General features: G+C 43.0%; 1 long non-coding RNA gene and 1 pseudogene across 2 annotated transcripts; both read right to left on the reverse strand.

The window, feature by feature from the left end:
* Positions 1-9008: 9008 nt before the first annotated feature.
* LOC310800738 lies at positions 9009-20101 on the reverse strand. Its single transcript, XR_014553894.1, has 3 exons — positions 20015-20101; positions 17387-17470; positions 9009-9063 (listed from the first exon to the last, which is right to left on the reverse strand). It is a non-coding gene; the product is annotated as an uncharacterized lncRNA (long non-coding RNA).
* Positions 20102-29389: 9288 nt separating this feature from the next.
* Positions 29390-32359, reverse strand: LOC310800734 (protein odr-4 homolog; annotated as a pseudogene). Its single transcript has 7 exons — positions 32263-32359; positions 31588-31704; positions 31415-31507; positions 30753-30859; positions 30549-30585; positions 30154-30297; positions 29390-29434 (listed from the first exon to the last, which is right to left on the reverse strand). The product of its transcript is annotated as a protein odr-4 homolog (transcript).
* Positions 32360-72089: the final 39730 nt, after the last annotated feature.

The raw sequence follows: 72089 nt of genomic DNA on the forward strand, positions 1-72089 counted from the left end.
TCGGATTTTGGCACAAGGGATAGTAACATCTTGTCCTGTGTATTAATTAATATTCTCAATTGTGATATGTAATGTGATATAACGTGAGTGTTGATTTGCAGATATCTTTCTGTTTCACTTTTTTTAAACTTTGGTTCAAGGATGAACACATTTATGTATTGATATAGGTTTTATTCCTGCTTTAATTCCATTTTTATATTGTAATGCACTTTCAGCAGATGCCTGTCGCCACAGTGGACTCTTGACACAACAGGGACAACGATAGAAATGTCCTGGACCACATTTCGTAAAATGCGTATAAAAATAGTTTTACTGGTTCAAACCAAACGGTACAGATATATTTAGAAACAGGAGAGATCGCATAACATTTCACTGGGACCAAAACTTTAAAAAAAATGTGGGTTTAAAGAAAATATTTTTTTCTATGTTTTTTTTTAACTTTTGGGCCGAGTCAAATGTTCTATGGTCTCTCCTGATCATAGCGTTAGCTGAAGCGTTTGGTTCAACAAAGTAAAACTATTTTATAAGCATTTTACGAAATGTCTATGGGAAAATAAATGGCGGATGAAACTCCCTGGTACAGTGCTGAAGCAGGAAGTGACGTTCCACTTTGCCTCTCTATTTAGTTTGATTGCACATATTAAATTGGGACTTGATCACTGCTCTGTCAGATGTGTCGCTGCACTAATGTGACGATGACAGATTCCTCCACATTAGCAGCACTTGGTGACTGAAGTTATTCTTCATTATGTGTTCTGATTATTCACATGTAATTATCTACTGATTTCTATTCACATATTCCACTTCAAAGTGTGAGGAGTGCCTTCCCTGGGGGGCGCCAGCCAACTTCAGGGGAGGCTCAACGTGACGCGGAAAAATCAGAGAGAAGAAAATGCACAGCCATGTCCAGTGGAGGCCACTAAAACAGTCCAAAAGTAGCCTACGCGGGTTGTCTGCAGAGAGCCTGCGTGCACACCCTCTGATGATGGAATTTACGCGGATAATATTTTTTTTAAAGTACAAAAAGCAAAAGTAGATGTCTGGACATTGTAATTGGTTTGTGTCTTACCCAACCCATGCCAACGGCACACAGCAATTAATTTCACCGACATGCCAACAATGTAGTGACTTACTGGAAAGCCACTATTAGAAGTTTTCAATACAAAGCTGTGATTGAACAACGTTGACCAGCATGCAACGGGAAAAACTCACCAAGTCACCTGATGAAGAGGAGAGAATGGCCTGGAGGTGAACAAACAAGCACAGGGCCAGTTAGATAATCACCTAAACTGAAAAATATTCAGACAAAATTGAAAATCTCACCTACTCAGTCATACAAAATGAGGTAAAGCACAACATTACATTGATTTTGGCATTTAATGAGGATGTAATTTAAACAAGTGATCAAAATGACAACTGAATTTTACTCAGTATCTTCTATCTTATTATAAAAGGGAACAAGTGGGCAATGTTTATTTATTCTGTTTAAAGTTTTTGTCCCGCTGATGTTGTCGTAGGCCGTGTGTCCATCTAGCGTCTTTTTTCAGTTGTTTCCAATGAGGAGCGAGCGTATGCAGGCGCACACAGACGTCTAGAGAAAGTGCGCTGTGCCCAGCATCTATTTTCACAGCGCTTCCAGCTGAAAATATTTTTATTTTTCAGAAAGACGCTGGTGTCGGGTGCTCCTTTTCTGGCAACTAATCATATGGATAAACTATCACAACAGAGACAGAAAGGCTCAATTTTGGGAGCAGATTGGCCAGACACTTAATCTTTCTGGTGAGTGTTGAGCTAAATCACACTGTATGTGTGTTGTTTGCTAATGTTAGCTGTCAGCTATCAAGCTAGCTACCGCACTGAGCTAACATTACTTTCAGACTGCTTCCTTGCATATTGTGCGCCGAGATCAGCTCTCCCCAGCGTACTTCCAGCATTTAACGGTCAGAAAAAGAAGCTAGATGGACACACGGCCATAGGAGGCATTGTGACATCGCTGATGATGTTATCAGTGATGTCATAAGAGAAACATCATCTTATGACATCACTGATGATGTCATAGGCACTGATGTAAACTTAAGGGGCACACACACAATAGTATTTCAATAATGAGAGACTAGAGACAGGTAGAAGGTACAGATAAACCTTTGATAGTAATTAGATTTGGGGAATGGCTCCATGATATGATGACGGATCCTCCTGAGATGAGCGGAAGACGTCAGTGATTTATAGGATAGAGAATTCCCCCAAAGAAAAACTAAAGTTAACCAGATAGAATGATAAGTAAAAGGGAATCATGGAGCTCACCAAAGAAAATATGAAACCCAGCCTGAATTAACCAAGACTAGATTAAAATAAATATGAATGGCAACATGCATACTGGGAGATGTAGGCCAGCTATGCATGTATGCTGGGAGATGTAGGCCAGCTATGCAAATTATTTACTAGGGCATATTTACTATGAGGGGCAAAATGCATGCTGGAAGATGTAGGCCGGCTATGCGTGCATGCTGGGAGATGTAGGCCAGCTATGCTGGGTGTTTACCTATGAGGGATATTCACCATGAAGGGCAAAATGCATGCTGGAAGTTGTAGTCCATCTATGCATGCTGGGAGATGTAGGCCAGCTATGCGGTATATTCAGTATGAGGGGCAAAACGCATGCTGGAAGTTGTAGTCCATCTATGCATGCATGCTGGGAAATGTTGGCCAGCTATGAGGGATATTCACTATGAGGGGCAAAATGCATGCTGGAAGATGTAGGCCAGCTATGCGGATAAACATGGGGAATAAATTGCAAAGGGATTGTGAAGGATCACCACCAAAGATTTGCTTTAAAGCCCCAATCAGTAAGATTTTTGACATTTTTTACTGTAAGAGCTTTCTAGTCATAGGACATGGTAGATTGACTTGTAATAGGGAGACTCTCGACTTTATTTATCCCACACCGCCCTGCATTGGCCAGCCCTGGGACTAAGCAGGTTGTCTGCCACGTCCCATGGCAATAAAAAAAAAAAAAAAAAAAAAGGATGCGCGCATGCGCTGTACAGCGGAAGCGCTGTCTTCATGAAAATAAGGAAGTAACTCGATTCGGATTTGCTACGGAAATGATGTTTCACGGAACTATGGATTATTATTTCATCACGTGGTGAGTACCCGATGTCACAACATGTACATAGAGCTTTCTGCCGCTGTGTTTTGTTGACTTTGAACGGCGATATCGTTATCGATACTATTGCACCCAGAGGGCGCAGTTTCTCCAATAGCAAAACTTGGAAAACTTGCTGAATGGGGCTTTAAAGACTCACCAAATTATGGTAGGAGGGATCTTTGAGCTGACAGGATGGCATCTTACTCAGGACGAACATAGGAAGCATAGGCGGAAGATGTCCATTGCCCCAGTTGTTGAAGGGAGGCTGAGGACACTCCTTGCATAGCAGCCGTTGTAGCTGCACCAATCCTAAATGAATGGTTTGAGTATTTTTCTGCAGGGAGGTTACACCTCTGCAGTCAACTTTAAATGGTGAATGAACCAAGATCTAGTCATATGCTGATGGGGCGTTATTAAGAAAAGAGGTGAAGACGGGCTGTTATGAGGTCTAAGATTTAAATATTGAATCATGGCCAAATATGGGCAAAAAGGGGATTGAACACGAGCGATGATAATGGAACACAGAGTAGCCAGTCAGATTGAAAAAGTAGCCGGATCATGTTCGCGGCGTTTGTTCCAGTGGTCCTTTTCCCAATTAATAAACAAACCTCAAATATGTATCCATGAGTGTGACAATTGAAATAATACAAATAAACATTCTTATAAAGGCCCAATGCTCAATTTAATTATAAATAAAACAATATCCATACTGCAAAACACAAACAGGCAATGTATATTATTAACACATTCACTGCCAGCCGTTTTTTCAATACTGTAGGTAGGTTCTGCCAAGTTTTTTTTTTGAGGATTCTGGCTCATCTTTCAAGAGCCGAGGATTCTTTTCTGCTAAGATTTTGTGAACACAAATGATCTCAAAAGAACTAATAGAATGTGTGCTTTCTCTGTCTAAAAGAGTTAGTTTGTAGAGTTAGTAGTTATGTAGGCATTAGCAGTAGAATACAGCATGGTTTCAGCGTCTGAAAATTTATTCTGAGATAAATGGCTTTTTGTGAAATTCGATAGAACAGTCACTTTAACCATTTATTTTTGGCGTAAGACGTCAGACATCTAAACAATAGTTTTGAACAGTAATTTCCTCCATAGCAGCAGGAAACCCCCCTCTCCTCCAAACTCCTCCCTCCGTGGGTGTGTCTCTAGTGGCTTTGCAGCGTTTGTCACAAGCGAGGCTCTGCCTGTCTGTGCTGCCTGGCTGCTGGCGGCTGCTCTTTGGGCGAGTCTGCATGAGTCGTTTCGGTTGTGAGCTCAGCTGCAATGAAGCTGCGTGCGATTGTGGGCTTTCTGCGGGTGTTTCAAAGTGTGTTGCACGCATAATCTATTATGCAAATTTGCAATCCCCCACCGCCAGCTCCCAGCGCGATAATGCGCGAAAGCGAAAGCGTTTTCGCCAATCCATTTTACAGTATGATAATGGTTTCCTCGCGCGTTCCCCTGCAGTTTTGGCTCGGCTTTTTCTAGTCTGGTATTCAGACTGAAGATCGTTACTGTAACCCATAAACTCATTTCCCCTCTACTCAAGATGACTGGTCTGGATCCAGGCTATAAACTCCTTGTCCATGGATCATTTTGATGTTCTGTTGCATCTGTTTTCTTTTGGAAAAGTAAATGCATGATAGCTGTGGGATATAGGCTATTGGATTTTATTTAATTTTTGTATTCATTGTATTTGCACAAAAAAGCTCTGTCCAGTAACCTGGAACACTTTTATTTTGAGATGTGTTTGAGTGAGATGGTCCTACTTCATGCAAATGATAAGAATTGTTGGATATGAATCTTAATTTTCCAACAAAGTTACAAAAACGTTTGTGTAAGCTGTCAATTGTTGTTCTTAGAAAGAAAATCGGAATCGGCAAAAATCGGTATCGGCAAGTCAGACTATTCAAAAATCGCAAATCGGCCAAGAAAATGGCAATCGGTGCATCTCTAGTTAAAACGTTCTCCTACCAGTCTCCGACGTCCAATCGCAGATATAATAATCTCCTTACGGAAGCCAGTAGTATGGCCGGGGGTGCTAAAATGATATTCCTGAGTGAAACAACCATTTAGAAACAGTCTTTCATCGCAGCCTGTAGCAAATTTACAGCACGGTGTGTTTGATCTCACTATCATGGTGCACCGCTTGCACGCGGCGAGCAAACAACATTGCAGGCACATGGATACGGCGGCAGTTAGCAATTCCAGCGCACCTGGGAAGTAAAACATGTCATGAAATACTGACAAGGTTACATTACATTACATTACGTCATTTGGCAGACGCTTTTATCCAAAGCGACTTACAATTGAGGACCGCAATGGAAATAATTTGGGCCGTTTGAAGCTCAATTTGGGCTGTTTGAAGCCCAATTTGGGCCGTTTGAAGCCCAATTTGGGTCGTTTAAAGCCAGATTTGAGCCGTTTGAAGCCCGATTTGGGCCGTTTGAAGCCCAATTTGGGCCAAGTCCAATTTTACAATGAGATGCACCCACTTTAAACCTGAATAAAGTAATAAAACCACTAGTAAACCAGTAGGCGGCGCCTGGCCTGCTGTTCAGTGAGTGGCCTGGCCTGGCCTGCAAAAAAAAATTTTTTTTTTTTTTGCAGGCCAGGCCAGGCCACCGGGCATTTGCCCGACGTGCCCGATTATGCAGTCCGCCACTGAACCTGACCATAGATTGCAGGTACAGGGGAGCTGACTGGTGTACTGCCCTGTAGGCCAGTACCAGTGTCTTGAATTTGATGCGAGCTGAGATGGGAAGCCAGTGGAGGTCCCGGAAGAGGGGAGTGACATGAGAGAATTTGGGTTGGTTGAATACCAGACGGGCTGCAGCGTTCTGAATGAGCTGAAGCGGTCGGATGTCGGTGGCAGGTAGGCCACCGACATCTTATATATCATTATAAGACCCCCGGCCATACTACTGGCTTCCGTAAGTAGATTATTACATCTTCAGATCTGCAATCGGACGCCAGAGATGGGCAGGAGAGCGTTTTAATCACTTTACCAGAAATGTTGGATACTGATGTTATGTGACGCTGTTTCTGAGGAACAGCGGAACATATGGGGCTGAGCCTAGATGAGAGAACAGCGCAATATCAACAATAGCACAAGCATCACTTCTATGTGAACGTAATGAGCATCTGATTAACAAGTGCAGTTAACAAGTGCAGATAATGTACAGTATTTAAATTGATCTCTTATCTGGATTAATCAAGTGGCATGTTCATATTGCCAGCATATGTAACAATCATAACCATAATCCAACCATAATTTACAGACTGTGTGCAGCAGATATCAAAAGAGAGAGACTGTGGACTTGGGAGAGAGAGGGAGAGACTGTAGCTGCGTTTCCATCCAAAGGTATCGCAACTTTTAATAGAATTTTCAGAAAGTTGGCAAAAGAAAATGCGATATTACGCATGTTTCCACCCACTGCCGTTATGCGTAATATCAGGAATGGTGAAGAGGAGGTTCAATTAATTGATGTGATTAAAACATGGCCAGACACCAGTCAAACCCTCAAACGAGGCAAATTAACCCCCGTTCTGTGAATAAATGTGAGGTAAAGAGAAAACAACCCAGCCTGATATTCAGACTGAAGGGGAGGAAATCATTATGTGGGAAGCTTGGTGACGGAGAGTGCAAGCTGCTGTCTGCCTCTGCTGTTACACGTGCGTGCCGTTGTCACGCTATGAAAAACATCACATTAATTTAACGGTTCTTGATTATACAGAGGTACGTCAAATGTATTACCAGACGCCACTCTTCAATTCGGGATATATATAATCCATGGAGATGTTACTGTAAGTCCTAGTTCCTCATTGCGCGGCTCGCGAGACGCTGGCGGCTCTCGAAGCTTTAGTTGGCGGCTCTAAGAAATTGCAAAAAAAAAATAAGATTTTTTTTTTTTTCCCCCTGCTCTCCCCAAAATGTCAATAAACCTTTATGGCATATTATTACAATACAACAATACTGGTGTTGACAGTAATAGAAGGTGCCAAATCATTCAAAACAATAAGCATTTTGCTTTTAGGAGTATTGTGCCAGCGTGCAGCGCTGTTCCAAAATGTGTCAACGTGTGTCGTTGCCTGGGAAACGCACATCCCATAATACAACTGTTCGCATCGCATCCCATAATAGTATGATGATACTTGGGATGCCATTGCGAACATAGATGTGAACAGGTTAGCTAAAACTTTAGCGTCGCCAGCGACGGCCGCCACCGACGGCCGCCACCGTTGCGGTCGGGGTGCGTTTCGAAATCCCTCCAGGCCTGAAAGATTTTCTAGGGGAAACTGGTATATATATATATGTGTGTGTGTGTGTGTGTGTGTGGAAAACAATAAAACAAATAAATGGTAGGCAGATGTGCTTGGTTGGGGTGGTTTTGGTGTTTTGCGGTAAAAGTGGCTCTCCTATTGACTTTGTCCTGCCAGTGCGGCTCTCATCGAAGAAATAGTGAGGATCACTGCTGTAAGTGAATAAAATGTCAATTCTGGATGTGAGTCGCCTGAAATCCCGCTGTCTTACTCCGTTCAAACTGCATGTTATTGAATGGAGTTTAGTTACAGATTCGCTGTTATCATTGCATTTATCACATTTCTTTTTATCGATACACCTCGCCTTCCTCAAGCGTGAAAACTTTTTTGTGATATTTGGAGGTTTTATCAAATTTTCTGGTGTTTCCACTCAGGATTTTAATGCACAATTTTAAATTTGGCATAAAAACAGGTGGATGGAAACCCAACATGTGTGGACTTGGAAGAGAGAGGCAGATAGATAGACTGTGGACTTGGGAGAGAGAGGGAGAGACTGTGTGGACTTGGGAGAGAGAGAGACTTGTGTACTTGGGCAACACAGAGAGAGAGAGAGAGCGAGAGAGAGAGAGAGAGAGGTATTTTTGATGAGGGGCTCGCAGGCGTTTCCCTCGGCGAGCATGCAGGCCGTTCCATCGAAGACTGGGCCTAAAAAATGTTTTTGTTCGGTTCCGGTTTCCGACCGACCCTGTCAATTTACGTGCGACCCAAATTTATTTTATGAGCTTGTTGATTTGACGGTGGCGCTAAGGGGCGGGGTTTGCAGGGAGCATGACGGACATGTGCTTTGTGTCGCTTCTCTGCCCATGCAGCACTAGCGTGCCAACCAAAATTGTGAGATTGGGGTTAAAATCATTTGAAAACATGCTTCAGGAAGTTAAAACAGTGCCCTTGTATATTCGTATCAGCAGCCGGCAAAGTGGACAGAGCTGACAAATGGATGGATATCGCCAGCGATGTTGTGTCGACCCCCACTCAGCAGCTTGGTTCGCTCGTCAGTGGCGTCATGGCTTTATTTCAATTCAGGTATTTAGCACTGAAGTGCACGACAGAGCTAGAACCTGTGCCCTCGACGGCTCAAAGTACCGCGACTCCGTCCGCCTTCGAGATACTGTTTCGTGCACAGCACGTTTTAATAACATTGAAGCATTCATATTGACTTAAATATTTTGTTCATATAAAACCGTGTGTAGAGCACAGTGGTAGAGTACATGTAGGCTATGTTGTGAAAAAAGTATCCATCGCTGCTGTAATTTTAAGGAAAATAAAAATATATATATATTTCCTATCTATCCCTTGCTGCCACTGGAAAAAAAAAAAAATCCCTACCGACCCATCACCTCAACTGACAACCAACAGGAACCAAACTTTTCCTTTTTTTAGGCCCTAACACTGCGGTGAAAAGAGGGCGCCTCTCCAGGTTGGCTAAAATTGAATGCAAGGACAAACATTTAAATTTGGATTAGAAGAGTTTCAAGAGAACAGCAGTAAGGTAGTGAGTGTAAGGACACATTATAGATTACATTGATAGTAGTAGAGGACCAATTCTCACCTGAAGGATATGCAACACTGCATCACTGGCAATCCTGAGCCGCTTTGGTGGTGGCCTTGGTGAGGGAAAAAGTGACAGGAGTGTTGTCTAGAGCAGAGGTTCTCAAATGTTTTTCAGCCAAGGACCCCTTACAAGATACAAAATATACCGGGGACCCCCTCATTCTGATTTGTGATTTTGGGCTAAGCTTAATTGTTTCCATGGTCACGTGCTTGACTTTTAAATTGATAGGTTTGTTAGAATAGAATGTAATCCAGAAACCATTTTAGATTTAAGTATTAAATATTTTCTTTGAACTATGAAGCTTTTACAAAAAAAAAAAAAAAATCCTGAAAACTTTTCGCGGACATCCTGGCAAAGTGCCACGGACCCCTGGGGGTCCCCGGACCCCCATTTGAGAACCACTGGTCTAGAGGGCAATGGTGACTCCATGATAGGCACTATGGGGGGGGGGGGGGGGGGGGGAGGGGGGGTAGGAATGACACATTAGGTCCACTTTAAATAAATCTCAGCTGTCCACTGGAGGACCACTGCCCTGCATGTGTTTCAGCTCTTCCTGCTCTAACATGATTGAATGAAATGAAAACATCATCTGCCTTCATTACCCCAGGTGCACCCTACTGATGATAACCCCACGCCTATAATGCACTATAATGTTTGTGAACTGGAAATGTTCATGAGCTGTATTTAATTGTATTTTATTTTATTTACAAAGCATTTATACTTTATAAAACAGTTTACTGCATGCTGCTGTTCAATGATTCTGTTGTATAGTGGAAATCTAAATTTGTTTGGCTTCTCACAGAAGACTGTAAAGAAAGAGACAGAAGACTGTAAAGAAAGATAAGGTGTTGAATGACTATGTTGGTCATGTTTAAATAAAAAAGAATTACATGATGTAACTGCTTGCTTTATGGTCAATTCTGAATGTAAATATTAATATTTTTTAATAATGCACCAGGTTAGAGGGTTCCTTCCTTGTACAATTTACAGCATTAGTTCTTTGAGAATTTCTTCCATTATCAAAGCAAAACTGGTATTGTAACTAAAATATCGATATCGAAACGTATCGTATCGGAAATCGTATCGACTTGGGACCTTGTGTATCGGAATTGTATCGTATCGGGAAGTCAGTGGCGATACCCAGCCCTAGCTCTGACCCTCAGCTGCATACAGCTCAACTCAAGCCCCTGTTTGGTCCAAAGTAGAGCTAGATGACCTAACTACATCATGATACATGACCGTATCAATGTGTTTTATTGGGTGGAAGCATTTTTGACTTTCCATGCCACTTCAATAGAACTGGTCCCAATGCAAAATCGTATCGTATCCTTCTCCCCCTCGAGGATCCCTTGGAGGTCCCTGGACCCCACTTTCACTTTCAGAACCACTGAGTTAGAAAACAGCCTGATAAAAGAAGTGACATTGTGTTGACTTGACAGTATGGCCCTGTCCCTCTCTCGTCTCCTCCTCTGTTTCTCGCTCTGGCTGCGGACGGACGAGTTGGCTCATGATGAAGAGGCAGGATCTGGAGGGTTGCTGGAGCAGAGTCTGGCTGCTCCTCTCTTTCTGCACCCAGCACAGGACACGAGCTGCCCTCCACATCACACACACAAGTTACTTTCAAAATGTAATATAGTACATAATACATATTACTAATTACTTTAATTTGAAAGTAATAAGTTACTTTACAATATTACTTTCTATGTAGAGTAACTCGTTACTTATTACACTACCTTTGCATTACTTTTACCAAAACAACAGCAGCAGCAGAATGACATCGCCACCCCGGCACCATCCCGAAAAATAATCAATTTGTAACTTCAGTTAACTTAAGTAACTGGTATACTATTACTGAAATCCTATACGTAATAAGTTATATTACTGAGTTACTGCTAAAAGTAATATATTTCATGTAATATGTTACTTTTGTAATGAGTTGCCCCCCTAACACCACACACACACACACACACACAAAACCAAAACAAACTGAATTAATCGTTTCAGGCATTTTGTGAGGAGGAGAAACATTTTAACTTACTGTGCTTTCAAAACCCAGACATGCCGCTACGACCTCTCAGCAACGCACACTGGACCAGTGCTACTCGAACATCCGATACTGTTATAAGGCTACACCCCGCCCCCCCTTCGGCAGATCGGACCACACCTCCATCCTGCTCGTTCCCAGGTACCATCAAAAACTCAAGCAACACCCCCCGGCCTTCCGAACCGCCCACTGCTGGTCAGACCAATCAGAGGACATCCTGAGGGACTGCTTTGACCAAGTAGCATGGGAAGAGTTCAGGGCTGCATGGGACCTGGACGATTATGCAGAAACGGTAACAGGCTTCATAAAAAGATGCACAGAGGATATAATCCCAACAAAAATAATCAAACTAATGCCAAACCAGAAACCCTGGATCAACAGTGATGTTGTTCAGCACCGCCTGAATGCTCTGAGAATCTGATAACAATGTATCTGAATGCTCTGAGAATCTGATAACAATGTATCTGAATGCTCTGAGAATCTGATAACAATGTATCTGAATGCTCTGAGAATCTGATAACAATGTATCTGAATGCTCTGAGAATCTGATAACAATGTATCTGAATGCTCTGAGCATCTGATAACAATGTATCTGAATGCTCTGAGAATCTGATAACAATGTATCTGAATGCTCTGAGAATCTGATTCAATGTATCTGAATGCTCTGAGAATCTGGTAACAATGTATCTGAATGCTCTGAGAATCTGATTCAATGTATCTGAATGCTCTGAGAATCTGGTAACAATGTATCTGAATGCTCTGAGAATCTGATAACAATGTATCTGAATGCTCTGAGAATCTGATAACAATGTATCTGAATGCTCTGAGAATCTGATAACAATGTATCTGAATGCTCTGAGAATCTGATAACAATGTACCTGAATGCTCTGAGAATCTGATAACAATGTATCTGAATGCTCTGAGAATCTGATAACAATGTATCTGAATGCTCTGAGAATCTGATAACAATGTATCTGAATGCTCTGAGAATCTGATAACAATGTATCTGAATGCTCTGAGAATCTGATAACAATGTACCTGAATGCTCTGAGAATCTGATAACAATGTATCTGAATGCTCTGAGAATCTGATAACAATGTATCTGAATGCTCTGAGAATCTGATAACAATGTATCTGAATGCTCTGAGAATCTGATAACAATGTATCTGAATGCTCTGAGAATCTGATAACAATGTACCTGAATGCTCTGAGAATCTGATAACAATGTATCTGAATGCTCTGAGAATCTGATAACAATGTATCTGAATGCTCTGAGAATCTGATAACAATGTATCTGAATGCTCTGAGAATCTGATAACAATGTATCTGAATGCTCTGAGAATCTGATAACAATGTACCTGAATGCTCTGAGAATCTGATAACAATGTACCTGAATGCTCTGAGAATCTGATAACAATGTATCTGAATGCTCTGAGAATCTGATAACAATGTATCTGAATGCTCTGAGAATCTGATAACAATGTATCTGAATGCTCTGAGAATCTGATAACAATGTATCTGAATGCTCTGAGAATCTGATAACAATGTATCTGAATGCTCTGAGAATCTGATAACAACGTATTATCTGAATGCTCTGAGCATCTGATAACAATGTATCTGAATGCTCTGAGAATCTGATAACAATGTATCTGAATGCTCTGAGAATCTGATAACAATGTATCTGAATGCTCTGAGAATCTGATAACAATGTATCTGAATGCTCTGAGAATCTGATTCAATGTATCTGAATGCTCTGAGAATCTGGTAACAATGTATCTGAATGCTCTGAGAATCTGATTCAATGTATCTGAATGCTCTGAGAATCTGGTAACAATGTATCTGAATGCTCTGAGAATCTGATAACAATGTATCTGAATGCTCTGAGAATCTGATAACAATGTATCTGAATGCTCTGAGAATCTGATAACAATGTATCTGAATGCTCTGAGAATCTGATAACAATGTACCTGAATGCTCTGAGAATCTGATAACAATGTATCTGAATGCTCTGAGAATCTGATAACAATGTATCTGAATGCTCTGAGAATCTGATAACAATGTATCTGAATGCTCTGAGAATCTGATAACAATGTATCTGAATGCTCTGAGAATCTGATAACAATGTATCTGAATGCTCTGAGAATCTGATAACAATGTATCTGAATGCTCTGAGAATCTGATAACAATGTATCTGAATGCTCTGAGAATCTGATAACAATGTATCTGAATGCTCTGAGAATCTGATAACAATGTATCTGAATGCTCTGAGAATCTGATAACAATGTATCTGAATGCTCTGAGAATCTGATAACAATGTATCTGAATGCTCTGAGAATCTGATAACAATGTATCTGAATGCTCTGAGAATCTGATTCAATGTATCTGAATGCTCTGAGAATCTGGTAACAATGTATCTGAATGCTCTGAGAATCTGATTCAATGTATCTGAATGCTCTGAGAATCTGGTAACAATGTATCTGAATGCTCTGAGAATCTGATAACAATGTATCTGAATGCTCTGAGAATCTGATAACAATGTATCTGAATGCTCTGAGAATCTGATTCAATGTATCTGAATGCTCTGAGAATCTGGTAACAATGTATCTGAATGCTCTGAGAATCTGATTCAATCTATCTGAATGCTCTGAGAATCTGGTAACAATGTATCTGAATGCTCTGAGAATCTGCTAACAATGTATCTGAATGCTCTGAGAATCTGATAACAATGTATCTGAATGCTCTGAGAATCTGATAACAAGGCATTGACTGACTGAGATCACAGAGCTGAAATGAATACTAGGGCTTTTTTTGTCCCTGCACCTCTCATCTCCTCCTTGATGGTAGAAAAGGAGAGCGCTCACAGAGTGAATGGTGGAGAGTCACCATATTTGGCCATGGTTAAATAGGCCAGGTTGATTACTTTTTCTTTTATTATCCTCGAGAAGCAATTGATCCTCCACATTTGATCCATCCAGAACACACAGAGCAGAGGGCAGCCGCAGCAGTACAACACCTGCACCAACTCTTTAGCCAGTGCCTTGGTCAGAGGGGCACTGAGAGGACTTTAAAAGAGTCTGAACTAGGGATGTAACCATAACCGGTTTTAATGATCACCGTGATCAAATTCCTTACAATAACCGTACCGTTTCAAATTTTCATGATCGTTAAAACCGTGGTACCATGATTACCGTGGTACCATGGTTACTGTGCTTTGAAAAACTTGGTAAATACTGTCCATCATCAACCAAAGTTGTCAACCGTCTCCCAGATGCAAACGTGCAGCCTTGGAGAAATGATTTCAGTGAGCGTATCAATCCTTTTTGGGTCTGAGTTTTCAATATGAAACCAGGTGAAATGATTTCTGTGAGTGTATTAGTACTTTTTGAACATTTTCAGCACACTTTAACAAACTGTGATAATACTGATATCCGTGATCATTTTGGTCACGATGTGACCAATGATGTGAATTTTTCATACCGTTACATCTCTAGTCTGAACCCTCCTAACTCTGGCTAGTCTACAGGGAGTGAAGCATGGCATATTTGCTGCAGTGTTCACTGTTCACATCAATGCATGATCCATATTCAATGTTTGCTGACAGATGAAGGAGGAGCAAGGCGTGTAGCCGAGCAGATAGATAGCAGCTGAAGAAGCCTGAGGATAGAGTGACAAAAACACCATCTCCTCCCTTCGCCTTCTTCAAGCTGTGCATGCATCTCATACATAGGAAGGAACAAGATTACAGTTTCTTTGAGATGTTGGTACAGACTATCGAAATACATTTGGTGCCGAAGTTGACGACTTCAATGGTAAATTAATTGTACATCATATTTTATCCAATCACCATACCTGTTCTAAAAACAGAAGTGACTGCTGATTGGCTCACAAGGTAACTACTTGAGTTGTCCAAAATCGCAAAATAACTGGGATGTGGAGGCTAAATGACATCACATCCGTTTTGTTAGCGTTCCATTTGCAGAAAACTTGAGCTGGGAAGTTCACTGTTCATTGGTCAGATCCAGTCGCTAGCCAGGCTAGCCATTGTTAGCAATAACAATTGACAACATGGCATTTCGTGGCATTTTGCGCATACAAACACTGCAGCCTCATGTCCACACAGATATAAGTTAGGCAGTGCTGTGTGTACAGCTGATTTAATGAGACAAACAAAACAGAAGTGCTAAACAACATTACTACGATTACTACTACTGTTGTTGTGCGATTTTTGAGGTTGGGGCTGCTGAGGCTCCTACAAGTTTGGAATGGGAAATACCAGCTTGGTGACGTCACCGTCCCAGCTCATGAACTTTGAAGTCGTAAGATTACCAGTTCCCAGTTATAAAGGAATGCACGATTATAATCACAGTAATATTGTTTAGCACTGCTGTTTTGTTTGTGTCTCATTAAATCAGCTGTACACACAGCACTGCATAACTTATATCTGTGTGGACATGAGGCTACAGTGTTTGTATGCGCAAAATGCCATGTTATCAACTGTTATTGCTAACAATGGCTAGCCTGGCTAGGGACTGGATCTGACCAGTGAACTTCCCAGCTCAAGTATTCTGCAAATGGAACGCTAACAAAACGGATGTGACGTCATTTAGCCTCCACATCCCAGTTCTTTTGCGATAAAGGAATTCGCAACATGTGGTCTGTCTTCATGGTGGTCAGGCATTTTACCACTAAATTGGGGTCAACCTCTCACTAATTGCAACAAAACCAATCAGAGTACCAGGCAGCCAGCTGCTTCATGCGGAGCGAGCGGACAATCCGATGCATGGGTGCTGCCCGCCCGCCTGGAATCTCCGAGGGGCGACCCCTGACTACCACGCTCTCAACCGCGCGCCATTCACGCTATTTCTGTAAATACGATATTCCTGGAATGCGCGTTTTAACGAGCTAGTTACATTTCTTTGCATTCTTAGAGATTATAGTTTTTGTTTTTTGTTCATGTTTCATACAATTGACCAAGTTAGTAGTTAGTTTATGGGATAGGAATTCGGCCAGATGACAGGCACTAGGCACCATTTTCTACTTCATTTGGAAGAGAAAATTATCCTGAAATGAAGATTTGATTGACAGCTGCATGTCGTGATATGATTGGTGGAAATGGGGTAGAAATTTGATAGTACTAGCTGACATCAGCAAACTGTAGATTACCGTTATCAATGAAATCTTGAAAAATGAACTTTTGACATGAAAAAGTATGAAAAACTAAATAAATTAGATTTGTGATTTTTTTTGGCATACATTATTAACTCATTGAGTGCCAGCCACTTTTGGAGAACGGAAGCTCCCAGTGCCAGAGTTTCAGAGCGTTTTCAGTGATTTCTCGAGGGCAACAGAATATTGTGTGATATTACTATGTAAACACCGAACACGCACAAAGAACGAGGAGACTCTCTTCTATCATCTGCAAAAAAAAGTTTATTGATCCCATTTTCCGTTCTTTAGTTATGAGCCGGAGAAGATAGGCTGTTTTGAGCAAAAAGACAGGTTTCAAATTATAAGCTGAGATATTCAGCCTTTTGTGAAATGCAGCATTTCAAGCACATTCACTGACGCTAGCTAATATTTTCTGATGTAGTGACGTGGTGTAGTTCTGTGGAGCCTGCGTGCCCCACCCCCCTCTCCCCGCCTCAGCTGCAAACTCCTCCCCACACGCACCCAGTCTATTTTCGGAGCCTCCGTTTTTGCGCCGGGCGGTTCCCAGCGCGACAAGGAAATGCCAAACGGGACTGCAGGGATAGGTTTGGCCCTTCGGCGTCGGGTGCTGCCTTTCTGGTGGGTAATCGTGTGGAGAAACTATATGCAGACAGACAGACAGAGGCAGAGGAGCTCAGTTGTGTGCGCGGATTGACTGATGTTCGCAGCCCGACGTCAGCTGCAGACAGAGCAATCTATATGGCTCTGGCTGCAGCATGCATCGGCTTCTCTTTGATCACTGCTTTTTGCTGCAGTTTTCCGGACCTTTCTGTAATCTGGAGAGCACTCTCGCCACCTAATGAGTCCGTAAAATAGGTTATACACCTTCAATAGCTCCCATATTTGTACAGGAGATGCCTGATGCTTTGATCCACGTCCCACCGTCAAAAAATGCAATTGACGAACATACTCGTCCTTGGCACTCTACGTTACTAAACGAAATGACGAACATACTCGTCCATGGCACTCAATGAGTTAAACAGGTGCACTGCATACCCAGGTATTTGAACTAAAAGAAAAGAAAAGTCATTTTTGGGTTCAGTTTTGGGTTCAGCAAAAGAGCCAAGTAGTGGTGATTAAATTCTCCAAACGGCTTTTCACTTTTACAGACACAAACACCAACCTGTTGTTTTAGCTCAACGGCGTTCCTTCTTTCCAAGTCAGAGGTAGAACAGTCGTCTGCCTTCCGCTTAAGCCCCTTTTTCATCTGAATATAAAGAAAAAGACCATTGTTTCTGATCCAACCAGCAAATTCCACCACACAGTGTCACTATAGCCCCTTTGCCATTTCATGCTCCCCCCCTAACTCTTGTTACCAGCAACTGCAAAAATGGCCTCACTGTGTGGTGAGCACACCTTGGCCTTCAAGAGACAAGGTCAGGCCAACAGCAAAGAGTGAGACACTTCATGACTCTATATACCTTCACTATCTACTGTATATCATTTGTCATGGTGTGGATGTTTCAAATCAAGGTTGTTCTTTATTGAGCGCTATAATGGGTTACATTTACTGAAGTAGCAAACATCCAACCACGTTTCAGAGGAAAATTCAAAATGTTTCCTTCTTTGAAATGGCAGAGGTGTTAAGCTGCGTTCACACTGACCTACACTGTATTGTGTTTTTCGCAGGCATCGAGTTTACATACAAAGTCAATGCAAACGAGCGATTGAGCGTATATTCGCCCGGGAGAAAAATCGCTGGGCGTCCGAGCGACAGAGACAGAGCGATAGGGAGAAAATACGCTCGTCGCCCGAGATGAAATATCCCAACTCGAGCGAAATTACGCTGGCATCAGTCGCTCGCTGTTCAACGCTGATTGGCTGCCGTGTTGAGAGTGAGTCAAGGATCACACTGGCTTGGAACAAAGCGCTGGTTTATTGTGTGGCAACAAACCGCATTGACAGCTGATTGACAGGCTGACAGTTGACATGAAGTGAAGTCTGTACTAAAAACACGATTTCAGACGGCAGCCCGTCTTTATTGTCACACAAACACACTACAACACACGCATGCGGCCACTACACACACTCATGCTGACGGTGGCCGGTGAAATATGTCTTCTGCATTTGACCCATCCAGGCTTGTCCTTTCCTCCAGGGGGCAGGCCAGGAGCAGTGGTCGCTATTTCTTTCCAGCGCCCGGGGACCTTCATTGGACCATCATTGGACCAACTTCAGATGTTGTCGTCACTGGTCGAATGACGATCTTCTGCATGTTTTTAGTGGGGGGGTTATGTACAGAGGAACCCCCTGGGGGGTGCGGGGAGAACATGCAAACTCCACACAGAAAGGCCCTTTCGACGAGATAGCCCACCTGGGCAGTAGGCACTGAAGATATGGGGGGGTCACAACTCCAGCGCCCACAGTGTCCCAGGTGAGAATCAAACCCAGGACCTTCGAGCTGTGAGGCGACAGCGCTTACCACTGCACCACTGTACCCCTGGTATATACCTACCGGTATATAACTCACGTTAGGAGCACGCTGATAGGCTTAGCTTGTAAACAACTATGGTGGCTCGTAGTGGACAAACATCATGACATTGCGTAACGTTATAGCCCCCAGATGTCCGTCAATTCGTGTGCCTGTTGATGAGTGATTTAAACACAGCGACAGAGCGATTCCAAAGGGTTGAATCAAGCGACAGAGCAAAAAATAAATATCTCGGGTGTGAACACAGCTTTAGGAACACCCTTTCTGTATGTGTGCACTCTCAAAACTAAATTTTCATAATTTAAATCACTTCTTGTCATGACTTTACTATGTGTACAAGCCACTCAGGAACCATTAACACATTCACTGCCAGCCGTTTTTTTTTTTACTGTAGGTAGCTTCTGCCAAGTTTTTTTTTTGAGGATTCTGGCTCATCTTTCAACAGCCGAGGATTATTTTCTGCTAAGATTTTGTGAACACAAAATATCTCAAAAGAACTAATATAATGTGTGCTTTCTCTGTCTAAAAGAGTTAGTTTGTAGAGTTAGTAGTTATGTAGGCATTAGCACTTGAATACAGCATGGTTTCAGCATCTGAAAATTTAAGCTGAGATAAATGGCTTTTTGTGAAATTCGATAGAACAGTCACTTTAACCATTCATTTTTGGCATCAGTAAGACGTCAGACATCTAAACAATAGTTTTGAACAGTAATTTCCTCCATAACAGCAGGAAACCCCCCTCTCCTTCAAACTCCTCCCTCCGTGTGTGTTCTCCTCCTGCCTCCCTGGCCTGCAGCGGGCGTGTCACAAGCGAGTTGCTGCTGCTGCTGCTGCCTGTCTGCTGGCGGCCACTCTTTGGGCGAGTCTGGATGGGCTCGCTCATTTCTTGGGGTTTCGGTTGAGAGCTTTGATGAAGCTTTTGCGATTCTGGTCTTATTTATGCTGCGTGTTTCAAAGTGTGTTGCACCCATAATCTATTATGCAAATTTGCAATCCCCCACCGCCAGCTCCCTGCGCAAAAGCGAAAGCGTTTTCGCCAATCCATTTTCATGAGAATGGCTTCCTCACGCGGCTGTTTTTGCTTGGCTTTCTCTCGTCTGGAGAGCACTGTCGCCACTTAGTGGGTCGGTAAAATAGATTATACACATTCAATACCTCCCATATTTTAATAGGAGATGTAAAAGGGGTTGATCGACGTCCCACCGTCAAAACATTTTTTTTTTTTTTTTGGACGAGATATCTCGTCATTGGCAGTCAACCGTTGGTTTCTGCTTGACGAGATATCTCGTCCACGGCAGTGAACGTGTTAACAACACCTACTGTTTGTTAATGTGGTTGGCTGGGATGGACCGGAGCACATGAGGAGGAGGAATGCCCAACACTGCCGGCTGGAACACGACCTCTGACCCAGGGGAGTGGCTTCTCTTCACTGCACCTGCATTAAAGGATATGTTCACCCAAACATTTACATTCTGTCATCCTACTCCATGACATATATATATATATATATATATATATATATATATATATATATATATATATATATATATATACGGTATATATATATATATGTGTGTGTGTGTATAAACATTTCTCTTTTCTCTATATATCTCTGTTTGCTCTCTGTAGAAAAAAGGGGGTCATGTAGCCTATAATTCCATTATCATCCATGCACATTAAAATCTAATATACATGGTTATCTTAGAGAATACCATGGGGTTTTAGGTGGATTTTTTAAATTAATTTATGAAATAGAAAAATACATTGGGCCAACGTGGCCAACTTTTACAAATGCTTAAAAGGGTCTTTAATAAAATGTTGCCCGACAACGCCACCTAGGCTTGCAGCAGAGCCTAGGAACTCTAGTTCTGAAAGATTAAAAGCTGCACAGGTTTGTTTAAAATCAGGAGTAAGCAGAGATAAAAACTACAACCAAGGTAAAAAGGGAATAACAATGTTTATTTATAAAAATAGGTGACCCAGCCCAGCTCCACTGACTGAAGATCCAGGTCCACTTGTCTCAGTCCTCCCGCTTGCTCTCCGGTATCCTTTAAAGATCAAACACAGCGTCAGCCACCACTGCCACTCAAGTTAACTTTAAGGCAAATATCCACTGCAAAACGTCCACTGCGAATTAATAGCCACTCTGCATGCTAATCACTCGTGATAGGAACCCGTAGGTATTAAGCTCGACAAATCTCACAGTAATTGGGTCGAGGCTAGGGGGATGTGCTGCAATAGCAGTCAAAAGTCCCAGTGGTCCTGGTGACAGCAGGTGGAACTACGGAATATTTTAAAAGTGGCTGGGGGTAAAAGGGCCCATTAAGATCAACACTATAAATAAAAATGTCCCAGATAAAACGCTAAAAACAGGTCTAAAATATGGCAATCGCCGTGTTCTTATAAAATGCTGGACAGGAGGAAGGGAGCAAGGGGTACTTAAAGGGGGACTAACCCCCCAGATATGTATCAGAACAGTGATTTGAAAATACCTATGGAAAAAACCAAGAAATGACATATGCTCTTGTCTATACTAAACTCTTTGGCTGTGTTCAAGTCAAGATTTTTTTTCGGAAATGGACGCCATTACAGTTTGCCTACCGCCTCAAAAATATTTTTTTTGAGAGGGGCAATATCTTTATAAATATCAACAACTAGCCAACGCTGGTGGCATGTATGGAAAGAGTGTTGCTCAAAATTGTTGATAGTTATATCAATTTGGCCATTCAGTGGCGAACTAGAAATTTAATTATTTTTGTCCCATTTTGTCCCATGTGTGTGTGCGTGGCTTGTCTAAACTTCTGTTTAAAGAGCCTCGCTGCTCTCAGCACACAGCACAGTGAGGACAAACCTCTCGCTCTGGGGTAACACAATGCGAGATTTCTCCACGTAATTCCCTCGTCTAACTAGAGATAAACCGCGCAATGAAATCCGTTTTTAATTTGCGTTTTGGGGCTTTTCGTGATTCTTGTTGAAAGTTACAGCACCTCTGATTTTCCTCTCAGGGCGCAGGAGGCAGCGCAGAGCTCTTCTCCTCCTCACAGACTGTTCCTATGCAAATCCCCCCGATGAGCACACACACACAGACAGAGCCAGTCGCTCTGCTCTGCTGACTTGATTTCCTGAGAAGTTGGCGTTGCTTGTACACAGTGATGATATTATATTAGCCGATATGTTTAGAGAAGCTTTGTCACGTTGTCACGTCGTAGTATAGCGTTATATTTTACATGTCCGCTAAACTGCGACGAGATTTGTTTGCTGAAATGTCAGACTGTTGAAAGCCCCCACCTCTCACTGCTGCTGTGTGCTGCTGCTGCTGCGCGCCCCCGCGGGTGCATGAGAGAGCAGACTCTCCCGTTTGACTGGCCGAGAGAAAGTGCTTCCAAGTCGGACTGATAGCCGCGGAAATGTCAGACTGTGCTCTCTCTGCTCTCAGAGCACAGAGAGCCCAGCTGCTGCTGCGCGCGCTCCCGGAGCTTGGGGCTCGTCCATGAGGTTTACAGTACGACTCTCTCCCGCCTGCCTGGGCTGGAGACAGTGCTTTCAACTCGGACTGATAATATAAACATCATCATTCGAGCTTATCCAGGTAAGATATTAATAAAGTAATGACACATTCAGCGGGAAACTAACTATAATTAAGACATGTGCCAACTTTGACGACGTTTGGTTCAGTATTTTAAGAGCAAACTTCAATAGGAATAGGCTTGGAGTTGTGAGGAGCCGAAAGGGTACAGGGGGAGTAGTGGAGTAACTATCTTGAAATCCCATAGTCTTTGGGAACACTGTGACGTCAGTGTGTTCCTAATCTCCCATTCATTTGAGAAAAGAAAAAAAAGCAGTGTTACACCCTTAGAGGGCGCTTATGCCAGATATGCTGCTGAAAAATGATACAAATGGTCAAATGGCAACAGTTTGGTGTCAAATGAAAAAAAGTGTTTTGGGGGTTAGTTACACTTTAACTCGAGAGAGGGGCATGTCGCAACACCACCCCTCTGCTGCGGTCCAATGGCTTCCCCCTTGCTTTCACAGATGACTCTTGCTTCTCCGACGTAGCTCGCCCAATCACAGGCCTCGTCCCAGTGCCACACAGCTTGTTCTGTTGGAGGACAGGAAACCCACAGCTAATCTTCTGTACACAAGCACAATGCTCTCCCCACCCTGCCTGGCCCCACAGCCGGCCTCAATTGGCCCATTTCCACCACAGGTAGTAGCGCGATCCCGCTCCGCTCGACTCGATAAATTGTCTCATTCCACCGGTTAAAACCGTCCCAGCCCGGGTTGTATTGGGGTTGAGTCGTGCTACTTTTCGTACCTGCCTCGTCGGGGTTCTATTCTGTCAACCCGGTACCATACAGTGACATGAAAACATTGTTGACGACTGATTGGTCAGGCAGAATCGTGTTTACTCTATCTACTGACTGTCAATGCAATGCTGCATACCAGTTTAGTGGGCTTACCTTCTCTTCTGTTATGTATATTTCCATCAGTCTTTTGTGTTGCTGCCTTCGCCTCTGGTGAAATAAAATCTTGGCGGTGGTTTCAATTGTTTTGAGTGTGAAAAAAGTCCGCTGCTCAGGAAGCTCCTGTGCAGCGCTCCGCTGGGCCGCAGGCGGGTCTTGCTGAAGCCGCGGTCTTGCCCGGTGAGAGGCCGCCGGGGTACAGGCTTCACACTCTGTCTGTAGCGCCTCTCCCGTCCCCGCGCAGCGCAGCGCATGCATCTCCTGGCCGATTGTCACATTTGCCCATGTACACTGTAGGTCATTTAGAGGCACCAGTATTTCATAAACAGTTTAAAAGTTCTGTGGATGGATTTAATTGTAACGTGATGTTATAGCCTACTTCGGCTATAAGCGAAGGACAGATATGCGGTCGCTATGACGACCAGCTGTGGGCGGGGGCAGATGATCTGCGGTCGAAGCAGAACATCCATCGGGCCGAAACGAGTAGAGCCGACTGGTGACGAGCTGTGCAGGGCAGTAAAATGTGGTGGAAATGAGCCAAATGTGTCCGCCGCAATTCGGTAGGCTCTTTCACACCGGCCTTGAAAGCCGAAAAATGCACGGAAAATAGGATTTGCGCCTCCGATGTGAAAGTCGTGAACGCGCGTTGGTGGATAATTGTTTTACGCCTTTTGTCCCGCGACGGGAGGTAGTAACAGTGCCGGGTTACCTGGCAACCCGCCTCCATTTGAAAGCGTGTCGCAGCAAGCCGGAAAAGGTGCGAATGGTCAGCTCATTCATAAAAAAATTACAGGGGAAATCACCTCATGTAGCAAGAAAGTGCACGAGTGAAAGTAAAAAAAAGTAGCCTATACAATCATGACTGCAGGGACGCCAGGAGGAATGCTCCGTGCGGTTAGGCTTTATGCTCAAACGATGTTGACATTAGTACGGTAGGTAAAATTAACGGATATAATAATAAGCTTCAGAGGGCTATTCACCTTATTCACCACACCCACTTTTTCTCTCTTCCACGTTCAACGCAAACATATTTGTTCTTCCGGTTCAGCGCTAGTTGCCTTATGTGGCTAATATTAGCCGCTAGTTAGTTATGTTATATGGCAGTAAAGTGCCACTGAATGACCAAATTGATATAACTTTTTTTTTTCCCCCCCCCCGATTTTTTTATCCCATTTTATCCCCCATTAGTGCTCACTTGAGCTGCTTTCACACATGTCTGGAATTCAGGAGTTATCTAGAGGCTATCCGGATGGCTGTCATGTGTGAATGTGTGCATGTGGCTCATGCGCGCTCCCGCGGATCCTCGTCCTATCCGGAGGGAAGTGTAGCCCCAGCCGTAGGAGTGGATCCCCCCCCCCCCCCCCCTCCAGAGCTCCGTGAAGTAGTCAGCTCGTGAGTGCATGAGGACAGAGACGATCGTGACAGATTATTATTATATAAATAGTCGATGTGAATGAGCGAGCAAAAAACACATGCCATTTGGTTTCCAAATGAAGCTCAAAACTGCTCCGTGTGCGACAGCCAACATGTTGCTGGATTGCTGGATTGAAAGGCTCATGGCTCTGATCTGATTTCATGTCTGCTTCGCACAGCACACACATTTAATAAGCATTTTTGGACGCGAGGGTCGTCCCGCTTCCCAGTATTGGACATCGCTAGGTAGGGTATCTCGATCTGGTTGCGTTCATGTCTTTGATTTAACGTGTACACAGCGTTTGTGAAGATTCAATGGCAGAACCGCAAATTCCAAGTAGCGTCAAGTCAGGCAGTATATAACGAAAACTTCCGGGTATAACCTTCGCAATAATGGCAATTAAATAAAGTAAATGCACGTGTAATGTTTTTTGTGTGTGTTTCGAAAGATACAGAACGGAGATAAACTGGAAGAATATCTGCTCCCTTCGAAAAGTCAATTTTAACCCGTAGTGAGTCGACATTCTGATTTTTTGTTACTAAGTAATACAACATTTATTTTATTTTGAAGGTAAAAACGTCTAGCTTCCTGTATTCTGTATAATTCTAGTAGGTTGGATGCATTTTAGGACTGAACATAGCAAAGACCTGTTTTGTTTGTAGTGCTTGCGACTCGATGAAATCGATGCATCTGGGCGTGAGTTGTAGGGTTGTTTAATTAATTACTTACTAACGTTATGCGCAAACGATTATATGCCGTGAACGTTAGGCAGTTATCGCCCATTATGTATTTTTCGTTTTCACAACTCGTGTGGTCATGCCCAAATTCCCCCACCCCCGCTGCCCGCCCCCTCTCTACTTTACAAACTCTGCGGAGGTGCTACTCATGTGTGAAAGCAACATGCCTCATGTGTGAAAGGGTACACTTCACATATCATCCGGGGCAGGCTCAGTGGGGAGCAACCCTCACCTGATCCGGAGTTCATGTGTGAAAATAGCTTTGATTTCTCAATCCTGGTTGCTACTCCATCCTCTGCCGATCTGGGGAGAGCCGAGACTGGCTCACTGCTTCCTCCGAGACATGGGCAGTCAGCCAGCCGCTTCTTTTCACCTGACAGAGGAAGCTTCACCGGTAGGACATAGCACGTGGGAGGTTCACGCTATTCCAACCAGTTCCCCTCCCTCTGAACAGGCGCCCTTAACGACCAGAGGAGGAACCACATTAGCAACCAGGATATTGCATGTTTTTGTGAAGGGGGTTCCTATGTGAAGGAAACCCCCGGGAGGCACGGGGAGAACATGCAAACTCCACACAGAAAGGCCCTTTTGCCGACCCCACCCGGGCGGTGGGCACTCGAGGACATGCGGACGGGCACGCATTCCTTCAGCGTTCACCTCGTCCCAGGTGGGAATCGAACCCACGACCTTCGAGCTGTGAGGCGATAGTGCTTACCACTGCACCACCGTACCTCCCAAATTTATATAACTTTTAACCATTTTGAGTAACACTGTTTCCATACGGATCACCAGCGTTAGTTTGTTGTTTGTAACGTGGCTATATTCATAACGTTTCTATCTCGCACATACGTAGGTTACGCCAAACCACACATTAGGTTATGTGGGTTTCAGGACGCAACAGCCTCGACTCCACTAACGTCATCTTTAGAGCACAATATTCCTGGAATGCAAGTTTAACTAAACAGTTACATGTCCTCTGCATTCTACATAAAATTAAGATATTACGGGTTGTTTTATTTTGTATGTTACATACGTATTGGCCAAGATATGTTAGTTTATGGGGGAGTAATTTTGCCACTTTAGGAGGGGAGTGTGCGCGGCCATTTTGCCTGCGGGGTTTTTGGCAAGTCAAAACGGAAATACTATTACGAAATGACGTAATGCGGAAGCGTCCATGTGTGAGCAAAGAATAAGGTGAATAGCCGTCTGTGGCGAGTTGGTCTGAGGAGCAGATGCATGCGTTTTGATATTAAGGCGAGTCCGCCCACCATGCGAGTGGTGCTTGCCTTTCAATCCGGGAGCAGGGGATTTCACCTGAAAGTACACTGCAGCACGGGAATGTGGCCGTGCTTCTTGGCTCTGTGTGAAAGCAATTTCTGTGGCGAGGCTGCGGGCTTTGCGGGACTCCTAAACTGCTTTTTTGCCACGATCTGTGTGTGAAAGAGCCTAGTGAGTACTTACTCTTGTCCCGGGCAATAACAGGTCCTGTTATTGGCCCAGGCTGGAGTAGTAAAGCAGAACGGACACTGGCTGCTGCGCTTCAGGTTCCAGAGTGGTCCTAGGCTCGTCCGGATAGGTGCTGTGTCTTATAGAAAAATAAAGTTTGTCTCCCGCAAGAAAAAACCTTTTGTGGAGAGTGGAAGCGAGCAAACCTTAAAAAAATCCCACAGCAACACTGGTCTTTTTAGTAGAAAATGTTAAAAAGCCTTTATCTTAAACATGGCTATAGATTAAAAAACACACCAACATGTTTCTGCTCACACAGGAGCCTTCATCAGGGAGTAAGAGGACATGTGAATCTAAAGCTGCGTTCACACCGACCTATTAAAGTTTTTTGCTGGCGTCGAGTTTACATAAAAAGTCAATGCAAACGAACGATTGAGCGTATATTCGCCTGGGAGAAATATCGCTGGGCGTCCGAGCAACAGAGACAGAGCGATAGGGAGAAAATACGCTCGTCGCTCGAGATGAAATATCCCAACTCGAGCAAAATTACGCTGGCATCAGTCGCTCGCTGTTCAACGCTGATTGGCTGCTGTGTGAGAGTGAGTCAAGGATCACACTGGCTTGGAACAAACCGCTGGTTTATTCTGTGGCAACAAACCGCATTGACAGCTGATTGACAGGCTGACAGCTGACATGAAGTGAAGTCTGTCCTACCGGTATGGAGCTCGCATTAGGAGCACACTGATAGGCTTTAGCTTGTAAACAATGATGGTGGCTCGTAGTGGACAAATATCATGACATTGCGTAACGTTATAGCCCCCACATCTCCGTCAATTCATGTGCCTGTTGACGAGCGATTTAAACAGAGCGACAGAGCGATTCCAAAGGGTTGAATCAAGCGACAGAGCGAAAAATAAATATCTTGGTGTGAACACAGCTTAAGTCTGCTGTTTTAATTTCTATATGCTTGAGTGACATAATGTTTCAGTTTGTGGGCATTGTTGCTGTTGGCAATTAAACGATCTAACGTTCTCTTTCTCGAGACAATATGTCTGGATTTTGATAGGCCACGGTAGCGTGTGTGAGAGGGGGAGAGAGAGACAGAGAGAAAGCTGCGGTGGTTGTCTTTATAGGCAACACAGTCTAGCAACGTTTTGGACCAACGAGTTCAGCAGCACGGCAGCATGCACAGAGAGGGAGAGAGAGAGATGTGTTGTCATATCGTGATATTGATGTCGGGCCTCGCAACGGGCTCGGGCCAATTACTTTCATGACTCATCCAGGCCGGGTCGGGCACGGGCCTGCATGTCACGGGCCGGGGGGGGCTCGGGCCGAGATTTCAGGCCCGCGCAGCTCTCTAGTTCCTACACGGTTTTCCATTTTAAAAGTTCCATATTTTTCCAGGCGTGTGTTCTAACCATGTTCTTGACTGGTTTTGATTTTGGTGAATTGATTTGATATAATGCAGTGGCTGGGTAAATACGAGCATCCCTCTGAGCATTATTCTTCACATCAACATCAACTGTGGACTCAAAGTGGCTCTACAACAACCTCAACGCTGTGGAGCGGCTGTGGCTCAGGAGGTAGAGCGGGCCGTCCACTAACGAGGAGGTCGGTCCGCCGATCATCGGTGGTTCGATTCCCGGTTCCTCCAGTCCACTTGTCAAAGTGACCTTAGGCAAGATACTGAACCCCAAATTGCTCCCGATGGTTGCGCAGCACCCTGCGTCGTAGCTTGCCGTCATGGGTGTGTGTGTGAATGTCAGCACTAAAGCGCTTTGAGTGGTTGGTAGACTACAGCAGTGGTTCTCCCCCCCCCTCCCAGGGGGTCACAAGATTATTTTGGGGGGTCGCAGGATGATTGTCAAAAGAGAAAAAAGAAAATAAATTATTTTTCTCCCATGATGATGAAATCTCCCATACCAATGGTTTAATGTATTATAAAGCTATATAAACTATAAAAACGAGTTCAGTGAGCGAGTGAAATCAGTGTGTAAATGCGTGCGCAATGTCATTGGGTTGGGTTGTGGCGGGAGGGGGGGTCGCGAACCCCAGCCTAAAGTTTTTTGGGAGTCACGGTTCAAAAAGGTTGAGAACCATTGGACTAGAGAAGCCCGATTTTACCATAATTATCTGAGTATCAGACGTGAACCACAAGCTTTTGCAGACTTTTTTTTTCTTCAAATCACCAATCTATTCAATAGTTGGAAATGATCAAATTCATCTTGAATAGTTTTCCAGACTTTCCAGACCTGCGTAGGAACCCTGTGACATGTACTGCAGCATTCACATTGGAGCCAATGTCTTTCCTTGCTGAGGTGACATCGACCAGGTTGCCTTTATAAAACACTAGTGTGTGTGTGTGTGTGTGTGTGTGTGTGTGTATGTGTGTGTGTGTGTGTGTGTGTGTGTGTTTTACCGGTGTGACGAGCAGCTGAGCAGTGAGAGTCTGTTTCACGTTCCTCCTCTGCAGAGAAAAGCCAGAGTTAGATTCTCCCTCCTGTCCTCCCTCCAATCAGAGAACGAGTTGTATTGTTTAGATTCAGTTTCATATTGATTTAGATCATTAGGTGACAGGAGTCCTTCACCTGGCCTGCTGTGATCTCTTTGTCAACCGGCAGCCTCTTGCCATCAATCAAACTCCGTCCTCAATCTGGTGCGCCCACGCTTTCAGTCCCTCCTGAAACAAAAGACCTGACCTGAGAACAGTTCCAGTCAAGCTGCTGAATTGAATGTCTGTATGGGTTCTGTAACTGTGTGCATCTTTGCATGTGTGTAAGAGTAACAGTATGAATGATTAATGAATAATTAATGTATACATTTCACCTTCTGTTTAATTTGAGACCAACAACGATAATTTATCTGAATTCTTATGTTCTAATTAAAGTGCCTACCGAGTGTGGTTGTGTTTGTCCTACTATTACAGGTATGTTAACATGTGTTAAAAGTGCTGTATTATATGCTATGTAAATCACCAGTTAATTGGGTGAAAATCCTTTTGTGAAGACTGCTGAGACTTGCATGTGTTAGTTACAGTACGTGCTTGCATTTTTTGGGAACCAAAAAGGTGGTAGTAAAGCAAAAATATTGTTGTGTAAAACTGAGCATTTAGAGTCAGTGATATGTATGCTTTTGTTTAAATGCAAGAATATATTTGTATATGATAAGAGTGTAGTGGATATTGTTATAAGTTAAGTTATCCTTTATTAATCCCCATGGGGAAATTCATCCTCTGCATTTGACCCATCCTCTACTAGGAAGCTTCCTAGAACTAGGAGCAGCAACCAGGGACCAACTCCAATCAATGTACACTATACGGTCACAATGTAAAAGTAAAAGGGAGCAGAGTAGGAATATCATACTGTGTGTGTGTGTGTGTGTGCGTGCGTGCCTGCTAACCATGAGACATTTCTCCATGCTTTCTGTGCTGGTTCGGTCCTCTGGCAGTGCCAACATCATGTCCAAATCTAGACAACATGACACCATAATCCAGGAAGAACACACACCGGACTGGTACTTCCAATCAGCAGGCTTGGCCGTGCTCTGAAACAGCCAATCACAATCTCGTTAACTTACAGCCAGATGATTACATTACATCTTATTCAGCTATTTGTGTATCATGCATTGGAAATAAACAGATGATCTAAAAGGTATAGATTGGAACAACAGGTGGGCATAACCACTTAATTACACTTAATTGGAGAAATCTTAAGGACATTCAAAACCTTAACCTGATTTGGAGTGTCACTGAAAAGAGGTTGAATACTTTCTGACAGCATGCTATGTAAACTAACCTTGGGGTCTCTGACATCAAAGGTTCTGCAGATGGTTCTGACATGGTGAGTTAAGGAACAGCCACAAAAACTCATCATTTCCTGTGTATTCTGTACCATGTATAATACTTTGATGCTAGAGCATATCGGTCGTATCCCTTCATCTCTATCCATCCATCTATTGGGGGCTATCTGATCCAATCAGATGGCTGTGGAGAAGGATACTTCCTGGTTTTGGGGTTGACGTGCAGCGTGATGTGATCTGTGACGTCGTCGTCCGCGGGGCTCCACAGGCGATCCCCGGAGATCAGTTGTTCCACTGCAAAAACCAGCTACACACACACACACACACACACACACACACACACACACACACACACACACACGCTGCCACCTCCTGATTACGCTGCCACCTCCTGGTATAATAGTACACCGCAGCGCCTTAAAAACAAACTACAGACTGCCCAAAACAAATTAATTAGGGTGGTGTTAAAGATACCTCCACGCACTCACTTAGTGCCAGCTTTCTTTCAGCAACTAAATTGGCTGCCAGTTGAGAAAAGAGTCATTCAAATCAAATTGGGTCTGACTCATAAGATTGTGCATAATAAGGTTCCCAAATACCTCTCTAATTACTTTAATTGTTTCAGAGATATTCACAATTATGTTACTAGAAGAAGCTCTACTGATTTTGTTCTTTTTAGATTTAAGACCCTAATGGGAAAAAACACATGTGAGAATGTGTCTAGGGGTGTAGTCTTGTTTATTGTATTAATCAATTAATTTAGCATAGCCCTTAGACCTGCATGTAGCCTATAAATGTCCAAAACTTTAACCAATATGATGAAAGTATCCTCCAAGCGTTTGTGTCCTTGTATGAATCTGACCTTTCGGAGTGTGTTCAGTGTGTCTTTGGCATCGGTATCAGTGATGATGAAGACTCCTAGTACACACAGACCTCCAGGCAGCATCCTGGACACGTAGAAGCACACAGCAACTCATCATCACACCGTGCTGGGAGAATGACTTTGTTATTATTGACCTGTCCCTATGTGGCTACCTGCCGGGCGTGCTCAGTGACCCAGTCCTTGTCCAATGAGCTTCCAGCTGCTGCAGTAGACTCATCCATTTGGGGGGTCCGGGTTGCCATGACAACAAAATCCCTCTGGGCAGAGCTCTGTGGAGACAGAGTTTGGGGGGGTGGCAGTGATTAGCATCAAATAATGTGACTCCACAAGATCACATGATATATCAGATTATAATGTGACTCCACCAGATCACATGATATATCAGATTATAATGTGACTCCACCAGATGACATGATATATCAGATTATAATGTGACTCCACCAGATCACATGATATATCAGATTATAATGTGACTCCACCAGATCACATGATATATCAGATTATAATGTGACTCCACCAGATCACATGATATATCAGATTCAGCAGTGCATGATATCACATGACATGAAGGCTAGACACAACTCAACAGACATGTTTAGCCAATTTGGGGGCAGAGCATAAGAAGGTTAACAGTATTGTGTTATTTTGTGTGTTAGGTGTCCAGGATGCAGCCTGGTTATAAATTACAACCTGCTGCTGTTTGACTGTTTGTCTGATAGCTGTGAATCTCATCCAGAATGGCCTAATGAACACGCCCAAGAGAGCAAAAGATAGTTTACAAAAAAGGATGTTAGATTAGCCTCTGTGTTGATGAAGGAGCCTTATACCTGACCGATGAGCAGGCCTGTGACTGGAACTACTCCTGGTGCACAGTTTGGACAGATAGCCCTCCACAGCATCTTCTGCTATGTAACCATGACCCATACTGACTGAAAAGAGAGAGAGAGAGAGAGAGAGAGAGAGCCCTCCCCCCCACAGGCACATGCACAGGTCCCAACAACACCCCCCCCACCCACACAGACACACACACACACACACGACTTAGCTTACTGTGTCCTCTCTATATACAGTAGACACTGCAGAAGTAGCCTATGACATTTCCAGGGTGTATTCACACCTCTGGGTCGTTTGCCAAATCAAACGGTTCAAATTGTATTGCCAAGCCTCCTGGACACTCTGGTAGGCTAATAGCCTCCCGGGATGGAAAACAATTCCCAGAGATTTTAGAGGCTATATGATTATAAGAATGTGTTTTGTTAGACCTACATTGTAGGCTACCTCGGGTGTGCGCCGTGCGAGGAGAGAGAGAGAAAGTAAGAGGGAGGGATCAGGAGAGAGGAGGAGAATGTTATTTATTTATTTAGGCTATCTATCAGGAATTTGGAGATAGAAGATCAAAGACCGTCACAACTTGCTATTACTATCACAGAGACTTCAGATGATACGCATATGAACTTCACCTGTCCTGTCAGGAATACAATTAATACATCATTTAATAATAGCCTACGGACATTTCGAGGAAGACATGCAATCAGTCTGATTGTATGATTGAACGAGACAAAGAAGGCTGGCTCTGATTACCATGACTTGTTTTCATTTATTTAATGGAGACCCAAAAACCCAGAATTGTGATTACTGTGAATTTTTGTCCATTTTAATCCATTATGTGGCTTAAAACCTTTTAAGAGAGGGCCTCAACAGCACCCTCTGTCAAAAGAAGCAGGGAAGTGCAATGCAGTAGTGAAGGAAGAAGCTATTTCCTGCTCACAGTCAACATTGCCCAAGTCCATTGCCTCCAAATGTAAAAGCATGCATCATGACCATGACATTCAGTCAAACCAAGCCCTGTGTGGGGACATTACAAAAGCACATGATGAAGTACTGAGGAGTAGTGCTGGCTGGGGCCTCCATGATTGAAGAGTTTGTTAGTCAACAATGGTGCCAGATAGCGTCAGCATGCATGAAGCCATTAGATGATAACTACCTGCTTGGACATGGCAGGTTCCACCTGGTCACACAATGACAACAGGTGCATTAAGACAATGCACGTGATGACAAATTAAAAAATAAATGAAGTGTAACATAGAGTCAACAGTGGCTTGTGACATACATCAACAGGTCTTTATTGGCCTATTAAACCAATGGTTTAATAAATAGGCCAATAAAGACCTGTAATCAGAAGGTGATGGGCAATATGGTTACCATATTAAACGCAGCAGAAAATCAGAAACACACTGTCCCAGTAGCTCAGCTTTTGACGGTATCTCACTGGTTCATAGAAAACATACACTCAACGAAAAACAAGATATATCCTGTTTTCAATGACACCAATCATACTTTCAAATGCACTGTGCACAAAAACACTATAATAATAAAGACACCTTGATCGGGGTGCCATCGGCGCAGGTGACACGCCGGGCTGAGGCACGACGGGGGGCCCCAGTGCACCCTGGGAGGACAAGCCCGCCTCGCTGACATCACCGCTGGACAGAGAGGGGGAGAGGCTGAGCCGGAGTGTCTGCTGACAGAGGCAGGAATGTGTGGGAATGGAGAGGAGAGGAGGGTGGAGAGGAAAGAAAAAAGAGAGGAATAAACAAGTGAACAGCCTACAGCTTACTATAGATCAGGGATGTCAGAGATGCGGCCCGCGGGCCGGCAGGTTTCATGCGGCCCGCGAGATGTTTTGGAATATTATTATTTTTTTATTATTATTATTATTAAATTTGCACCCCATTATCATGAACTACGTGTGGCTAATAAGCAAGCTAAGAGTTCATTCATAAGTTAATTAACCTGCACTACAAGGAAGTATGTCAGTAGGTCATCAGGTGTAAACAAAGCCGCCATGATGCCACGCTGGAATTAAATCGCGCATTCAGCTACCTACCAAAAAACAAAAGAATCAACAAGATCAGGCGCGGACTGCATAATCGGGCACGTCGGGCAAATGCCCGGTGGCCTGGCCTGGCCTGCAAAAAAAAAAATAATAATAATAATAATAATTGTGCCCGTGCCACTCACTGAACAGCAGGCCAGGCGCCGCCTACTGGTTTACTAGTGGTTTTATTACTTTATTCAGGGTTAAAGTGGGTGCATCTCTTTGTAAAATTGGACTTGGCCCAAATTGGGCTTCAAACGGCCCAAATCTGGCTTTAAACGACCCAAATTGGGCTTCAAACGGCCCAAATCTGGCTTCAAACGGCCCAAATTGAGCTTTAAACGGCCCAAATTTTTCGGACGCCGGCACGCGCGTCGGCCCGTATCGGCCTGGCCTGCTTGGTATCTAATGCCCGGCCTGAATTATGATCCCAGTCCGCCCCTGAACAAGATGCTGTCGAAAAAGAGAAAGGTTGACACGGAATGCAGGCAGTTTCAAGAGAAATGGAAAGAGCAGTATTTCTTTTGTGAAGTAAATGGGTAAATGAGTCGAATTGATTTTAGTAAAAAAAAAATCCGGCCCCCATGAGGTCTCAGTTGAACAAATCCGGCCCTCTACCTAATATGAGTCTGACACCCCTGCTATAGATAATCAGACAGGCGTTTTCATTATGGACTGGAGTACTACCAAACATTGTGAATGCCATTGCCAACATACAACCAACACCAGAAGAAGAACTGTGATGAAACCAGAAGAAGAGTGACGATCCCATTCTAGGCAGATTAAAATCTTGTGAATTTATTTGTGCTAGTTTTTATGTGGTAAAAATACAATACTCCTCATAACTTCATGTGCCTTTCAGGACCAAACATCACCCCAGTGACCGGTTTTCAGTGAGCAAACGTTTCACCACTCCCAGTGACGACAGGACAGGTGAAGTACTGTGAGCTGACGGAGCGTACCATGTGCAGCGAGGGGGAGCGGCCGGAGGAACGTAGCAAGAGGGAGGGGAGGGAGGTGGCCGAGATGAGACGACCTGGCGTGTTCCACTGTTATCGTCATAAGAAGATATTCATACAATTTAACAGTAGGGTTAGCTGGACATTACAGAATGGAACTGAGTGTTTTCATATACTCATAAATGTGAATTCCCTGCCTGGTCAGTTTCACCCGCCATCATCCGCTGATCATTTGCATATTAATTCATAAAAAGCACACACAAAATACCACCTGCTCACATGTTGATTTTCAAGGAGAACAACGAGAATGTATCTCAGAATATGGCAATGTGTCTCCCATCGCAGTTATTACATTCATGGTATATTCATGAATATGTTCAAAGTTCAGCTCAGCCGCTGAGCTTGTGCACCACAATGCTACAACCACTGAGATTTATGAATAAAGGTTGTATGCTGCTAATGACATCATACTAATTTAAATACTGCTCATGCATCCTAATCACTCGCATTCTGTAAATAAACAAGGTTTCATATTTATTGCAACTTTTTCTTGACTTTGCATTGTGTGGGCTAGCATCATTTAAAGCAGTGCTGACCAATTTGGGGCCCGCGGGCCAAGTTTGGCTCTGTTTTGGCCCGCCACAAATTTTTTTTTTTTTTTTTTTTGGTTCCCTCCCGACTTTTTTTTATCCAGAATGCAACTCGGGCAAGTTATCAGATATCTGCACTGATTGCAAAGGGTGGACGAGCTTTTTCATGTGGTGACTTTGTGAAACAGTGTCTGAATGTGGCTGCGGATACTGTGTTCACTCCTGAGATTGCATCCCTGCAAATTGTCATGGCAAATTGTTTACAAAAGATGGACAATAAAGCTGATTTTCAAAGTACCTTGAGGATTTTCCAAGTTGTGAATTAAGTAAAATTTCTCTCTTGATTAGAAAAGGTGGAAAATACAACTGTTTTTAACTGGGTGTTTACTGATTAAATGTTTAAGCTCCCCACAAATGCAGATGTTTTTTTTAATATATATAACCAATTGCAAATTATTACAATTACCAAACAGATAAAAAGTAGATTATTATATTGAAATGTTATTTTAGATTTAGAATGTTAATTTTCTATAAAACACAATACATTTTAATGTAATTCCACAACGTTTATTTTTGGCCCTCGGCCCTCCACCCAGATTGAGTTTTGGCCCTTCATGGGAAAGAATTTGGGCACCCCTGATTTAAAGCTTTGAAACATGACTGCATGGTTCATATGAATATATATATATCAACTTAAAAGCAAGGCAATTAATATGAAAACAATATAGTACATTGGAAAGCCATGTTGTTGGCAACTTTTGGTAATTTACTACACCAACTTGACACATTCCACAATCTACAAATTGACTGTATCGACACTAGGTTCTTGTCCTGTCATACTCGTGTTATGTCTAGTATCCAATAATCTATCTTCCCTGGCCCTGTCTACTGGAGTTAGACGTTTGAGAGATGATTGAAGGGCGATCTGCTGAGTTGACAGGCGAGCATTTCAAGTATGTGCTTCTTATCCTACTGAGAGAGAAAACATAATACAACCTTTGAAAAGACTTGTAATATTTGGAGAGGTGCTCTTGATTTAACTTGCCAAGTACTTCAACACCCTCAAAATAGGAGAGTAACACAGAATGTATTGCAGGTAAGTAAAGCTGATTTTCTGTCATAATAATTGGAAACATTTCATGTTAACTGGGGTTTTGAGTCTGGTTGGCATGTAGCTCTTTGAGCTCCCTGCAGGTCTGTCTGCTGTAGACGAGCTCACCTTGCCAGAGTGACTGGAGGAGAGGGGATGAGTTGCAGAAAGGACAGGACAGGCGCACACACACAGGCACGCACGCACATGCGCACGCACGCACATGCGCACGCACGCACATGCATGCACACACACACACACACACACACACACACACACACACACACACACACACACACACACACACACAAAGGAAAATTGATGATATTGGTGTCATACAAGATCTGTCACGTACACCTTTCTGAGTTGGTATGTCATGATATTTCGTAAGCACATATTGTATGTCCGTGGACCCTGTCATGCAAGTTTGCCCATACATATCCTTTTCCTGAAACTATTCATATAGGTCTGAAAAAAAGGTACGAGCAGCGGGGGAAAAAAAAGGAGAAGATGGATTTGGAAGATTGGATCAAGTCTATTGGAAATCACTTTTGGTGGGCCTGCAACACATGTGGCGGCGATGAAACGGTGAGCCCTTTTAGTTGCCAGGTTCAAACTCTGTGACACCACGTGATGTAATGGTTTAGAAGGCTAGTCCTTTTCTATTTATTTTTTCAAACTAACATCCCAGGGTTCTCTATGTTCAATGTAAGATTATATTTTTGAAATTACAGGAACTGAGACGGATATGGACCTCGATCTTGCATCACATATGTGGTGTCACTGTCCACTGCTGGGAAGAGAACGGGCAGGACTACAGGTGTCTTCATGATGACATCAATGAAGACACCCAGAGAAAGAAGAAGGAATCAAGCTCAAGAGAATAAATTGAGTGACTAACCCAAAGGCCAGGTTTATTTAAACTTAAAAATATATATACCGGTAAAGTATATTTATAACAATAACATGCTCGCTCACTCACTCACACATGCACACAACAGTGTTTCCCTGAGGATCAATCTGGTGCACTCAGAGCTACCCCCAGGTATTTTCACATGATCAAATCTGGCCCCGTTCAAAAAGGTTTGGACACCCTTGCCATATAGAGTCTCATATCACAATATTGATGTAAAATCGATATATTGCCCACCCGTAATATTGAGTGCCAGAATCAAGCTCCCAATGATGCAATTTGCAGAAAAATATTAGATTTCATTGATTATCAATCACTGCTTTCAACGTCTTTCTGATATAAATGTTTTATTTTTACAACCAGATCACCCTATGAAATAAACAGCGTCATGACTCAATAATGTTACTTAGCAGAAGGTCGCTCGTACTGAGCATGTCCTCCTCAAACTGACGGTGAAAAATGTTTGCTGTCACAAAATAAAAATCATTTGACGACTTATTTGAGGGAGTGTAATTATGTTATTGATCACATTTGCTACCTGTTGCTCTTTGAAGTCGTGATGTTTGTCTGCGTTTGGTCAGCTCCCTTCTCCAGTTCGCCTCCGCACTTTTAAACATTGTTTACAGACGGGCTATGTAGTGTCCATCCCTGTCAGCAACGTAACGTAAGCAAAATAACTCCATATTTTGCTCCCTAGACCGGACAAGATACATCCATGGACAAGACCGCATGCGCTCACAGCAGCCATGTTTGTTGTGTTGAAGCAAATACTGAATGAGTTAAGGAGAGGGGGGGGGGGGGGGGGGACGCCCACGACACACCCACACGGACACACTGTCACATGCATGTAACGTTACATTATTTATTTTAAAAGCACGCATATTATTTTTAACTCAGCGTAAATGAATGCCATGAAAACACATCTATTCACATAAAAAAAATAACATTTAAAGGGTCTTGAATTTGAAATCCACCTAAGACTTTTCAATCATTTTCAAGGGTCTTGATTTTCCCTAAATTGAATTCCCAACTTTCAAGACTTTTCAAGACCCCGGGGATACCCTGTTTTTACCACGTGCGGAGCACACTGGTCAACACGCGAGGAATTCAATGGCATCAGTCATAGAATGGAAAGGACGCTTTTCACTCTCGGGGACGTTCGATGAGTTTCACTCGCGTTTCCCGAAGGGGGTGTGTGTTTCAATACGCCTGACGGTGCAGCCACATCTACGCGTCATTTGACGCGGGCTGACGCTGCTGCCCATCCACTTTGTATTGGAACATGCTGCTCGACGCCTCGCAAAGCATGCTGGGAGACCAAGCGAGCGTAGCAGGCTCGTGAAGCGACAGTGGGCAACAGAGGGGGCGGGGTGGAATTTGACAAAGTACAAAGCTAGCCAATTGAGCTCGTCCCACCTATCCTACCCTTCCTGTCCTCTTCCACTTCCTCTCTAACACCAATTTTCAAAGAAGCAAAGTAAATCTAGCAGCAGCTAGCTCCCAAGCTAGCTGCTTCCGGATTTCCACGCCCACCAAGCGTCAAGCGTCCATAGAGCCAAGCGTCAGCCCGCGTCAAATGACGCGTAGATGTGGCTGCACCGTGACCCCGCCCACTTGGGACGCAGCGTCAATTACAACGAGCGCACCTACATACATACACACACACACACACACACACACACAGACTGCAGCAGCACAGCACCCACTGCTAAACACCAAGGGCTGAAAGTAAACCACTATTAACCACCCACAAATGAGCCACACATTACAAACAAACATCAACCTCTGAGTTTAATGTGGATACAAAGGACTCAGGATGCTCTGGCTGTGTGGAATTAGTTTCTTGATGAATTAGCGGTCGTTACTGTGGTATATGTTTGGTCTTGTTTGGCTGTGGCCACTGGTTTCCTGCTTGTGGAAGAGGGACAGCAATCTTTGCAAATATCGAGTTCTGAAATGCGTGTTTCAACATTCCGACCCAGTGATCCTTTGTATCGACATTAAAAGAAGACATTCATTTATTTGTGTAAGTTTTGGTTAGGTATTCTGTGACGATTTGAACATACATGGTATGGCCGCCCACTTAAAGCACCAGCCAGCCAGCCCGCCAGCTGAGCTGCAAGCAGATCCGTGTCAAAAGCTGTAACACTGAAATGTCACTAGTATGGAGAGCTACAAAATAGATCCTTTTTGGAAACCTGACCCAACAAAAAACACATGGGATCGTTTAATGTCCCGATTATGAAGCAACCCAATCACCAGAATCAAATGTCAAAAAATAATATTATGGAGCTACAATATCAACTCAATCAATTTGAATAGGTTATACTATCCTAGATACTGTAGGCTAGCCTATAATGTTATAATCATGTTTTCCAGTTACTCCTGAGCAAACCAGTCAACTAATAAAATAGTATAATTCAAATATGAGTAAATTATCAAACAAAAGTATTAATTCATTTCTGGTAATATGCAATATGATGACAAAACAGTCTATCCATGCGAATCTGCAGACTTCAATCAATCTGTTTTAACCACAAATAGCTGTATTATCACAATTGGGCAAAATGATGAAGTAATGAGTGGTGTCCCATTTCCTAGGTGACTGTTTTCAATCCCTACCCCTTGTGGCTCCATTTTGAAGGGCATGGGCCAAAGTGAGGGACACTCAAAAACAAGAGGTAGGGGGGTAACAATAAGAATTGGGATTGGGCCTTACAGTCTCTTTTCTATAGTGAGGAAGGTGTTAAACAACATGAGGAGTTGGTTGAAAAACCAAGTCTTTATTTTCAGCTATATTTTCTAAATGAACTTCAGTCAACCAAAGTTGACTATAGAAGTGAATGGGGGCAACATCATGCGCCCTGCATCTAATGTATTGGGTACGTGTGTTCATCATTGTAGGGGGACAGTCTCTCTCTCTCTCTCTCTCACACACTCACACACACACACACACACACACACACACACACACACACACACACACACACACACACACACACACACACACACACACACACGCAGTTTCTAGGTAGGCTACTACAAAGGGTGAGAAAATAGGTTCTGGTAAACGTTGACAATTACAGCAGCAACAGTTAAGCGATCATCAATACAACGGCAAATTCGCCAAAAATGTCACTCACCCATTATGAGCCTTGGCGTAATAACCTGGGTCTGTATGCATCTTCATATCTTCCCTGGCTTGTGGCGATAGTCCGACGTTGTGTAACTAGTAGTTTTTCAATCCGCTGCAAATGCATCAACACACACTCCTCCTCATCGTCCCGAGTCTGCAAACATGTCCCTCATCCACTGATCCATGAAATTAAGTCTTCGTTGTTGTTTCCATTGTCTAAAAAGCTGTCCTGCTGTATTAATCATCGGTGCCGTCTGACTTGCTTCTTTCGCTTCTTCTTGCTAGCAGGCTAATGGCGGTATGTTGTGTTGACGATCACAGTCACTGCCAATGATGCTTTGCGCGCGCAGATCAGGATTTGATAGGCTAGCTAGCCGCTACGTGAATATGTCGCACCCTTCAATCATCAATGCTGCGCACTGGTTGCGCATGGCCAGTGGCCCACACTGTGTGGGCACATCCACATAGTGGTAAGCAGATCAAGACACATGACAGCGTCGTCTTTATATGTATGCACTACAGACCCCGGCCATTCTGCACAAAAGCCTGGGCTCTTTGGTCATGCGGTCAGCACATAATGACTCTCACCTGGGAGTTCTGGGTTCAAACCCTATATGAAGCTACTTTGGCCTGCCATAACTATGCTTTTACATTTCTGTGTCTTTTTCTTATTGGTATAGATAGGGGAAATAATATTCACCTGCATGTTTTACTTCTTTTTGTATCGGGTATTTTAGAACTTGTTTACCTCCGTTATTATGTGATCTTTAAAAAAAAAGTTTTGTTCTTGTTGAGAGACCTACTGTGTCAACAATTATGTATTTTGTAATGATCACAGGTATCTGTCATCACCACGGTTGCATTTTGGTTTGGGTTGACATGTCAGTCTACTCCATACTGATATATTTTGCTGATACCAATTTGCTATCTTACATGATATATCCTGATTAAAAACAGAGGCCCTGAGAGAGCGCAAACCTCCACCAACAACTGCTGTTACACCCATACACTTACATTCTAAGTGAAACTGATTTCTTTCCTGCAATTTGGAGTCTATATCTCTATTAGTTTCATAGTTATAGAGAGAGAGACAGAGAGAGAGAAAATATACGTGTCTAACTAATGGCAGAAATCCCAGATCCAGATCATCACCAAAATCTGATCATCTGACTTGTCTTTGGATTTGTCATTTCTAACATTGAGTTGAATATATGATGTCATATCCTAGCCTAGGTAAACCCAGCCCCCACGTTCTCAGTTCCCAGCAGTCGGCAAGGCCACCAGTCTCTTTTTGAGGCCAATGCGGAAGTTGCCATACTCTCAAATGGCCAGTGGGGGGCGCAGCTTGTGTAACATCATCCCTGAACGTCCATTCAACTCTATGTGAAACGAGCCAACTTCTCTCTCGTTCTCTGTCTTAAATAAACACTTTACAAATGAGTTTATGGTCTGAAAAAACAATTTCAAGTATTTTTCATGCTCTCAAGGCTCCAATTTTTTTAATTATAGCCCCATTTCGAGGAAAATAGGCGATATACTTCGGATATTGGGAAACAGTAATACCTCCGCCCGTTAGAGGCAGCAATGTGCCGCAAAGGCATCTAGTCTGCGGAAAGTACACGAATAAGAAAACCTAGCAAAACAAGGCTAGTATGGCTAGCAGATAGCAAGTCATACTTTAGCAAATTATCAGAAAATAGCGCTACTTTATGATATTTTAATAATGTTAGTAGACACACGTAACTGTATAGATGGCATACATGTAACGTGACGCTCATAACATGGCGGACCATTTAACGTTATCTAACGGTATGTAAAGTAGCCTAACGTTAAATGGTCTGTCCATGTTATACAGTAAGCGTCATAAGGTTATATGTTAACGTAACATAACAAGTTTTTGCAGACTTGAATGCTGTTGGTCGTTTGTTCAATTTGCTTTTCTGTATGGTATTGGACATTTAAAAATGATACATACTTGTCTTGAGGCATCCGCCAAGCTCAGCAATTTGTTATCCTTATTTTAAAACATACTTTATCAGATCGATATAACTCAACATAGCCTAAGGTCTTGCACGAATATGTCTACTGGTAAATTAGGCATATATAGATAATCTACCAAGCAACACTTGATACAAATATAGGTAACCATTTCACAGCAGTACAGCCTACCATGGTGGAAAATTAACCATTCTTTAAGTTTGAATGATATCAAAATATATGTTGCATGGTGTAGCCTTTGTTTATGTCGAATTGTTACAGATAACCATATTTCAATAAATATAAATCATTCGTTGATTTGAAGCAGTCGGTTGGTTCTCCATCTTCTTTCTTCTTCCTGGTCATTTGGTCGAAGCTGGTTCACTCGACATCAAATATCTTTATATCACATCTTATTAACAACCTGCCTGCTCTGACCAGACAACTATAATGGGCTTGTTCTATGAGATTTGCGGTACATTCGGGTACATGATTTAATTAGCACATAGCCTACACAACAAGGTTCTTTGTTGGCAATGTTTATTGACAAAAACACACTGGCAGATACATACCAAATGGTTCAAAGTAAATATATCAAAAGTCTCAAATCTGTCAGCATTCATTTAGCTTATGTTATTGCAATATCTTAGGTTGAACAACTGATGATCAGCAATATTCTCACAGTAATATGCACATGGGAATCAAAACGTAGCATTCATTTTCACAAATAATTTGACCAAGGGACAATGTGCCTCTGTTCTGTTGTGCTGTTCCTGCTCCACCATGGTACTCCGACGGCCATCCCTTGAAGAAACAAACGACACCGTGTTATATTAATAACATAACGCCACCAAATTTCAGTTAAAGTAGGCTATAACGGTGCTCACACGTTAGCACACGATGCTAATCGAGCTAGCGTTAGCTTACAAACATGAGCATCACTCAAACAGTCCAACGAGTCCAACATAGCAGAGCACCAAGTGCGCGACCAAATCCACCTCAGTTATAAATTTTAGAGTTTGCCCAGAGATAAGTATAATAGCAGTTTACCTTGTGGAGGCTTAGCAGCAGCTAGCAGGCTGGAGACTCACACCAGGCACAATGCACCAGGATCACACCACACCATGGTCTCTTGGCCAGGCCCCGGACAAGACGGTGGTCGGCTGGCTGGACTCCTACTCGCCCATACCTTCGGACTAAAAGTTATTATATTTGTTGTCCTGGACCATTTCACCACTGCAACCAGCCAGCCAGCGAGCAAGCTAGCAAACAGAAGCGAACAACAAGATGGCAGTCGTTCAAGCCTGTGAGACAAATTCGGAAACTCCCCCGGCAGCCGCTAGGGGCAGCCGCCCCCTCCTCCTTCTTCTTCTTCTACTAGTGTTTAACAGCCCTCTCTCCCCGTACTTCCGTGTAAAGTTAATCCATTCAACCAATCAACGATGAGCAGGAAGCGGGAGATTCAAGCCTCATTTTGTTCCATCAAAACCCAATGGGTGACGTCACGCTGACATTATCCAGTTCTATTATACAATCAATGGTTCCCAGTCACTGAGAACGGTCTGAGAGCAGGTCACGTGGGGGATGAGTTTACCCAGGCTAGTCATATCCTGTCTGCAGAGACTGTATTCACACGCTGCACTCCAGAGACACCTGCTGGAAGAAACTGGGACTGTCAGACTGGGAGAGGAGCCGTACAAAGCTGAGAATTGACTGTCTTGTTTGATTTTGCAATAAGGGAAATGTTGTTTTAACTGTACATGAATGCATGTAAAGGCATTTACTACTGACACTAATAACAAAAATGAGTTAAGTCTGATCATTTCAAATATGAGATTGGACCCATTCCCTCAGCAATGAATGTTCCCCAAAATCTGCAATTCTCCTACCTGTAGTTTGTCGTTATTGCACATAATTTTATTGCATTAACTATGCAATAAACTGCAAAATGCATTAACTAAATGATGTTCAGTACTTTCATATCTGTGACATGAATGAGAAGCCTTAAAGACAGATTGAAGAGAGAAGGTAGTTTCATCATGCTCATGACTGTCCCTAAAGCTCGGACGGAGATGGGCAAAAAGGGCCTTTTGTGCAGCCAATTCTATTTTATGGACACCTTAAATCGAACCCTAAGGAAAATCTTAATTTAAGGTGCTTTGTGCAACTGGCCCCTGGTCTTTAAATGCGACCTGTATCCGGATAAGTTATCTGGATAATGGTCGCATTTAAAAACCAGGTGTAAATGGGGTGTTATATTAGCGAATCTTCTACCAAGAGTCACGATTTGGGTCAGAAATAAACTGAGGGGAATGGAAAAAATTATTCAAAGTTTAGCATTTAGCATTCATATATCTTCATTCATCCAAGATATATTTCCATAGCAGATTTGTTTAAAATGGTTTCTAAAGAGACTGCAGTACTGACTCCTCAGAAACGTAGAAGCTTCTTCTTCCTGACTTGACTAGTGAATTAAATGAAATTTAAACAGAATTCCAAGTGTAAAACCATGGCTTCAATATGTATTAAACAATTTCAAATGGACACAAAAAATACACAATATTAAAAAGATTAAGTGCCGCATGTCATACAAATAGTTGACTGTACAATGGACAATATAAACATTCAAATGTGTTTCAGAAAAACAATAGGTAGGCTATATAATACAAAACGAATTATGTACAGTTGCAAAGAAAATGAATGCTAATTGAAAAAACTACAGATTTCTGGATTCACAATTTCTAATATACCATGTAAAAACACCAACATTACTATTATCATTACTCTTGGATTGTTTCCTCAGAAATAAAATGGTAGTTTTATATTACTGATAAAATGGTCATTTCATCTAATCAATGACAATAAGCTATCAAACTCACATTGATAGAGGAACAGTTGGATATGAAACAAGGCTGCCAAATCAATGTCTACGTTCACTACAGACTGTCTGCGTTCACTACAGACTGTCTACGTTTCACTGCAGACTGTCTGCGTTCACTACAGACTGTCTACGTTTCACTGCAGACTGTCTGCATTCACTACAGAATGTTTGCGTTCACTACAGACTGTCTGCGTTCACTACAGACTGTCTACGTTCACTACAGACTGTCTACGTTTCACTACAGACTGTCTACGTTTCACTGCAGACTGTCTGCGTTCACTACAGACTGTCTAGGTTCACTGCAGACTGTCTGCATTCACTGCAGACTGTCTGCGTTCACTACAGACTGTCCGCGGTCACTACAGACGGTCTACATTCACTACAGACTGTCTGCGTTCAGTCTACGTTCACTACAGACGGTCTACGTTCACTACAGACTGTCTACGTTCAGTCTACGTTCACTACAGACTGTCTACGTTCAGTCTATGTTCACTACAGACTGTCTACGTTTCACTGCAGACTGTCTGCATTCACTACAGAATGTCTGCGTTCACTACAGACTGTCTACGTTCACTACAGAATGTCTGCGTTCACTACAGACTGTCTGCGGTCACTACAGACTGTCTACATTCACTACAGACTGTCTGCGGTCACTACAGACTGTCTACATTCACTACAGACTGTCTACATTCACTACAGAATGTCTGCGTTCACTACAGACTGTCTACATTCACTACAGACTGTCTGCGTTCACTACAGAATGTCTACGTTCACTACAGAATGTCTGCGTTTCACTACAGAATGTCTGCGTTCACTACAGACTGTCTACGTTTCACTACAGACTGTCTGTGGTCACTAGGTAGCCATTATCTGTCAATAACAGGAGGCCCATAGCTTTGGCTGTGGGTCCAGTAAAGTCTAGGCATTCAGAGCCGTGCACATTGGCTCACACATTGCAGTGGCAAACACAGCCGTACCTGGCCTGACATAAAGCTCCATACTCAATTTTCACAATGATAGACACAAATCCTCTGTATCATTTTCAACCTGTATCTAAGGATGGGCAGTAAACAAGACATTCTACCTCATTCACAGATAAACATGGTGGAATTTTGGTGATGCCTCTCTGTCTTCAGAGTGAGGTCACTGTCGGCTCCCACTCAACAATGAAGGTTGTGGGGCGACCCGGGCGAGTGAGGCGACGTCTGGTACTCTCAGCCTTTTTCTGTAACATTGAGATGGGGAGACAAATTGACAACATTATAGCAATGAACACTACAGTCGTGTTTGGCTGCCAGGACTGAGATTTAACTTTAGCAAGTCAACTGATAGCACACGCATATTACATATACAGTACAAATATACAATATAAACACATTTACATACACAAGAGATAAAACGGCATCTCTGACCAAATTGTGCCTTCTAATTGTGTATATTATATATACCTTATATATATATTATATTTATAAAACGGCTCTCTCAAATCAAGCAATCTGATTGGTTCACAGCCATTGTATAAATCCAGTAACCCACTCCAATAACCCATGGCCATGGGTTATTGAGTTGCCATGGCAACTCTCTTACTAAAAGGCTTTGGTTACCTCAAATGACAATGTAGAAAAAACAAATGGCGGAGACAGCTGTCAGATCCTTGTGAATCGATCTTCGCTTATAACTTTACTAATACTTCGCAGAAAATTATGTTTTGTACAAGAATAGACGCGGGCTAATGTCTTCTTTGCAAAAAAAAGGCTGTTAACCCTGCATTTAACCCCGTAACGTTAGTTGGTGTCGGGCTTTCCAGAAAGCTCTCAGCTTCTCAGCAAGCGCTGAGAATGCAGCGCTGCCTCGAGCTGCGTGTCGGGCTTTCCAGAAAGCTCTCAGCTTCTCAGCAAGCGCCAGGATTGGCCAATGTCAACTTCAGTCTCCAGAACGATCCAATCAAATCACCCGCACGTTCTTGCGGTCCCGCCTTACAGTAGTGTTTCAACTGACTCTACCAGAATGCCATGGCAGTCGGACTTATAGTATTACTATTATTATTATTATATTATCATACTTGGAAACCGTTTTATAAAAGCAATAAAGCACTCGAGCTGCGTGTGTTGTGGCATATATCCCGCTGCTCAGCAGTTATCCCACTCGGCCTGCGGCCTCGTGGGATAACAGCTGATCAGCGGGATATATTTGCCACAACACACTGGCTCTCATGCTATATTGCTTAAGTACGGTATATTATAGACCCTTTTACTGTTTGTAAACAGTGATGACGTATTTGGTGGGCGGAGCCGAACTCGTTGCAGAAAGTTACAACTAGCGGTTCAGCTGTCATAAAAATATGGAAGATCCTGACACCTCCTCCATGTATTTTAAAGCTTTGCCAGCAACAGACAGGTTACCTTACACAAATTAGCTAACTCTTTCAAAGGAGTGAGGTTTCTTGACCCGTACTCACTGTCAGGATGGGTCTAGGAGCCAATGCATCGCAAAGTTGCAGTGCCGCACCTCGTCATATTCCTAGTGGGAATGTCCAGTGTCTGATACGCATACGACACAAGACGTCTTTTCCCTGTATTCCGGGGATCTCTCTCGTTCCGGCTAGAGTTCCGCGGAGGTTTGCATACCGCCATGCGTGCGCAACTAACCCTGTGACGTCCACCGTAAAAGGGTCTATTATGCATGTGTGATTGCATGCATTTAGTGTTCAGCGTGTGTGCACGTCTCCCTCTAGTGTTCAGACAGAGTGTATGCAAGTCTCCCTCTCTACTGACCTCAGCCACGGGGTAGGTGCTCTCCAGATGTTGAAGGCAGACATGGAGCTCGGCAAGCCTCAGCCACTCATCACCACCTGCATCTTTGAGCTTTTGCTCTGCACGTGTGGCTAGAAAGACACAGATGATAAAAAAAAACATTTGTGATTAAAAACCCTTTCTGGGAACACATATCGATGACAAACTGAGTTTCAATGTTGATTTCATCTGTAAAAAGGCTCATCAGAGACTGTTTTTAATGAGGAAATTGAAGGGGTTCAGGGTCAGGCCTGACATCCTGGAAAAAGTGTATGTCAGCCTGGTAGAGAGCATCCTTGTTTTTAATATCTCTGTCTGGCACGGCCACCTGACGTTAGCCAATAGAAACAAAGGATTGTCAAGATGGCAGGGAAGATAGTAGGCCCACAACAAAAGCCATTAGATGACCTCTACAGCTCAGCTGTACAGAGGAAGGCCCTGCTGATCATCAATGATTAGACACCCCCCCCCGCCCCCTCCACCCTGAGTTTGAGTTGCTCCCCTCAGGGTGGCGCTATAGAGTAGAAGTGGCAAGGAACAAGATCTACAAGGGCTCCTTTATTCCTAATGCAATTAATGTAGTCAATAAACAACAGTAATGTGAACAGGGGACATGAGAACGGAGGAGTGCAACACTGACTAATCTATAATGTGATGTGTTGTCACCAGGCTGTTGATGTTCCCTTCTGCAGACATGTCTGTGCTTCCTGTGGCTTATATGTCATTTTTGTAGACATGTTTTTACGTAATTGGGTGAGACCACTGAGCTATATAGGGGTGAGACCAATGACAAATAAAGTTTTTTCTATTTCTATTTCTATTTGAAACCCCACTTCTCCATTCCTGAAGCTCAATGTAGGCAAAGAGAAACAGCATGATGCCAAAATAATCTCCAGTTGCAACAAACTATTAGATTAGATTATAAAACTGTATTAATGCCAAATGAGTTTCCCCATCAGGGATGAATACAACTGGAGATTATTTTTGCGATGATGCCGTTTCCTTTTCCCCAAATAAAATGTGATGTCAGCGAGCAAAGTTTGTCCTCCTCACCCTTTTTGATCCGCCGTGTCGTCCTGGATTTGACCGTTGCAGCTGGATTTTGGCTGGCTGGATTTCTTTGGTCAGCAGAGGCGAGCTGAGACAGAGATATAGGCAAGATTGAAATTAGCAAGCTGGCACAAAAGTAAAATGTCTCCATTAAGGCTAATATTACCATACAAAGTCTTGTAACTAAGCAGTCAAACTTGTTGAGTCATTTGAAAGTTGTTCCGTTATCCTCACCTGGCTCAAAAGGATCTTCTCATTGCTCTGAGCCTTGTCCAAATCCACTTTCAGCAGCTTGTTTTCAGCAGTGACAGCCTCGAGTTGCTCTTCCTCAACCTCTAGAGAGCTCTGCAATTCAGCCAGCTGGATGAATGCCTTCTCCATCTGTCGTATTATAGAATGAACATATAGCTTAGTCATAATACCATTAACAGACAGGTCAATGGAAGCAAACATCCAACTATTATTATCATCATTATTATTATTTTATTTGACCTTTGTTTATACAGGGGTGGCCCTTGAGAGCGAGCTCTCATTTGCAACAGCGCCATGTTACAGCAAAACATTTATAAAACGTGACAAAATGACAGACAGACAAGATAAAGAAAAAGGATAGAAACAGTGTGTGAGATCACACTCACCTGTGTCTTGTAGTAGCCGACATTTTGCTGCAGGATCTGCTCATTAAGCCAACGGTTGCTGCCACGGTCAAAGTATCTGGTCCTCTCTTCAAGCAGCCTTGTTTTTAACCTAAGAGAGAGACAGACAGGCGAGCAGAGTTTCTCAAACTGTGGCTCAGGCAATTTATAAAAACTGCTTAATGAGAGGTCATGTAGCTTTTTCTGTCTGAGTCACAAATGTAGGGTGACCAGATCCCAGCAAACCAAATGTGGGACAAAGAGTATGTTTGTGTGGGACAATGTGGGACATGTTACCAATGCTGAGTAGAGCTGCAACTAACAAATATTTTCATTATTGATAAATCTGTCAATTATTTTTAGACTAATCCATTAATTGTTTGATCTATAAAATGTCACCAAATGGTGATCATTTTCCCCCAAAGCCCAAGATGACATCCTCAAATGTCTTCTTTTGTCCTGACCAACAGTCCACAACCTAAAGATAGTCTGTCATAGAAGACTAAAGACATCAGAAAGCCAGAAGAGAACACTTTTTTAAATTAGTCTCTCTCTCTCTGTGTGTGTGTGTGTGTGTGTGTGTGTGTGTGTGTGTGTGTGTGTGTGTGTGTGTGTGTGTGTGTGTGTGTGTGTGTGTGTGTGTGTGTGTGTGTGTGTGTGTGTGTGTGTGTTATAGTGTGTATGTCATTATAGGCAGCCTCTTTATCTGGAAAAGACGATGCTTTGTATACCCTTGAGTGCTAAACATGCTTACATATGTCAGTTTGCATACATTATATTTAAGTCATCATCTTGCTGCAATGTCTTTTCCTGTGCTTAAGAAGTACATGCATCAGTGTCTGGTTCAATAGAAATGTACTCTACTGTGGCCTTCTTCTAAAATGTTTGGGTCTGTAATATTTGCTCTACTTTGGATCCAAATAAAAGTATTTAAATGTGTGCGTGTGTGTGTGTGTGTGTGTGTGTGTGTGTGTGTGTGTGTGTGTGTGTGTGTGTGTGTGTGTCTCAGTGGGTTGCCTATGGAAAATTAGAGAGCCAATCAAAATGTGGGACATTATGTCAATATGTGAGACATGGGAACAGGCTGAAAATGCTGTGCAGTCCCACACAAAGTGGGACATCTGGTCACTCAAGAAAAGAAGAGAGATTGAGATTCACTTGAAGTGTTTTGAGTTATGATGTGCTTTAATACCTGCTGATCTGGGCAGTTTGTGTTTCCAGCTGCTTTGTCAGTTCAGCCTTTTCCTGCTCCATCCTCCCTTCGCTGGAAGCATCATTCATGATGAGCAGGTCATGATGGAGCTGAGACGTGCTACAGGGATGAAGGCAAATTAAAGTATTACATTTTAATGTCAAACTATGGCTGTCCAAAAGACTAATTTACCTCTGGATTTAAATGCTAGCCCGCCATTACGCCCTTTGAAGACATTTGATAAATCAGACATGCTTTCAGATAAAGTCCAGAATGATACCTGGTTGGGGGAGGAGCCACCGTTTGGCACAACAATGATGATGGCCGGAACACATCGAGGGGCTTCTCCGGCTGCATGCGCTTAGTTACCTGTAAAAATATTGTTTCACAAAGTCATGACATTTAGTCCAAAGACAGGTAGCTAACAGCTCATAAAATAACAGCTTAGTGATGTGAGTGACCCACTTACCCAGCTGTGGAGTGACTTCAGTCCCAGGCACAGGTTTATGATTAGGGCCATTTTCAGTGTTTGCAACCTGGCAGTGTAAAAAAACAAAAAACAATGTGAAAATCAACTTTTATCAATGAGTTGATTGGTAACAGACACATAGTACATAGAAAACAAACAATTAAAACATGCAAAAGCACAGTGAAACTATAAAAGCACTTGTACCAAAATGTGCACATTATGTGAGTCACAGCACTAAAAGCAGGATTAGTCAGCAGCATGATAATGGCATTCTGAGAAACATTCAGTCAACAAATAAACTACATCAGATTTCTCATGAGAGGCTGAAAAGTGTTGACTCGTGCCTTAAAACATGTCACTAGCAGCACTCACCTGGCCTCATACAAAGCTCCCACAACACAGTGTAACACATAGGTCCTTACAGTGACATCAGAGCACATAATAGCACCTATGGTACAACGTACATCACTCAATCCGGTCTCCCATAGTATGCCATTATAATTTGTGAGCTTAGCCCAATGTATTTGAGCCTTACAGGCACCATTAACCTCATGATACATCTCAGGAAGACTATAGGAACAGCCATGATGTAGTGTGCCATGCTTCACTTTGTAGGGATCCGCTGGTAAGAGCAGTTCACTGGATAAGACAAGACTGTTATCTACACAGAAGTGTAGCTTGTCTGTCAAGACAGCTCAGCATTCATGTCACCAACCCAACCACATACACACTTGTAGACAGACTATCAGAGATCAAATAATGTATAAAAGCTAATCTATTCAAATTATCATCCTCATTTTGATGACATTGAAAAGGTGTTAAGGATGATAAACTGAACTTTAGCTGTACAGCAATATACACCAGTCAGCTTCAAGCCTTTACTTGCAGAGTCCTAAACTGACATTGCCAGATGGGGGCGGTTGTTTTCACAAACCAAACCGCGATCTAGCGAGAGAATCCAGCTTGCTTGCAAAGGTTAGCAGAGTCCAGCTTTCTGCTATAGCCTACTACCTCTCGCTATCAGCTATCACCATATCTAGCGAGATCAGTCGTGGACTCCCCAGCCCCGTGGAAAGATCATTAAAACAGTTTAATTGTCCCATAATCCTGTTTGGGTAAAAACATTTCTGGTAGACGTAAAATGTCAGTTTACAGCAGGTTGTCTTGTCAATCACTATGCGTCGTGTCCTGTATCGACCCCCAGCACCGACAACACGGGACAACACGGCCGAGGAGGGAGTGCCCAGTCGACAGGCTCGTTCCCCCGCGGTGATTGACGCTTGCACCGACTCGACCGAGGCTCGCCGCGGCTCATCATAGCACCAAACAAGCCCCCGTCTGGCCAGAGCTAGCTCTGGATTGTACAAATCACCGACCTCATTCAGCCGACACTTGAAATGAGCCGAATCCAACTGTGTAAAGTAAGTGTCAATCTTATGGCAAGTGACCTGACGGCCAAGTTTTACACACAAAATGCCAACGTCTAGATCCGGTTTAGTCTTGATGGTTGACGACCCAGTAAGGTGAACTGTTTTGGTTTCGTTCGGCAGTTTGCTAACTAACGCAGCATAATTTACAAATCCACTCACACATTTGTTGTCTCACTCAAACTAACATTTAAAATCCAAATTCTTACCTTGAAACTTTTGAAAGTCGTCGTCGTTGTTCGTTCACTTTACGGAGCAAGTTCACTAGTTCAGTAGAGTTGACTAGCTGGTGAAAAACTAAGCAACTTCCTGTATTTTTCGAAATATATCGGCAACATTCAAGCGCCGGGATTGGCCAGGCGCTCATGCTCAACTCACGTGAGCCAATAGAGACGCTGCATGAAATAGGCCACGCCCATCGTTGCTGGGGAAGAAGTGTTGCCCAGCAACGATGGGCGTGGTCTATTTCATGACGGTCACGCAGCCCAGCGATTTCATGAACCTGTGGTGGACACTAGATTCTAGGGGAAATAATTCACCCCGGAACTATGGGCGGGGTTGGTGGTATTCCGGTCGCTGGCCGGCTATATTTGGGGGTTACACAGGAAATGAAACGGTGTTGTGAAATGCTACAAGCTAAAACCTGTACCGATTTGCTTTGGTGATTAAAGTGAAGTAAATCAGGATCCTGCCTCTGTCCTCCCTCCTCCGGCACTACAAACCAACTGAATTGCTCTTGAGGGGACATTGAAATTAATTATTAGTGTAAGGACTCAGAAATGCGTGGCTTCACTCCCACTTGGGCTATCGGGCTGGCCATTTAGCTCGAGTGGTTAAGTGTTGCACAGTGTATGGGGTCAGAGCCAGAGGTCCGAGGTTCGTATCCGCTCGGACGTTACATTAGTGTATTAACGCCAATGAAAACGTAACACAAGCTTTTAACACACAATCGATTTTTAAACATTTATTTCAAAACATCATTGTAAAAGGCCTTTAGCCAAAGCTTCAATAACAGAGCTCAGCTGACAGTTTAACCTGCAAATGAAAACTATAAAAAATATCAAATTAAAAATACAATAGGTAGGCTACAGCACATAGGCCTTGACCCCCCCCCGTTTGTTCCAGGCCAGAGAAGTCCCAACAATCTACAAAAACATGCAATAATATAAAATCATAGACAAAAAGTTGAATCATACACAATAAATAAAAAACCAAAAGTAAACATGTTTCAGGCCAAAATGGCTGCAGCGCTATAGGCTTTTTTTTTATTTTGTGTCATATTATGTTGGTATGATCTTGGATGGTCATCACTGGTGCCCAAAGCTCCCCCCCCCCATAAGGAAAACATCGCGAGATTAGACAGCTCCGCCAGCCCTTCACCCACCACTTGGCAGACAGGTGAGGAGGTCTGGTGAAGATCTCTGCTGCTCTGCTCTTGATGCAGGGGAAGTGACAGTAGGCTACAGGCCAGACTGAACAAACGTCATCCCTTTGGAAAGCTAGAGATATTTATGTCATATTTATGAACTTGCATTCAACTTGATCTAGCCTATTTCATGTTTGCCATATGTCTGTCTGTCAGACAGACAAACAATTATTATTTATTTATATCCCTCTGTCACCTAGTTTTTGAGATATTAAAGTTTGTTTGGCACAACGCATACTAGTTAACTGCATTTCTGGGTGGTTGTGACGTCACACTGATTCGTCCTATAGACTTTTTTCAATATGTTATGAATAGTGTGCACTTTGTCCTGTAAATAAAAAGTTTATTTCTCTCTGAGTTGAGCGATTTGTTTTGAAATTGGAGATCATCTGTACACATAATAGTTTTCCATGTTACACTATTAACACTATTTTGATAACAGGATGAAAAAGTTAATCTTTAACTGTTCGCCTCCTAAGAGGTCTATAGTCTGCTCTGTACATGTGAATATTTCATAGGACGTATGGATTGAAGTAGTTTGGCTGGAGCCCTGGGTGCTCAGTCATACATGGAATCTTTGGTATTTGATTAATTTCATTCTTCTCACGACCTTAAAGTCAGAATTCTGGTACAAAAAAGGGTGGAACCTATTTATACAGGTGGGAACTAATTTGGGGCAAGTTCACAACAACCTGAACCAGTGTGGTTGGTAAAAAAAAGAAATAATTAATCATCAAATCAATTAAACCAATAAATCACTTAATTAATTGTCAAATGCAACACATGGAGCATACTGCAGTGAAACCAGGTGAATCAGAATCCGCTTTATGTACACATACAAGGAATTTGACTATATTTTGTATCATTTGTATGTATCATTTGATTTGTTCTTACTTCACTGTTATTTTTTCTGTTGTGATTTTTTTTAGACTATAATGGTTTGAAAAGTGCTGATTTAATTCAAGTTTATTATTGTGATTACTCCTACTGCTGCTACTTCTATACTACTATTACTGCTGCTACCAAAGTTGTCCGGCACAAGTCTAAATGTAAATTGAAGTCAAGTCCAATTAATTCAGAACAAAACAGGAGTCCAGTATCAATTAGCATCTTAAAGAAAACTAATGACTGATCTAATGTAGGACCTTTCACTGTCATATGGTTGTAATAGGATAACAAATTGGTAAGAGCATCATGAGTTTGATTTCAGATTCAACTTAAATCAATTCAATCATCCATACAAATTCAGAAAACAATTTAAATCTAAACACTTTCAATCTAAGTCATTTACACAAACACAAGATCTCAAGTCAAGACTTTAGAAAGCTTTTCAAGACATCAAATTAGAAGTCAAAGTCACAAGAACCACAAATCTAGTCAAGTCACGTCTCAAGTCTAGTCACCTCACCTCTCAAGTCTGCTCTTAAGCGTCAAGTCGAGTCTCAAGCAATTCAAACTGTGACTTGATTCCAAGCTTACGAAGATCTTTGGTGTTGAGTGTTTTTACATTTACAAAATAAGAGACAAATCTGAAAAGAGCAGTGTTTCTCACAGCAAGGACTTGAATCTAAATCGGGTCTATTTCTAACAAAAGTACTATTGTATTTTAGACTGAGTGGAAACCAAAGATCACACTGAATTCAGCCATGGACATTCAGTGGATGAAACTCATTTCAGGCCGCCACAGAGTCCCAGGGCTTGAGTTGTGGGGATGACATCCTGACTGTGGCGTGTGGAGTGTTCTCCTTTTCTCTCGGTGGGAAAACGTCTCTACTGCTTCCTGTTGAGGGGGATGAGCCAGGAGAAGCCAGGAGAAGCAGAACCTGGGCCTCCGGGTAGCCTCACTGGAGGGCGGAGAGGGGGAGGAGAGGGGGCGGCTGGTCCTCCCAGTCTGGAGAACATGAGGGACAGCAAACAGTTTTACTTTTTCTTTTTAAGGATGGTAGGTAGTTTTGTCTTTAGTTGACAAAATAACACTTTCACAAACTGTATCACTTATATTTGAAACATATGGTGAACTTCAGCTAATGATGATTTCTGCAATGCGTATATGACATTTGGGAAACAAACTCAAAACAAACCGGAAGTGGCCAGGATACGTGTCTATACAACAGTAGATACAATACAGCAGATCATACTCCCTCCCACCACCCCCCACCCCTCTCCTATCCTTCTAATTCAAACAGCAATATCAGGTCATATCTCAGCTCAATCACTGAGTGTCTATGGGATCAAATAACATATCAGTGTTGGGCAAGTTACTTTCAAAATGTAATATATTACTAGTTACTTTCATTTAAGTAATAAGTTACTTTACAATATCTGTGTAGTAGAGTAACTCTAGCACAGGGGTGGGCAACTATTTTTCATGGGGGGCCACATGAGAAACCCAGATTGTTGCCGGGGGCCGAACAAATATTGTCATGCCGTAACCCAGGAACTTTGATGATAGAGAGGACCACAATTTTTTTTTGTCGCTACCAGATTTTGCTGAGGGCCGAACGGCGCCAGCACGAACAATTTGGGGCATTTGAAGCCAGGTTTAGAGGAATAACTCATTTTAAATTAACAGTTGTGAATGATGTCATTATTCAGTACCACCAATATTTTATCCTTTTCTCACTCACTCCTATGTCACCACCTGCTCTCCCTGTACGGCTTGAAATTAACTTTTTTGACCACCTGCCAATATGGCTGCTAGATTTTAAACTTAGCAGCCAATTAGAATTTCCACTAGCCAAATTTCTTTTCTTGAAATAAACCAGAATATGAGTGGGTTAATTTAAACATAAGTATCAGTAAGTGGCCCGGGATTCTCAAAGCCTGTGTTGAGGGTCACACAAACAGCTATGCACTCTTGAAGCTAAATAAATCCAAAACCAACAAGTTCATTATTTAAATGTATACTTCAATGTAGAACTAGGGCTGCACGATATTGGAAAAAACAGACATTGCAATATATTTGGTTTCTGCGATATATATTGCGATATGAAAGAATACAGGAATTTTCACCAAATGACTTGATTAGCTCATCAAGCCTTGTCCCTTTAAGAAGGTAGTGGGTGACATAGCAGCAAGTGTTTTTAGCTGCAGCCAGAGTGATTGGCAGGATGCTAGTGTGCTAATGCAGTATCACTATCAACCAGCTCAACCAGCAAAAGAGTTATAGCATGACATGTTTGAGTTACTTTGCCTTATCCTATGACATTGCGCGTTCTGCGATGTGAGTATTGCGCATGCGCACATTGCGATGACGATGCTGAAACGATATATTGTGCAGCTCTATGTAGAACAGTCATTTCTTACACATGAGATTACTTTGAGCCTTTTAGTCATAAAGATTATTGAAAGATATTCTATATTCCAGACTGAAATGCTATAACAGAATTGTAGTAGTTGAGTATTGGCCAGAATGACATGAACATTTGGACACTTATTCTGTGGGTATCTTGCATTTTGCATTCAGGTGTACTATAAAGAAAAAAAAAGGGCCCGTATTTTGCCCATGTGTGCTCTAGCAGAATGACATCGCTGCCCCGGAACCATCCCAAAAAATAATTTAAACCGCCTTGAAGTCAGTGTGTAAAATTCTAAATGTGATCCCTTTCCTATTTTATTGTCATCTATAGTGGTTGCATAAAATCACACAATGTGTCTCTTTATTTAAATATATGTGCTTTGATTAAAAAAAAGTAACTCAATTTGGAAGTTGTGTCACTTGACAAAGTAACTGGTATAATATTACTGAAATCAGTTATATTACTGAGTTACTGCTAAAAGTAACATATTACATGTAATATGTTACTTTTGTAATGAGATACCCCTAACACTGCATATCACTATCCCATAGGCATCCAGGAATTGAGTGAAACTATGCAAGTAAAGTGTGTGAACTGAAGGGAGGCCCACAGTCTCAGACTTTGAAAAGGCCTGAGTTATGGCATTTCAACATGCAGACTGAGCAGCTAGGCTCAGTCATGCAGAAAGAGGCTTAACTTGAGCTGAGGCTGCAGGAGAAAAACACCAAGCAAACCACAATTAGACTACAAACCAGAGACGTGAGTCAAATAGTTCATTCATAATGATGATGATGATAATAATCTTAAGCCCTTTTCAGACATAGTTCCCAGTAAACTACTGGGATAACATTTCATGGACCACTAGTGATCTTCACTATTCACACATGTGCTACATTCAGGCACATTTCCGTCTTGTGTCTATTCACACGTCATACCAGTCCTGGTACAGTCAAAGGAAGGTGAGGGGGGCTCTGAGGTGAGCAGCTGTGGGAGGAGTCAGGACTCTCCCAATGTCTTTCAATTAGACTCATTCAAGTTGCAGAGTGTGGGGCGTAACCCTTTACATGGCCTTTCCTGAAATCTTACAACTGTCATTCAGACATCAGCCATTCAGGGATATCACATCAAATATTACTATGACTTGTGGTGGGAAATGGGTGGTACAGAATTTCCCTGCATATCGATCCCTGTAGTCAGTAATACATGAGCCCATGGAGGAACTGTCCCAGGACATTCCTGGCACAGTTCCTGCATGTCTGAAATAGGCTTTAGTGTTTGTAAGTAAGTAAATTTTATTTATATAGCACTTCTCACAGAGAAAACTCACAAAGTGCTTCACAAGTTAAAATACATACAGGATAAAATAACAACAGAAAAACAAAACAAAAAACAAAAAGCAAATAACAGTCAAATACAAAAATACAGGACTACAGATCAAATTTCAGAGGAGCAGTCAAATAAAATTGAAATAAAATTAAAAGAGTGAGTCCCTAGACAAAGGCCTGTGTGAATAGAAGCGTTTTTAGCCGCCGCTTAAAAATGTCCACAGAGGCAGCAGTTCTCAGATCGTGAGGAAGAGAGTTCCACAGCCTTGGTGCCACGGACTCAAAAGCTCGATCCCCTTTGGTTTTGAGCCTAGTACGGGGAACAACTAAAAGGCACTGGTCAGCAGACCTCAGTGACCTGCTGGGAACATGAGAAAAGAGCAGATCACCCAGGTATGCCGGTGCCTGACCATGCAGGGCTCTGTACGTTATAACGAGCACTTTGAACTGGATTCTGAAACTAACCGGAAGCCAGTGCAGCGAGGCCAGGACTGGAGTGATATGACAATACTTACTGGACCTGGTCAGTAAACGGGCAGCAGCATTTTGGATCAATTGAAGACGGTCCAGAGAGGATTTGGAAAGGCCAGTAAAAAGAGAATTACAATAATCCAGGCGAGATGACACAAAAGCGTGTATAATCATCTCTAGCTCGGAGTGTGACACAATGGACCTGAGCTTTGAGATATTTCTAAGATGAAAAAAGCATGTACGTGACAGGGACTTAATATGTTTTTCAAAGAGCATGGCCTGATCAAAAAAGACACCCAGATTTCTCATGCTGGATCGTATTACCGGACTTGTAGTTTGAAATGAGCTACATCAGATTCAGAATTGTAATTACTGTGTTGTAGCACTAGCTGTGGCGTTCGTTGCTAACCTTATGTGCTATCGAGCACGAAGAGGATTAAGTAAGTAAGCACTAGGTGGCAGCAAAGGCCAGAGTCAGTTGCCCCATCTCACAAAATGTCCATAATAGACTGTATCTGTAGGGGTTTAATAGGGTTGTTGATGCAGAGATTTCCTAATAGGGGTTTGCCTCTTCATGCTTCAAAAACTCAAATGATGTCTTCAGATGACATCATATAGAGATAGGATTATTAGAGTAAAGTGTCTTGTGCATTCATGACTAGAGTAGAGCTTGCACACTTGCAGCTGATCCCAGGGGATGGGTCAAATGCGGAGAACAAATTTTGCACACTCAGGTGTGTGACAATCAGTGGGACTTTACCTTTACAACAAGTTGTGATTTTTTTCACAACTTGGGTGACCTGAAGGAGCCAGATTTCTTAATTAGGTGATTTCCTTAATTACGATGTCATATGGCAGCGACACGCAGTGGTCATCAGTGATGTCATAAGAGCCAGTGAGCTACGGGTGAGCCTAGGCAAGTACAGCCTAATAATGTTAATGCTAATTACAGACAGCAGATTTGATCATTTGTTTGATAGAAGAAGAAAGGATTCAGACAGCTGTCTGAATTGATGACAACAGATTTTACTTAAAAACTCTCATAAAATAAGCTATGGTAGGAATATTATTTGAATACTTCTGTTTTGTTTGACATCACCTAACATTACCATTCGGTTCATTGAGATGAACATTAATTTGATTTAACATGATTTTGCATAAATGAACCATAATGTGAAATATATCAATATTGAGAAAGAAGTCCTTTTAATTATCATGATATTGATTTATATTATATAGCCTAGCCCTAATTTGATAGATTTCCAGAGCTGCATAACAACCATGTGTAAAATCCAGGAAGTGAAAGTAGGATGAGGTGGCCTGGCCGCGTGATTTCTAACCCCACATAGGATAAGCAATAACCACGCCCTGTGGCGCTGGGATTGGCCAGCAGCATTGAAGCTTGGGACTAAAGCACCTGGGGTTTTTCATCTTTTAAAATAAAGATGTTTAAAAAACTATTGCTTGTTACATTTTCAGTGCTGTACCTTTTCTCTGGGTAAGAATTGAGCTTGAAATTAACGATATGATACATTATATTATATGAGCTATGAACGTGAACACAATACCCTTTATATTATTGCATGTTTTTGTAGATTGTGTACATTGTGTAGATTACAATTATTATACTTATTATTATTATTATTATTATTATTACTATGCTAAGGAAGGTAGGTGACCATAATTCATTTCAATGTCCACTCTCGAAATCGCTGTCCGTTCTCAAGAGCTATTCAGTTTGTTCATGAAATCGCTGGGCTGCGTGCCCTCCAGTGTTGCTCCTGGCCAATCCCAGCGCCACAGGGCGTGGTTATTGCTTATCCTATGTGGGGTTAGAAATCACGCGGCCTGGCCTGGCCTCCATGCTGCTCATCAGGGGGCATGTAGGCTGGGGGTGGGGTGTCAGCTGAGACATAAGAGAGCAGCACACACACACACACACACACACACACACACACACACACACACACACACACCTCCCAAGAGTCAAACAATCATCACAGGAGCTGTCGCCTGGAAACGGTGTCAGATTTCACATATCTGTCACTTCTTGCTAAACCAACCATTACCGGCAACTCAAGCTTATTATTCTGGAACACAGGAAAAAGACCATTTTCAATAATAATAATAATAATAATAATAATAATAATAATAATAATAATAATAATAAAATGCAGAAAACCTCCACCTAGACGATAGCGAGAAAATGCAGTGAGCACAGTGCATGAGTTTAGGCAATGACGATCGGGGCTAGGGCTGGCCGATAAAACGATAGCAATATATATTGTGATAGAGACGTCATCATCAATACAATAAAGAAATGGTTCGATAGCAAGTTGGATAGCACGGCTGCATGAAAACATTTCCCTTGTTAATGGAGCGTGCTACGAGTGACACGGAAACAGCTAATCATTTAACAGACAGTTCAGACAAACCCCGAGTGTGCACCCGCCCCAGCTCATAAACAGCCAATCATATCCCTTGACAATGGGCAGTGCTAGTGACGCGAACAGCACATTTGGTTTCACCCGGCCACCACACGTGAAATCGCAACAGAAGGAAGAGAAAGCCGAAAGCAGAACACAGTTGTCTGTAAACGTTACAAATAATTAAATGCTAGTTTCAATTCACTAGGGATCTCACGCGCTCGATTCCTAGGCTCGCCTCGCTTCGCCCGTCCTGCAGCTCGCATTCGCAGCTCGGCCGCTGCGTGGCCTTGCCCACAACTCGGCTGCTGCGCGGCCTTACCCAGAACTCGGCTGCTGCACGGCCTTGCTCGCAACTCGGCTGCGGTGTGGCCAATGAGACCAGCATCACTGATGCGGTCAGATTTATGACATCACTGATGATGTCACAGTGGGATTTATGACATCACAGATGATGTCACAGTAGGATTTATGACATCACTGATGATGTCACAGTGGGATTTATGACATGGAGCAATAATAATGTGTTTGCCTTCATTGTAGAGTAACTGCCTAATTCTAAAAGGTGGGTGACCACCTTTAAAGTCCCTGGAAACCAGAAATATTTCTTTATTATTTAGCATTTTGAGTTCATCACATCACAGGATCCTATGTTAATAAGCCACCAGCCGAATTTGAACGATGATGAACGTCGCAAAGTATATAAATTTAGGTTTGACAGCCATGGCAAAACTCATGAGATTTCATTATTTTTTAGAGTGTACTTTCTCCCGCGGACTGTGTGGGCGTGTCCAGTCTACAGCAGGGAAATTTCTGTCTCTCGGAGAGAGCGAGAGAGAGGGGGGGAGGGAAATGGAGAAAGAAAGAAAGAGAGATGAGTGCACACACCGTGTGTGTGTGTGTGTGTGTGTGTGTGTGTGTGTTCGCGCGTTGCTCCGCGGCTCTGAGAGGAAGAGATCTCTGTCCGTTCTTTGCCCCCACAGCGTGTCTGTCTCCCACTCTGTGTGCTCTCTCTCTCTCTCTCTCTCTCTCTCTCTCTCTCGGGACTAGTGAGAGAGAGAGAGAGAGAGAGAGAACAGCATAGCGCTCGACACAGCCTGGTGACGCGAAGTTACTCACACACACACACACACACACACACACAGAGTAGGGCGAGTTGCGCGCGTGTACAAAGGTTATATAGAGCTTATGACGTCATAAGCTCCTGCATTTTAGCACCTCACGCACTGCTCTCTTCAATGAGGAAGTACTTTGTAGAATCTTGTAGAAAAGTGTCGATTTTAAGGCTTTGGGTTGAAAGTAATGTATAATAATTTCTGAGGCAGACAGTTACTAACATAAGACCCTAAATAACATAGTTAGAACGTTTTTGTGGATTTTGGTTTCCAGGGACTTTAACTTCCTGGGCACTCTGGTTTCTGAGGACCTCACCTGGACAGCCAAAACCAGCAAAACGGTCAAAAAGGCACAGCAGCGCCTACACTTTCTGAGAATACTCAGGAAGAACAACCTGAACACTGTGCTGTTGTTAGCTTTCTATCGAGCCGCCATCGAGAGCATCCTGTCCTATGGCATGTGTGTGGTATGCAGGATACTCTGCATCAGACTGTGTGTGTGTGTGTGTGTGTGTGTGTGTGTGTGTGTGTGTTATGCAGGATGCTGTGCATCAAACAGGAAGTCCTTGCAGCGTGTCATTAAGGCAGCACAAAAGATCCTCGGCCTCCTCCTGCCCTCCCTGGACCACATCACCAGTTCACGCTACCGCCGCAGAGCCATAAACATTACCAAGGACTCCACACACCACGCTCACCATCTGTTTGAACTGCTACCATCAGGCAGACGCTTCAGATCTGTCACATCACACACATCCACATTCAACAACAGTTTCATACCCACAGCCATTCACACTCTAAATTCACTTTAAATCCCCAACTGCAATAACCTTTTCCTTCAGCTGAAACACATGAACTCCTTTTTTTTTTACAGTAGCACTTTTGGCTATACCTGCACTTTAACAATGCTTTAATTTTTCTGTTTACAGCATTCACACTTTTATAATACAATATTCAGCATTTGCACTTTGGCCATACATTACAATTGCTGTGGCTTTTTATTGTTATTGTGAATGTGCTCATGGTACAGATTTGATTGATAACAATAAAGTTATCTTATCTCTTATCACTTAAACTTGTACTCATGCTTCTCTGCACCCACACCAAAGAGCACCTGTTTCAGTGATTTTACTAAGGACCCACGCAGCGCTTCCTCCTTCCTTCTCTCAATACATACATATCACTTTGGATGCATCGCAGCAGGTAAGTAGAACTCAACAAATCCTGACATGGTTACACAGGTTAATATCAAGCACTTAGTGGCTTTTGCTGTAGGGTCCAATACGCATGGTTTGTGTTGAACTACTAATGGTCACAGCGTGGTCTCAGGTAAAGGTTAGGAATCTATGGTTTGTACCAGACAATGTGTTGCAGCATGGTGGCAGGCCAACTCTCACAGGAGGGTAGAGGTGTTAAAGGGAGTGTGCAGTAGGGATGTCACCGTGTACAGGGCTAACCGGATATTAAATCATAACCGTTTATAAAGAACAATAACCGACTACACGTCTGCGCCGTCACATCAGCTGTGGCTGTACCTTTAAGACAGGCAGCTTTAAGACAGTCTGCCCTGCTGGAAAGTGGTGTGGTTGTAATTGTAAACATGGAGCCAGTGTGACCGCATGAAAATAAAAGGTTTAATAGTTACGTCGTGGTCCACAAGTTATTAAACATAACATTGCCAACGAGGATGATGGATACTCTGCTCTCACCTCTCTCCCTGTTCCTCGCCCTGCCTGGCGAGCCGCAGATCCCGTGGGTTCGCTGGCATGAATCCTTTGAAACGTTCATACTAGGGCTAGACTCATGTAGACATCCCAGTCTCAAACATGATGCCTCCTCATGCTTGTTTTTTATTTTAGTTTTGTAAGTCTACAATACCGTTTCACTTTTTTCCTAACGGTTAGTTTTTATATCTGTTAACTAAAATACCCCCCCCCCCCCCACACACACACACACACACACACCTAGTTTTCACCTTAGTTCACTATAATACCCCTGCTCTGAACGTGTATAAAATGGCTTCCTGCTGCTGCAACAATTGCTTACGGCAATACCACGTTGAACACGTCCGATCTCGGAAGCTAAGCAGCTTCGGGCCTGGTTAGTACTTGGATGGGAGACCGCCTGGGAATACCAGGTGCTGTAAGCTTTTTAACTTTCTAAGCAGCAGAGGGTGCTCTGCTGCTTCTCCAGGGGAGACAGAGCCTTGAACACCATTGCTGGCCAGTGGCAGTGCAGTAACCTTTACAGAGACCCCGCTATGACATGTTAAAATGGCTGCTGTGGAAAAGGTCTTTTGAGTCAGTCATGTACAGTGTTGGGAGTAACTAGTTACTGTAACTTAACTACCTTTTTCAGTAACTAGTAATCTAACTAATTACTTTTTCAAATTCAGTAACTCAGTTACAGTTACTAAAATAGTAACTGGGCTAGTTTCTAGTTACTTTAGGACATGAAAATAACGGACAACTTCAGAGGATTACCCAGTTTCTGATCCTCAGACCTAGTCCGGGGAGAGAGCTGCAGCCAGAGCCCCAGAGGCTAAGGACCTTGATAGGCTATAAGCCTCCCCAATAAGCGAATGTTCAATGCCACACTGTGGCACAGCAACACTAACATAATGTGTGCATTAATAACAATCGAAGCGGACTTTTAAAAGTAACGCAAAAGTTACTTTACCTAGTAACTAATTACTTTGAAGTAACTGGTAACTTTAAAGTAATTAAATTACCTTTTGAGAGAAGTAACTAGTAACTGTAACTAATTACCAATTTTCAGTCATGTAGACATCCCAGTCTCAAACATGATGCCTCCTCATGCTTGTTTTTTATTTTAGTTTTGTAAGTCTACAATACCGTTTCACTTTTTTTCCTAACGGTTAGTTTTTATATCTGTTAACACATTCACTGCCAGACGTTTTTTTTTTACTGTAGTTAGCTTCTGCCAGAGGGGTTTTTTGAGGATTCTGGCTCATCTTTCAAGACCCGAGGATTCTTTTCTGCTAAGATTTTGTGAACACACAATATCTCAAAAGAACTAATAGAATGTGTGCTTTCTCTGTCTAAAAGAGTTAGTTTGTAGAGTTAGTAGTTATGTAAGCATTAGCAGTTGAATACAGCATGGTTTCAGCGTCAGAAAAATTATTCAGAGATAAACGGCTTTTTGTGAAATTCGATAGAACAGTCACTTTAACCATTCATTTTTGGCATCAGTAAGACGTCAGACATCTAACAATAGTTTTGAACAGTAATTTACTCCATAACAGCAGGAAACCCCCCTCTGCTTCCAACTCCTCCCTCCGTGGGCGTTCTTCTTGGCTGCAGCGGCCGTCACAAGCTTGTCACCAGTCTCACTGCTTTGCTGCTGCTGCTGCCTGTCTGCGCGGCCGCTGTTTGAGGAAGTCTGGATGGACTCGCTCGCTTCTTGGAGTTTTGGTTGAGAGAAGCTTTTGCGATTCTGGTCATATTTATGCTGCGTGTTTCAAAGTGTGTTCCACCTGTAATCTATTATGCAAATTTGCAATCCCGCATCGCCAGCAATCAGCGCGAAAACGAAAGCGTTTTCCCCCATCCATTTTCATGAGAATGGCTGCTTTTTGCTTGCCTTCCTCTAGTCAGGAGAGCACTGTCGCCACTTAGTGGCTCGGTGGAATGGGTTGTAAACGTTCGGTGGCTCCAATAATTATATAAGAGATGTAAAAGGGTTAGATGCACATCCCACGGTCAAAATTTTTTTTAAAATTTTTTTGACGTATTAATACGTCATTGGCAGTCAACCGTTGGATTATTTTTGACGTATTAATACGTCATTGGCAGTGAACGTGTTAACACACTGCCAGCCGTTTTTTCAATACTGTAGATAGGTTCTAAAGAGACACACGCACTGGCAGGCAAGCACGACACGCACACACACACACACACGCACACACACACACACACACACACGAGGAGGAGTCTGGACAGCAATACCTTGTAATATTTCAGAAAGCAAACTGCTCTGTGTGTGATACTGAGTCTGGAAACAATGCAGAATGCCAGATCTGTGATTCTGTATCTTCTTCCCCCCCCCCGATTTTTTACCCCTCCCCCTCCCCCTCCCCCGATTTTTTATCCCATTTTTATCCTCCATTAGTGCTAATTTAATGTATTTATCCTGGTTGCTACTCCACCCTCTGCCGATCTGGGGAGAGCCGAAACTGGCTCCATGCTTCCTCCGAGACATGGGCAGTTAGCCAGCCGCTTCTTTTCACCTGACAGGGGAAGCTTCACCGGTAGGACATAGCACGTGGGAGGTTCACGCTATTCCAACCAGTTCCCCTCCCTCCGAACAGGCGCCCCTAACAACCAGAGGAGGAACCACATCAGCAACCAGGATATTGCATGTTTTTGGTGAAGGGGGTTCCTATATGAAGGAAACCCCCGGGAGGCACGGGGAGAACATGCAAACTCCACACAGAAAGGCCCTTTTGATGACCCCACCCGGGCGGTGGGCACTCGAGGACATGCGGACGGGCACGCATTCCTTCAGCGTTCACAACGTCCCAGGTGGGAATCGAACCCAGCACCTTCGAGCTGTGAGGCGACAGCGCTTACCACTGCACCACCGTACCCCCCGATTCTGTATCTTCTGATCTTGGTTTGTATGTCGTAAACAGACACAGACTCATCTATAGGTCTGGAAAATGTGTTGAACTCATATTACGGTATATTGTGATATTAACTTCCCAAAGACTGCTACGGATTATAGGCATTTTGTATTCTATGTCATAATACACACAATGGGGAGGAGAAGAACAGAGTGAGAAGTGTCTGGCAAACAAACTTCCCTAAATTATTTACTTATTTCCCAGCAAAATGAATAATATGAGATCGGTCATCAGGAGGAGGTTAAAAAACAGATGTTCCCACATTGTGCTAAAACTACACTGGAATTATAATGAAAATCAGAAACTGCAATAATCTGTCAAATAAATACAGTAATTGCAATATGATGTTTTATTGTATAACTGCATCACTCCATTTTCCAAATATGCTTCACAACTAAGATAGAATCTTGTAAATTATGGGTTGCAAACTTTTTGTATCTGTTTTTTGATCTATTCCTATTTGTAATTGAAAAATAATGGACATATCTAGCCAATCAGACGTATAATTGACTCGATACAGTATTCTGTTGGATCTGGAATATCCTGTGAATAAAGCACGCGGGCACGTGCGCGCACCCACCCACCCACCCACCCACCCACACCCACACCCACACACACACACACACACACACACACACACACACACACACACTTCTCAGCAGTGGCAGGTGGCCAGGGTACACATTATCGTGAAGCTACAGCGTAGATCTAGAGTTACTAGAAGATGCTGCATGTCCGGCCCTGCTCTAATATCACATAATGCACGGATACTGTTACAAAAAGAGACACGCACACATACACACACACACAGATGGATGTTCCAGTCAGATGCTGCACAGTGATGTTCTAGCTCTCTCTCTCCCCCCTTTCTCTTCCTGTCTCTCTGAGGACAGAGTGTGGCAGAACTGAGCCAGCCACACCCAGGCCATCCAGGCAAGCAGTCAACACAGTGTATCTCTATGAAGCTCTGCTGCAGTCAGACAGCCAATTCATACACAAAGAGCACACAGCTGAACAGGGACAGTTGGGAAACGTAAGCATTATAAAATGATTATGGGAGCGTGTGGACAGAGCCAGTAAAACCTCCCACCTCTATGACCTCCTGTAAAACAGCATCACTCACATTGTTGTCTGCCTTATTTCCACTTTACCCAAAGCTTTTTTGGACTTTGATGCTGTATTATTATTGGCTTAGGTTAAGTAACGTGGCATCAGTAAACACACAGCATGCTCATGTTTAGCTTTTAGTAGTACTTTTTAGCTCTCTCCTTTTCCATGATTGGAAGTTGGAAACCCTCATTAGTGTTTTGCTTGCACCTGTGTTTATCCTGCCTTTTCCACACAAAATGGCCCCCGTGAAAAGGGCCTAATACATCACTATCACCAAATAGCATCCCCACATGACATCATAATGGTCCAGGAAGTTCTGCAAATGAACAAGGAGCTCTGGGTCCAGACGACATGGAGGGAAGTTAAACATTGTTCATTTGCATATACAGTACTACTGATTTTGTCATGATACAAAGCTGGTTGAATATGGGCAAAGTGGCCCTTTAACACGTGTCTGGAGGCACTTCCTTTATGGCCCCCTGCTGTCCGTTTGTTTGCATGTTCTCCCCGTGCTCCCTGGGATTCCTCCATATATAACCCCCAACTAAAAACATGCAGAAGATCATCATCTGACCAGCGGTGGAAGTTGGTCTTCTCACTGCAGCTGCCCAGCGCTCCTGGCCTGACCATGGAGGAGGACGAGCCAGGATGGGTCAAACGCAGAGGACACATTTCACAAGCATGTGTGTGTGTGTACTGGCCACCGTGCATGTGTGCATGCCACGGTGTTTGTGACAAATAAAGACGGGGTTTGTCCGTCCGGTTGAATCTTAATCTTGTATGGCTCACCTGGTTGTTGAGGAAGGACTCGGCCTGTTTGACATCCCACAGGAACAGGTGGAAGATGTGAGCCTGGACCAGCACCTCCCTCCTGCTCTCCCACATCTCCAGCAGCTTGTTCCAGCCGACGTGGAGCTTCTGGAGCCACTGCTGCAGGGCAGCGTGCGGCAGAGGAGCCTCCTCGGACTCCAACAGCTCGTTCACCACCTGCAGACACTCGTAGTCCTCCTCATACCTGCCGGACACAGGACCACTTGCCTTTACACCTGGCCCTAACACATTTCTCTCATCCAGATTGTGTCTAGTTACGGTTTAGCCTGGTTGCAGGACTTTTACTCATGGGATTAAAATACATGTCCGGGGTCCACAGAGACATTAGATTGTGTTTTCTCTTTGTATGTCCTTTAGAAAGATAGCAATGGTTTTAGGTAGACCGGCATAGAGGCAATAGCTAATGGGAATATGTCATTACTATTACTGAGGAAACTACCGTAAATTCCGGACTATAAGCCGCGGCTTTTTTCCCGTTTTTTGGCCTTTTTTGGCCCCTGCGGCTTATATAACGGTGCGGCTTATCTATGGATTTTTTCCAAAAAAAAAAAAAATCTCTCTTTTTTAGCACTCTTTCTAACTATAAATCCACTTCTGTTTTAATTTCCTCTCTTGCCCTCTTTTAACAACATAACATAACATAACATAACACAACACAGGTAAGCAGAAAGAAAAAGACGAAGCAATCACGCCATGAATGAGGAAATGACTCACCTGCTGGAGGCTGGAGATACACGGCTTGGGCTAAACTTTTACTCCGTGAAACACTATAGATTAAGTCCGACATCGCTCAGAGGTTTTGAGCAGCTTGAAAACAAGTTTGAAAACGTGCAGAAGTCCATCCACTCACTCACTAAAGAAACTAAGGCAACCGTGAACAGAGTTTATAATGCGGAAAAGCGCATCAGCGCACTGGAGGACAAAAACAACACAGTGAGTCCGAAAATGGATAAAATGCAAAATCGAAACCCTGCACACGCAGGTTGATGACTTAATCAGCAGGAGTAAAAGAAATAACATTCGCCTGATCAATGTAAAAGAGGGAGCTGAGATTGGTGACATGGACGCTTTCGTGGCAAAATCCTGTGTTACATCCTGGACCTGAAGGAAGGCGAGAAACCACCAGAGGTGGACAGGGCACACCGGGCGCCTCGGCCACGTCCAGACCCCGGCCTGCCACCGAGGGCCATCTTCATCTGCCTACTCCGCTGGCCCGACCGTCAACTCATCCTCCAGGCTGCGGGGAAGAAGCCCCTCACCTGGGAGGGTACGCGCTTTTTCGTCCGGCAGGACCTCTCCGCGTTGGTGCAACAGAAACGCGCAACATACAACAGCATCATCGAGTCAATGGATATCGCTTTGGCGTACTGTACCTAGCGAGACTCGTCATAACCATTGATGGACAGCGGCGGAACAAGAGCTCAAAGTGAAACTGCCGAATATCTTTTGAGTTGGACTGGTCAATAGTACTGTGAGTAACTAAAATAAAAAAATAAAAAACGGAATTCTCTCTTCTTTAGCACTCTTTCTAACTATAAATCCACTTCTGTTTTAATTTCCTCTCTTGCCCTCTTTTCACCACACCGCGGACACTGTGTGCACTGTAAAAAAAACAAAAAATACCATTAAAACACCCGCGGCTTATAGTCCGGTGCGGCTTATATAAGAAAAAAATAGTCAACTTTGAAGGTGCGGCTTATAGACCGGTGCGCCTTATAGTCCGGAATTTACGGTAAGTGACATCTTGTCCCATTTGTGTCATGATGCATGATGTTAATGCATGAACTAAAGGGGGCTATGGATCCATCTGTCAGATTGTTCAGTCAAACAGTAATGTTGACTTTGTGCCACTAGGGGGGGGCATTGACAATGAATGGGACTGACCCAAGGGTGGAACTACATCACTGGTGGGGGATAACATGTTTACTATAAATTTTGTATGTTTTGATACATTACTCATTTCAATACCTCTAGTCTAGTTTGATGTTACTTTCAGCTGCCTTTGTGTGCACTTCCTTGT

The sequence above is a fragment of the Poromitra crassiceps genome (genome assembly GCF_964638095.1).
Source record: "Poromitra crassiceps genome assembly, contig: HAP1_SCAFFOLD_57, whole genome shotgun sequence".
Classification (NCBI taxonomy): domain Eukaryota; kingdom Metazoa; phylum Chordata; class Actinopteri; order Beryciformes; family Melamphaidae; genus Poromitra; species Poromitra crassiceps.